Consider the following 55,993-nt stretch of genomic DNA (forward strand, 5'->3'; position numbering starts at 1 on the left):
ATTCTGCCCCTATCCTTTGGCCTTTGCCACTGGACATCCCTCCCTTGCCCCTGGAATTATTGGGAGGAGGAGGGGTTGCCATCTTGGAACTGGAGAAAAAAAACCAAATCATATACTAAAAGTCAAACATCTACTATAACATACTTCAATTTTATTTCAAAAAATATTTTTGTCCTGATTTATGTGCGTTTCCATAGTGTATATAGAGATGACTGCATAATAGCTCAAAAATAAATTTTTACTCTTGCATATTGTGTGTGGGAGTGTGTGTGGAGTGTGTTTGGGGGTAGTGTGCGTATGTGGTGGGGCATGGAGTGGGTGGTGGGGTTTGTGAGGGGGTGTGATTGTTTGTGTGGGAGAGTGTAAACTATGTTGGGAGTGTGGGTATGTGTATATGTAGGGGAGTTGTGAGAGCAGCTCAGTGTGGGGCTGGCTGGAGCACAGAGCTCGGGGCCCATGCCCAGTGGGATGGCAAGAGCGTGGAACTCAGGTGGTCATGGTATAGGTGTGTGGGGTTTGTGGGGTGTAAGGAAGGGTGTGGGGACCCTCCCCCAGGCACTCTCCCCATGTCATACAGCCCCTGCCACTGATGGCAGGCAGCAGGCCCTCAGGGTTTGAGCAGGCGCAGCTGCCCAGCAGCACATGGCTCCAGTCAATTCCAGGAGCTGCACATGGCAGCAAGGAGCAGAGCCAAGTTGACCCACCTCTATTGCATGGGGCTCCCCATGGCTTATGCACCACTGTGGGGAAGCCTCACACAATGGAACCAGTGGCCTGGCCCCACTCCCAGCTTCATGCAGCTTCTGGGACTCCACCAGGAGGCAAGAGAAAGCAGGATGCCCCACTGCTGCTGTGGCCAGTGATGGGGAGGGCTGTGTAGCAAGGGAGGGGGTCCCCACACCCCTCCACCCTCCCTTACATGCCACAAACCAACACCTGTACCCTGCCCACCCGACCTCCACATTCCCACCACCTCACTGGGTATGGGCCCCAGGGTCCATGATCCTGCCAGCCCCAGCTCCACACTCCATGCTCCCACCCAGCTGCAGCTTCCCCCAGCTTCTGCCACCACTTCCCTACCTGCTGCCTGGAGCAAGTGGTGCAGCAGGGACATGAGGAGCCACTGGAGGCCAGGGAAGCCAAGCAGATCCCCTGGCAGCTGCAGCAGTGATGCCTCCTGGAAGCTGTGAGTGCTGGCTGGGGCCGAGGCCAGACCAGGGCCAGGGCCAGGTCCTTCCCACACATGAGGGTGGAAGCAAAGCCCACAGAGTGTGCAAGGTACAGTGCAGTGTGCATGGACTGTGCAGGGTACAATTGGTGGGTGCCTGTGGGCCAGATGAAATCACCTGGCAGACCAGATCCGTCCCTCAGGATGTATTTTGCCCACCCCTGTGCTAGAGAATCACTCCTATTCTGCTGAAGTATATAATAGATAAAAGCTCATAGTATGCTATTTTCCTGATTCATCTCCAGTCAACTATTTCTACCACACTATTGCCCAGACCTAGACCACAAATCTTCCTTGTCTGTCACTGGCACTCTCAAACACTCAGCACTGCTCCACAGACTTTCCCCTGAATATCAAAACCATGAAGGCAGTCTATGCACTGCTGTAGATGGGCTAATTAGTATTGGAAGCAAGCTAATCAGTGCTGTCATTCAGGAGTATTAATGAGCCTTCATACAGCATGATTAGTGCAAGGGTGGAGCCAAGATTTCAGAAAAGGGATTGTAAGAGCAATGACATGCTGAAAGGGTGTGTATGCTGAAATGGTGGCTGAACCCTAGCTCCCAGCCTCCCTGCTCCCAGCATTAGGTGGGCAAACTGCACTACTGGAGCAGCAGCAAAATTTGTTAAAAGTCCCTCAAGCAGGTACAAATCTTTCCTTCCCTTCCATGCTCAGAGGCACATTCCCTTCCCTGCTTGCTACTTCCACGGCCCACAGCTAGGCCCTCAATAGGGGAGGCTCCAGGTCCTTACATCCTGCTGCACATGGAAGGGAGGGGATTCTTATTTGCTTCAAGAACTTAAAGAAGAGAGGCCCTGGCTGCTTCTCCTGTGGTATAGTTGACTTAAAAAAGGGGGGGAGGGCAATGAATCCCCACCACTGCACCCCACTTGATCTGCCCCTTCCTTAACAACTATAACAATTGCTTTTGGATAAGGAGACAACCTGCATGATGCACTCAAACATGCCACCATAAGCCACAAGATAGGCCACAATGTTTATTAGCACACTATTGAGCAGCTATTTTTCACACACCAAGAGCAGTCAAATGTTGAAAGTTCATTTTCTAATGCTATCTTTTTTTAAGTATTAGAGGCTGTAATTCTTTACACTTGCTTAGGTACTTGAGTAGTAACACTTTGGTATTATTCTGCCTCTAATGTGCATTAATGAGAATAGAAGCCTTGAATTTAGGATTCTTGTCTGGAACTAGGCCCAAAATGTAGTATTTTGGTTTGTTTTAAAGTAAGAGTTACCAGAAACAGTGCTGGCTTCCCTTTCTAAGAAAAGTCCTACCCTCACCAGGCAATATACCTCAGTGTACTGACTGTAGTACATCAGGCTGCTGGAGCCTGAGATACAGGTATGGTGAGATTTACAGATGCATTTTCATATGTAGGAAACTGGATTGGTGGGAAAATAATCAAGTAAAGAAATCTGAATCTTGAACCTGAATCAGCCAACTGCAAAATCATGAGAGTAACTTTAAGCACATGACAGTCACATCAATGCAGTGGCTTTAGTGGGCCTACTTAGGCTCAGAGCTAAGTACACATTAAGGGGTGTGAGAAACAGGCTGTATTTCATTCAGATTCAGCCTGAATCAGGGACAGTGATTTGATTTGTTGATTTGGATCACTTCCAAGTCGATTGGGCTGAATCCGAATCTGAAGATTTGATGCTGATTCGGAAAAAATCAGTGATTCAGCCATAGACACAGCTTTAAATGTTTTTTCTACATACCTTGAAGTACCAGGCATAGCTCATGAATGCTGCGATGGTGGGATGGATGGAGCATCCCATGGGAGTGTGGGTGGTCCCCAGCACGCTCAGCAGCAGACCCAGAAGTGGACTGGAGGTACTTCCAGCCCACTTCTGGGTTCACCATTGAGCGTGCAGGGAACAACCCCCCCCCCACACACACAAACCCCCTGGCTTGGGAATCAGCCACAGAGGGACCCTGAGTACACCTCCAGACCGAAGAGGCACCAGTCACTGAGCTGGGGGACAGGTGGGGGGGGTCCCGCTTCTGGTCCACTTCCAGGTCTGCTTTCAAGTGCGCAGGGGACTCCGCCCGTGCTCCTGTGGGACACTCTATCTGCCCTACCATCTCAGCATTCACAAGCTGCTTGCTACCTCAAGGTATGTAGAAAAAACATGTGACGGACTAGCTGGCAGTGACCTAACCCAGGGGTTTTGAAAGGGCAAAAGATGATTGGAGAACTTGGGATTCCCTTTCCTCACCAATCAGGGCCCAGAGACTCACCTCCATGTCCCCTGATTGGCCCCTTGGGTCACCTGGAGGGGGATAAAAGGGGCAGAGCCGCTGACTCAGGAGAGACCAGCAAGGGACCACAAGGAAGGAGATTTAAAGAAGTGGTAAGAGCTGGGCCAGCGGGGTGGGAGCAGGTGCCCCAGAAGAGGCTGAAGGAGTGAGATCTGCAGGCAGCAGTGGGACCCTCAGCAGCACAACATGCGGCCGGTAGGACAGGCTTCCCACTGGGCTCCAGGATCCCCTAGGAGGCTGTAGCCAGCAGGAGAGGCTCCCCTCCTCCAGCCGGGATCTGAGCAGCAACCTGAGAGGTTCCTAGCTCTGCTTCCAGCTCCTCCAATCAGAGGCCAGGCAGCTCGACATGAGGCTGGGCTCTGAGACAGTCAAAACCTCTAGAAGGCTGGAGCAATGCCAGCACTGGTGGCTGCGTCATAGAGCTTGCCTACTACATGGGAGATCTGAGTTCAAGTCCCAGCTGGGCTGACTTGGGGTGAGTAAGCTAACAGGAAGAAGTTCCTTCTGCAGTGGAAAGGGGCCATTGTGTTTTCCTTCTTTCTCCCCCTCCAGGTACCTAGGCCCTATATTTCCTTGTCATTTGACATTTTGTATTTTGTGCCTTTTATATTTCCAGTAATACCAACCAGTATTGTTTGTTCTGCTGTTTGTGTTTTACATTTTGGTTAACCCTATCTTCTGTCAACTACATGAATTTGTCTATGACTGTAAGTGTCTAACCTTTGTTGAATCCTGCCCCTTTGGGGCATTGTTGTGTCCACTATACCCCCTGTTTTATACTGGTTATGTTCCCAGTATTGTTCCCTCATTAAAAGGTATATGGTTAAGTCCCCACTGGTGGTCTGGCTCTGCTCTATCAGGGGGGGAGAGTCCCTACACCTCCCGCAGTGCTTGTGCACCTGCTCTGACCCCCCAATTGGAGAGGGGGTACTTCTTGGAGTACCACCCGGGTTACAAACATGTAAAGCTGCATCTATGTCTGAATCATCAAATCTTTCTGAATCTCTCCAAATCAATTCAGAGCGTTCAATTTGATTTGAATTCAGAGATTCAGCTACCGAATCTCTGCCAAATCGAATCAGTGACCAAAGCTTTGCACAGCCCTAGTATGCATGTAAATGATCTGCTGAATCAAGGATTATGGGATTGGAGGGGATGGCAAAAGGCTGTTGCTAGGCACATGCTATGAGGCTTGCAGTGCAAGAGATCCAGATGCTGGGGAATGGTAAATACACATGCCAAAGTAGGAGAAGGGCATAGCTCATGTAATGCTTCTTAGTCACTCAATTAACACTTGATAACAGATTCCAATTTCAGGTTTCTAACGTAAATATTGATTTAAAAATATAAGCTGTCAGTGTCCCTTTATGGTTCCTGCCATTCTCAGGCACATGGCAAAAAATATTCTATTTTACCAAAATATCAGCTGTCCCTTTCCTGCTAGTCCTGTCTCCAGGACTGAGTAATCTTCAATATATTCTTGCCTTCCAGACAGAACATGTCCTTTTCTATAGCCATCATTCTCCTGTTCCCTGATTTGTTAATAGTGGCAAAGTCCACAGTTTGGGAAATTAAACTAAATTAAGTTCAGTTCACTGGAAATGAGACATATTGAATTATAAACCAATTAAAGGAACCAGACAAAAAAGGATGAGGATTAAAATTGAGATATTACACTTTTACCAGTATAAGTGATCAAAAACTGGTCTAAAACTGTAACAGAACAGAAGTTCAGTGCCCATAGACTGGTTTCAAAATGGCATTCTATTTTAAGATAGACCTGGATGGATGCAATATCAGATTGAATCACTTTGGCTAAGAAGAGATGTTACACATAAACCAGTTTAAGTGACGAGAAACTGGTTTAAACCTGTAATAAAACAGATGTTCAGTGCATATAAACCAGTTTGAAAATGGCTGAAACCAGTTTGAGATAAACCTGGTTGAATATAATATCAGACTTAACTGATTTGGGTCAAACCAGTTTATGCAATGTCTGTCCCAGACTCCTTGCTTTAAGATAAACCAGAGACCCCCAGCATCCAGGCATGCTCGCTGGGCTGGGCTCTCTGCTCCAGCCCAGCCAGGCTGGCCCCTCCCCTCTGCTCCCCAGCCGGAGCAGGGGCAGGGGTCTGGCCATGGAGGGGTTTAGTTCCCCCTCTGTATCCCACTGGCAGGGACCTGAGCTGGGTGTGCCCAGCACTCAGCCCCCACTGCTGCAGCAACAGGCATTGTCGTCCCTGAAGCAGAGTGGGGCAGGGAGGAGAGTTAGTCTTCTCTCTACCAAGCCAGGTCTGCCCACCCTCGTTGCCATGCTCCCTTCCCCCTCACAGGGGCCCTGCCTGGCTGTGCCCCTGCCCCACTGCTGCAGTGGGAGGGGGCAGGACCCTTATTGGGAGCAGCAGCCCCTGTCATAATGTGGAGGAGTAAGCCCCTTCCCAGCAGGGGCACTGTGCTGCAGGGCCAGCAGAGTTGCAACAGCACCAGAGGCCAGAGCGAGCCAGAGCCCTGCAAGGCTCTGCAGCACTGCCACGCTACCCAGCAGCTCTGCCAGTCCCACAGAGTGGCCCTTGCCAGGAAGGGGCTAGCACTCTGGGAAGCGGTGATGGGCTGCTGCCTATCACTGTCACTCACTCACCCCTTGCCACTCCAGCTGCCGGGTGGGGGCAGGGTCTGGCCCCTGGTGTTCAGTCTGTACTCAGAGCAAGCCCCCTCCAGCAGAAGGAGACTTATTCAGCCACTGGCCCTGACCACAGGCCCAGCAGTGGCTGTGGCCAGGCCAGGCAGACCCCAATGCAGTGCGAGCGGCCAGTGTCCAAATAAGCCTCCTTCTGCTCACAGGGGGCTTGTACCAAGCACAGAGTGGCCGCCAGCACTGCAATGGGGTCTGCCCGGTTCAATAGTCACTGCCGCTCTGTGCTCGGGCCAGCCCTCTCCTGGCAGGAGGAGGCTTATTCAGACACTGGCCTGGAGCACAGAGCGGCAGCTGCAGCCGGGCAGATCCTGCTGCAATGCCAGGGTCTGCTCTGTGATTGGGGCAAGCCCCCTCCAGGCAGAAGGAAGCTTATTCAGACACTGGCCACTGGCACAGCATCAGGGTCTGTGCTCCCCTCCTGGCAGGAGGCAGCTTATTCAGCCACTGGCCCTGAGCACAAGCCAAGTGGCAGCTGCGGTTATGCTGTGCAGACCCCACTGCAGTGCTGGTGGCTGCCCTGTGCTTCTGGAGCTTCAGAGCCATGTAATATGCCCTTGGCATTGGGCTTTAAAATGGGTAGCCTCCTGTCTTAACAAAACAACTTATTGTTTACATCAAGGCATGGCAGGAACGTGTAGGCAGGCAGAGGCTGCCTAGCCAGGGAGGTGGGCCAGTATGGTGACTTGCCCTGTTATACAAACATATGTTCTGTTCAGTACTGATTGAAACTACACTTCTTACAGAAAACCATGTAATTTACATCATTTCTGCCTCGGGCTTTTCAGATGTCTGTACCTAGCCTGAAAGTTTATTTACATACCACCATATGATTAATTTGGGTGAAGGGAGGAAATCCCTTCACATTTTCTAGGGCTTAGGGAAGATGTTTTATGCTTCCCACAAAATGGTGGGGCTCAGCACCAAAAGAGTTTGCAGAATAACCATATTGGTACTTAGTTTTGCAAGTGAATGTGTTAGTTTCAACTGAGCTGTGCAGTGACAGTTAAATTCAGCCAAGTATGGCGAGTACCAGTGTTTCTGCTTATGGAAAGAGGGTCTTCAGAATCTAGTCTGCATTTTGGAAGTGAGAAAGCTTACTCAGAAAATAATTTCAAAGGTCCTTTGGATATTTTACATGGTGCAAAAACATGTACAATTGTACGTAAAACTGCAGATTCTTTTGCAGATCTATGAATGGGAATTCCATGGAGTTCCTATGTGTATGGCAAATACCATATTGTTCTGGTTATAAGTTTACCTCCTCCCTCTTACCCCCCAAAAGAACCATCAAAATCAAATCATATGGAAGATCAACGTATAAACAGATGACTAATAATTGGGCTACAGTTGTTCCATAATGCCCAATTTTTCAGCTGATGTTCAGAGAGAGATTGACTGATGTTTAGAAGGGAAAGGTTTTATCCCTCCCCCCACAGAAGTTGAACCTGAAAATATGGAGCTGATTTTTATACAGACTTAAAACCAGAACAATACGGTAGCTAGTTTTGAATCTCTATGTACTATATTATACACATGCTCCATGGGCCTGAATTTGAGCATTTGGTGTGGCTTTCTACTAAATTATTACTGCCCTCTCAACTTTAAGGGTAATGTATCCAGTCACAGTGGAAGATCATATTTTGAGTGCAAAGACTGATGTAAGATCATAATTTATCCTAGTTTTCATGGTAGACAACATGAATGTGAGGACAAAACTTGACCATTTAAGGTGTCATGAGAATGGATTAGGTTTTAAACCACATGCTATTCTTGTAACCATAATTGTCAACAAGGGTGAATTCACATTGCATGTAAAATTCTCATTGCAATTAGCAAATCTGATAAGGGTACTATTAGAATTAACACACTTCATATATTCAGGAAGACAGAGGCTAGGAACAGAATACAGTGGCTGTATTTCATTGTATTAATGTTCTGTTCTCTTATTCACTGGCCATTCTTTGTTTCCACACAAGTAATCTCAAAGCATTAGAATGGTCAACCAGCCAAAATTAACAAAATACACATTAATGCAATCACTTTTGAAGCAATTAATCACAATCCTTACACCTTCCTCAAGCCTAGGACTGGCCATACTATAGCTAAGTCATGGTCTTTCTAGTCTAGTGTCCAGGACCATAACCTTTTAAAGCTGTCTTCCACCTCACCTTCATTATGCAGTTAAATATAAATTTATTTTTCAGAGAAGTTTTTTTCCTAACAGAAAGCAACTAAATTAAACCTATGGTTTATCTCTGATTTATAGATGTGGTATAGTTGAACATATGTGTGTGTGTATAGCCCTGGCATACTGTGCACATGCGTGTGCGCGCGCGCACACACGCGCACACACACACACACTATAACAATGGTTTATACCCTGATCTTGGGGTTCATACCCCTGATTATTTCACATCCTGAGTCTAGCTCAGCTCTCCCTTAACAGTATCATGTGTCTTGCTATTTGTACAACTTGCTCTCCTGTGTGTAAAGCAGTTTCCTTTTACTGATTTTAAATTGCTTTTAAAATTTTATTGGATAGCACCATATTTTTGTATTATGAAAGAGAGGTAAAGGCATGACTATGCATTATTTGATACATCTCACTCACACCCTCTCAAACATATTCTCTCTCCCACCTTAAGGGAGTCTAACCTTCAAAGCATCTCCTGTCGTCAAACTTATAATTATTTACACTGCCTTTTTTCAGATCTTTTCTTTTTCCACACAGTCATACCCTTTTGGCTAAATAGAGACAGTCAAAAAGCCTGAGGCTGAATCATTTCAATCTTCACAGGTTAGTCTAAACTGTGTAGATTGAACCGACAAGCAAGCAAACAGACATTCACTTTTGATTCCAGAAATACCACCATATGCCTGCAGTGGCCCAGACCAGAAGCTGTGGGTGTACTAGAGCATGCTTTCCTGCCTAGCTGAAGCAGACAGCTTGGGCCAAGTTTGGCCTGCCCAACCTGCAAAGGGGTCTTGCAGAGGAGGTGCAAGACATCCTGGGATGCTGGGGGACTGTGCATTAACTTGAATCTGGGGCAGAAGTTCAATAAAACAATTTAACCTAAATCAGTTAAGTCTGATACTACATCCATCCAGGTTAATCTTAACCAGTTTTGGTCATGTTCAAAGTTCTGTTGTGTTACAGATCTGAATGAGTTTCTGATCACTTATACCAATTTATGTGCAGCTTCTGTCCCTAGCCTTTGAGTTGAAGTGATCAGAACTAAACATAGGATTCTAAGTAAGAAGATGTGATTAGTTTAAAATACCCTTTGTTTTCAATATGTTTTATTTAGTTATTTTGCACAGAGGACAACCTGAAAAGGATTCTGAAGGAGAGATGGTGCTGGAACCCAAAACCAACTTTGCATCTTCAACAGGTATCAACAGCAGCACAAGGGCTAGCAACAATGCAACATCTGTGTATGATTAAGCACTTTTAAAAGTCATGTTCCGAAACAGTCAAGATGCTGAATTTTAATACATTTAGTCTGCCCAGGACCAGTATGTTTTCTCCCCTTATTAAAGGAATCATTAACAAAGTATACACACATCCAGATAGAAAGAGGGGGAAAAAAACCATGCAAGGTTTTTCCCCCCATTACATAGTTGAAAAGCACCCTATAGCTTTGGAAATTATCCCATTATCTCACAGAATGTAATGTAATAACACTGTCATAATTATAAGCCATCACAGCAGTGGGTATAATATACAAAACCATATCAATGCAATTCACTACATGAATATTCAGATGGCCAAAAGCATAGAAAATCCACAGCTGTTACAAGGTCCTTCCTATTTATGGGACAATAACCATATTTTTGGCTAAATAACAACACTATGAGTATTTCTAATAATCCATGATAGTATTACCATCAGGCTAAGAGATAATATACTCAGGTCAGCAGGTCCACAAATTCAAGCAATCGTACCACTGAAGTGAACGTATAATTAAACTTTATTTCCAGACTGTAATACACTGGACAGACAGGAACCCATGTCAAGGTTTGAAAACACATTGGAGAGTCTAAGAACAACACTTCCTCTACAGGTCTCTATGGCACCATTGAAAAAGATAAGATCCAACTGATTGGTAAGGTGGAAGTCAGAATCATAGACTACCAAGGTGGCTCCGGGGCTGGTATTTTTTTTTAATGAACTACATTCAGTACAAAATTCCCTCTCTTAATCAATTAAATTCTTTTTCTACATCATCAAATAACAATAGTAGCCACCATGAAATAAGCCACAAATGCTTCGAACTACAGCTGAGTATACAAGAAAATAAATCATGAATCTTTCTAACAATGTCACAGGATCCAAATATCATGGGTCACATCTATAGGTAAATCTTACAGAAAGCCTTAGAACTTCAGCAAAAGCTCCTCCATTCCTTTATGTTTCAGGGGTTAATTATTCTCCCTTTCATAGTTTCATAGTTTCTAGGGTCAGAAGGGACCTGAGTAGATCATCTAGTCCGAACCCCTGCCATGGCAGGAAAAAGTACTTGGATCAAACGACCCCAGCGAGGTGTTCATCTAACCTCCTCTTAAAGACTCCCAGGGTAGGAGCCTGCACCACTTCTCTTGGAAGTTGGTTCCAGATCCTAGCCACCCTGGTAGTGAAGTAGCACCTCCTGATATCTAACCTAAACCTACCCTCTGCCAGCTTGTGACCATTATTCCTGGTCACTCCTGGCAATGCTCGGGGGAACACGGACTCCCCCAATACCTGCTGATCCCCCCTGACTAGCTTATAACAGGCTACTAAATCCCCCCTCAGCCTTCTCTTGTGGAGGCTAAACAGGTTCAGGTCCCGTAGCCTCTCCTTGTAGGGCCTGCCCTGCTGCCCCCTGATCATACGAGTGGTCCTCCTCTGGACCCTCTCCATGTTGTCCACATCCCTCTTGAAGTGTGGTGCACAGAACTGGACGCCAGCTGCAGCCTGACCAGTGCCGCATAGAGGGGGAGGATCACCTGTTTGGACCTGCTCGAGATGCATTCATTCTCATGCTCTAACTGGCTGAAGAAATTTAATATTAGTGAAACAAAAACTAAAATTTCAAAAGTTCAAAATGATGCAATATTGCCACCATGATGATTATTCTGTGACAGGGCATTCAACTAACTTGACTTCTCAGCATGGTTGTCCAATATTGGGTTCAAATGGATCTTGAGATGATCACAGGATCAGTTATGCACAAACAATAAACACACCCTAAAACAGCAGCAGCAGCAACAAAAACTAACCATTGGGCCCCTGTTTTTGTGGGGAGGGGTGCAGAGGGGCAGGGGATTAAGAGCTTGTGATCCTCAGCTAAGGAAGCAACGCTCGGCTTTTGTTCATACTCTTATTTAACTAGTTATTTCTGCCTTGGTTTTTTTTTTCCTCCAAGCAAGACAGACCTCTGCCATCAGATACAGTTATTGCACATTTAATTCATTTATTTCTATTAAGAAAGAATGACATTTCACTTAGCCTTTCCAATAACAGTGTATGTCTGCACTGGAGTCACAAACATACTGTAGAGATACCCAAGTGTTAAGATAGCCAGCTTCAGGACCCAATATAGTCACCTAGCCACAGGAACATGAAGCTCAGTACATGGCAATTTCTTGTGTTAAGAAAGAAAACAAATTAGCCCATGCTAAGTTCTACCACAGTTCAACCATGAGTTATTTGAGCTACCCTTCTCAAAGCGTCAAAGACCAGTTAAACTGCAGTAATTACACTGTAGGCATATCCACACAACCATTTTCTCAGTCTGCTGCATATGGTATCTTTAAGCTACTCTATTAATTAAGAAACAATAGACACTTCTCTAGGACCTTCTATAGAATTAATACCATGGTGTGAGCAAGTCACTCACCCAGCTTCCTTATTGAGGCCAGTCACTTCTGTGGTCAGGTTTACAGGCTGTTTATTTTACCAGGGCAGACTTATTCCCACCCCCAAATAAAAGAAAAGCCAACAAAACAAACAAGTGTGCAAACAGCAAATAAATGAACACACAAAACTCAAAAGCTGTGGTCTTGTCCCAGGCCCTGGGAGGAAGAACACAGACTCAGTGCTTCTCCCTAAGGAACGGAAGTGATGAGACAGAACCAGGACCAGATGCAACCCCACCCCATGCTTCTTCTCTCCTTTCCACTCTGCTTCTGGAAGTTTGTAGGCCTCTTTGTGGCTCAATTCCCTCATCAGCTGTAGGTGCTGTCAGCCTTCTAGCAGGCAGACTCTTAACTCCTGCTGAGTCCCAGGCGGAGCATCTCCTTACACTTGTGCTTTGCAGACTTCATGGAATTTATCCTACCACATACACTCACCAATACAAGTGAGGTAGAGAAACAGAGGTCAAACCATAAAGAGACTTTGCCAAAGTCAGTCTGTGGCAAATTTGAGGCGCGCATCCATGTCTCCTTACTCCCAAGAAGAGTTACCACAGGCCATAATTCTCCTCCACTTAGCAGCATTTCCAAGAATTACATGGTCTAACCCCTGAACACTGGATTGAAATAGCTGTCCTAGCACTTTCTTGTTTCAGTACCAACTAACCTGTAAGCATTACAAAGAATTCAGGGTATCCCCAATGATTTCCCTTACCTTCTCTGTTTCACATGGTCCTGTCACTTGCCAAATTAATTCTTGCTTTCCCTGATAAACATAGAAGTTAAATACTTGAGTTTATATAATAGCATGCACAATTTCCCCGTAGGTTAAAGAAGACAGATAGAAACTGTTACTGAAAGCTTACCGCTTTTGTTGCTCTTTTGGTATGAAACATGAAAAGCCTCCACATGCTTACAGTTTTTAAATGAATACTTAAGTCTTGACTTTTCATGAACTCTTCAGTTAAACTGTCAGAAAGTAACATAATAAAGCTTTGCACAACTTCTTTATAGTTGACAAGAGGAAGTTACAATATTTGCATCATAAACCTCAAAACTCAGAGTTGTCAAGAACAATGTTAACTTTAACATTGCTTGTTAACTTGAAAATTGCTGGTGCCATTTACTAGTCAGGTAAGTTTCCCACAGAAAAAAGGCAGGTTGCTCTGAGTCAATTTGTAAGAAGATTCAGCAAGACCATGTTACTGAGGTTATGCTTTAAATATTTAAAAACATGGTTGGCAGAGGCCCATCTTAAATTCCAGTTAAAAAACACTAAGTGATTAATCTTTATTAAAAATATACCAGTACATTGATTCTTATTTTCTAAGTAGCATCTCAGAGCTGTCATCTGCCACCGTTTTATAAAGATGCACAATCTAGTCTCTACAGTGATATAGTCTCATATAGCAATACAAATTGAATATTGCATAGTAAAATAATATAAAATGTTCATTTTTAAAATCCACTACCATGTGAGGTTCCACTGATTTGAAATTTAACTTAAAGATGGGTTGAAATCAGAACACTAAATGAAAACCCATACCACAGAATTCAATGAAATGTATATCTCGATTGATAGCTGAAACTTTGGCTAGATTCCACCTCTCTTGCAGGGATCTGAAGTAGGCAAACTTCAGAGCTATTCAGATTTGGACAGGAAATTGAATTGAACTTTACAACCTGAGTGCATCTCTAGTCTAATTAGAAACCAGGAATTCTGCCAAGGTTTGCAAACTTTTTGGACAAGCCACAAATTTTGAGGCAGTGCAGGAAACAACACAACACTCAATAGCTTCAATTCAAAACGAAGGAAGTTGGTTACTCCAGCTGGGTTTCACCATATTTTTGAGAACTGCTTGCACTTTTCCAGCTTCTGCTCTGCTCTCTGCCTGTAGCATAGGAGGAAAAAACCCAATCTTCAATCCAAAGCAAAATAGAGGTGGACTCCTAGTAGCAGAAGCTGCTCTATGCTTCGGTAATATTGGTGTACTCTTTCAGCCTTTATCTGTAGGACCATAGTATTATATGATAATTATGTATTTGTAATATATATGTGTATTAATATCAATTCCTTTTAATTTTTGTATATATACTGTATATAGTTAAGTATCTCTTGTCTTGGCCTGACTCTATAGGGAGTAGAGGGATCTGGCCTGTATATTGCAGATCCATTTCGCAGCACTCCTGCCTGCCACCCATCCCTTCTATCTGGAATGGGGAGCACATTACTTGTGCACCTGGGTACACCCGGGTTACATTGGTATTATATTACTACCTACACCACAAAGGAGGACAGTTACTAGTTCAAAGATCATTCCATTATCTGTGTGTAGAAGGAGTTGCAAGGATGACTTCTGTGTCATGTGCAGCTGCAATTTCTGTCTGCTTCCTTTCCCCAACAAGGTTATCATCACCAGTAGCAAATAACAACATAGGAAAGTGTACAGTTCCAGAGACTGTCATGGGGCTTTAAGGGCTGAAAAAACCACTGGGCTGCTCTTTCTTCTGGATATAGTAGCTTTGTCTGCTACTAGTGCTCATGTGTCTGGGCATGTGTGTCTGCATGTCCTACCCTACTTTTTCTCTCATATTCGTCTTTCCTGTATTTCTGATCTACAGTTTCTCATTTCCCACCCTTTCAAATCTTTCCCCCTCCATAGACCCTCAAGGGCTCTGAAATCTGTGTGGTTTCTTCTTTCATGGTTGACATGATGCTGTCTCGTGCCTAAGGATTCTTTGATGCTGTTGGCAGATAGAAAAAGCAGTGGTAAGTAATTAAGGCAGCTGGCATCATGTGGTTATATTGTTGGTGTTTTCTTGACTGCTAACTTTTTCTAACATCAGAGCTTTTGTGAAACTCAGAGCTCATTCTGTTTCTTCAGTCCAAACTCTACTGTAGTTTCAAGAGCTAGTGTGAAATTTTCCAGCATGTTCATTCTCACACACATACCACTAGATGTCAGCGTTGCCCATTGTATTTTATGGCTGAAGCCAGCTGTGTCACACAAGAAGCATTATCAAAGCCCTGCTAGTTTTCATAGATTTCATAGACATCAGGGCTGGAAGGGACCTCGGGAGATCATCGAGTCCAGCCCCCTGCCCAAAGGGCAGGAAGTCAGCTGGGGTCATAGGATCCCAGCAAGATAAGCATCCAATTTACTCTTGAAGGTGTTCAATGTAGGTGCTTGAACCACCTCCACTGGCAGACTGTTCCAGACCTTGGGGGCTCGGACAGTAAAGAAATTCTTCCTTATGTCCAGCCTGAAACGGTCTTGCAGGAGTTTGTGACCGTTCGACCTCGTCATCCCTTGGGGCGCTCTGGTGAACAAACGTTCCCCCAGATCCTGGTGGTCACCCTTGATAAACTTATAGGTGGCCATCAGATCACCCCTGAGCCTACGCTTTTCCAGGCTAAAGAGTCCCATGTCTCTCAGCCTATCATCATAAGATCTGTTTTCCTGACCTCCGATCATGCGCGTGGCTCTCCTCTGGACTCTCTCAAGCTTCTCCACATCCGTTTTGAATTGTGGAGCCCAAAACTGGACGCAGTACTCCAGCTGCGGCCTCACCAAGGCCGAGTACAAGGGGAGAATGACGTCCCGGGATTTGCTCGAGAAGCATCTATAGATGCAAGCCAGCATTTTGGTCGCTTTATTAGCCGCAGCATCGCATTGCAGGCTCATGATCATCTTGTGGTCAATGATGACCCCCAAGTCTCTTTCTTCCATAGTGCTAGGCAGCGTAGCATTGCCGAGCCTATAAGGATGCTGCAGGTTTTTCCTCCCAAGGTGGAGAACCTTGCATTTTTCGGTGCTAAACACCATCAGGTTCTCATTTGCTGAGCTTGTCCAGGTCAGCCTGGATCACCCGCCTATCTTCTGGCGTGGATGCTTTGCCCCAAAGTTTGGTGTCATCAGTGAACTTGGCCAGTCCACTCCTGAGTCCAATGTCCACATCATTAATGAAGATGTTGAACAGTATGGGTCCCAGGACAGAGCCTTGAGGGACCCCACTGGTCACAGGGCACCACGATGAGTGACTGCCATCAATTACAACCCTCTGGGTCCGACCACGGAGTCAATTTCCCAGCCAGCAGATCGTGGTGGAGCCAAGGCCACAACTGGACAGTTTGGCCAAGAGGTGATCGTGGGATACCAGATCAAAAGCTTTTTTGAAGTCAAGATATATGACATCAATCTCTTCTCCCTCGTCCAGGTGATAGGTCACCTGGTCATAGAAGGAAATGAGATTGGTCAAACAAGACCTATCCGCAACAAACCCGTGCTGGCTATCCCTTAGGATGTTAGCCTGGGCCAGTCCATGAAGGATGGCCTCCTTAATAAACTTTTCTAAGATCTTCCCCAGGATAGAAGTCAGGCTAATGGGCCTGTAGTTAGCTGGATCCACTCTCCTCCCTTTCTTGAAGATCGGCACCACATTGGCCTTCTTCCAGTCTTCAGGTACTATACCAGAGCGCCAGGAGTTTTCAAAGATCCGTGCCAGGGGCTGGGCTATGACGCTCGCCAGCTCCTTGAGTACCCTGGGGTGCAGATTGTCAGGGCCAGCTGACTTGAAGGTATCCATCTTCTCAAGGTGTTCTTTCACGAGGTCAGCATTTATGGAGGGCAGGAGATCCCCATCACCTGGATCTCCCTGTGCCATATCAGGCATGGGCGTCCTATGGGACTGATGAAAGACTGACGCAAAGTACCTATTTAATAGGTTGGCTTTTCCTAGGCGTCAGTTGTCAGTTGCCCCATCTGGTTTAGCAGGGGTCCAACGTTGCCCTTGCTTTTTCTCCAGCTCCCCACATATCTGAAAAAGGACTTTTTGTTGTCCTTGATGCTTGAAGCTAGTTGGAGTTCAGTTGCAGCCTTGGCTTTCCTGGTTTGCTCCCTGCAGGACCGGACCAGCGCGGAGTAATCCTCCTTGGAGGTGAATCCCGTCCTCCATCCTTTGTAGGCTTTCCTTTTTAGCCGCAGGAGGTCTGCTAGGTCCCTGGAGAGTCAGGAGGGCTGCTGTGCCTTCTTGCTGCCTTTCCTCCGTGTTGGAATAGATTTAGCTTGTGCATTGAGGATCGCTTCCTTGAGAAGCAACCACTCTTCTTGAACTCCCATCTCCCTGGGGTCATGGTCCCTAAGGGCCTGACCGACAAGCCTCTTGAGCTTGTCAAAGTTGGCTTTTCTGAAGTCAAGGATGTCGGGGAAAACCGAAGGATCGGGGCCCAAGGTCACGGTGGGCCGGGGTGGCAATTAGATACGGACAGGTGGGATTAGCGGCGTAGAGTCTGGAGTTAGGGACTCGGAGCGGATTGAGAAAGAACAGGTGAGTTTATTTGACTTACGCTTCAGGCGTAGGCAGAAAGGTCTTCAGTTACAGTTTGGAACACAAACAAACAATTAACAACAAAGGGGTCTGTTGGCCCACGAGGTTCAGTCCGAAGACCTAGTCCCAGGGCTGGTCAACAGCTCATAAATGGGGATCACAAACAATGAAATGAACTGTAACACGTTGATGATGAACCGCGTGACACCAGTCTACAGCAATGGACAATTCAGGTGGTCGAATACGAGAAGCCGAGGTCGGTAGCCAGAAGATGATGCAGCGGAGACGTCAGTTAGGAGGGATGAGCAGAGTTGTAGTTGGTGAAGAAAGCCGAGGTCGATGATCCGGAACCGGGTTAAACGAAGTCCAGAGGGTGATCCAAAATCGTAAGCTGTTAATCAGTTCAAAAGGTAAGTCAGGAGCCAGACGAATGTAGTCAAAAACCGCAATACAATGAGTAATACGAAGAATTAAGCCACGGAGTCAAAGGAGGAGATCAATAGGCCTTGAAGCCTGACTCAGAGACAGTCCCTGCAGCAGCAGCCTCTGTCTCCAGTCCACGCGATCTCCCCCCACACACCATCCCGAGGGAGGGGCTCACAGAACTTTTATATCAATTTGGTAGCCAATCAACGTGCTCTCCGCAGAGAAATTTCTAGTCCGATTACCTCATGTCAGGTTCTGACTGAGCATGCTCTCAGTCAGAAGCTGACACAATCTGACCATGAGTCTGTGGGGAAAGTAGGTCAACAATGATTGACAGCTCCGCAGGTCACCCAGGGGGCAAGGACTGGGTGAGCCTTGGAAATTTCCACTCACAGCTTCAAACTGCGCATGTCAGTTTAACCTCTTCTGTACTGGCAGCACATACTCAAAAAATTTCCATGACAAAGGACTTCTGTGTTGCTGACTGAATTGCCAGCTTTACGGTGGATGGTGAAGGTGATCAGCTCGTGGTCGCTGTCACCCAGCTTCCCATCGATCACTAGGTCGCCAAGTAGGTCGTCCCCCGTAGCCAGTACCAGGTCGAGCAGCGCTTTGCCTCTCGTTGGCCCATAGACTTCTTGAGTCAGGTAGAGGTCATCCACGCACGAGAGAAAGCTTTGCGACCGCTCAGTTTTAGCCGAGTGATCTTCCCACGAGATGTCCAGGTAATTGAAGTCACCCATGACAACCAAGGTCCTGGAGCAAGCGGCCTCAGTCAGTTCCCGGGTGAACTCCTGGTCAAGCTCAGGACTTTGAGTGGGAGGTCTGTAGTAGACTCCCACCTTTCTGTCCCCTGTGCCGTATTCCCCATGAATTTTTACCCAGAGGGTCTCTAGCTGTCCATGCCGGTCACCAACATCAGCTTGCAGGGACATGTAGCTTTCCTTCACATAGAGAGCTACACCCCCGCCCTTTTTGTCAACACGATCCCTCCCGTACAGGGTATAGCCCTCTATACCCGTGGTCCAGTCATGGGTGGAGTCCCACCAGGTCTCCATTATCCCAATGACATCATAATTCTTTGCACTGAGCAGGAGGATGAGCTCCTCCTGCTTGTTGCCCAGGCTCCTGGCATTAGTGTACAGGCAGGCAAGTGTGCCCTTGGGGGCTCTTGCCTTGCCCACAGATTGTGCCAGGGCTGGGGCAGGGGTGGGCTCCCTTAAGTGCCTTGGTCTGCTGGCTTTGCAAGGGTCACTCAGCGGGCCAGCAGTGGCAGTCGTCCCCCCATCCCCCACCGGCTTAGTTTAAAGCCCGGTGGAGCAGGTCAGCCAGCCTGGCTGAGAAGAGCCTCCTCCCCAGGGGAGAGAGGTGGAGGCCATCTCTTCCCAGCAGCTCGCTGCCTCTCTCGCCAAAGAGCAGGCTGTGGTCGTGGAAGCCAAAGCCTTCCCGATGACACCAGCACCACAGTCTTTGGTTCACCGCGTGGATCCTCCTCTCCCTCCTCAGCCCATAGCCCGAGACTGGGAGGATCGACGAAAACACCACCTGAGCTCCCAGACCCCTAAGCCCCGCTCCCAACTCCCTGTAGCGCCTCATGACCTGGCTGGGGGTGCTCTGAGCCGTGTCATTGGTGCCCACATGAATAAGGAGCATGGGGTAGTGGTCTGTGGACTGGAGGAGCTGTGGGATCCTCTCCGCAATGTCTCGGATGCGGGCCCCCGGGAAGCAGCAGACTTCCGGGGCTAAGGGGTCGGGGCGGCAGATTGCCCCCTCAGTCCTCCGCAGGATGGAGTCTCCCACAACAAACACCTTTTGTTTTGTCTTGGGGAGAGTGGGGGCAGTAGCTGTGGTTGAGTCTGGGTTGCCTGCGGGAGCTGGCAACTGAGCAGGCTCTGCTGGGGCTGCAAGAGGTGCAAACCTGTTGCTAAGCTCCGGCGAGGGAGGGGCCTTGGTGCGGCGGGCCTTCGGGCCCTTGACCACCTTGGTCCATGCCCCTGACTGGGCAGAGCGGGAGGTCCCAGAGTCCTCCTTAGTCGTGGAGGGAGACGGTGCTCTCCCCTGCGGCTCCCGGGGGAGAAGGGCCTGGCAGTAGGAGTCTATCTCCTGCTCGCAGTCCCTGATGGCACGCAGTCTCTGGACTGTGGCCTGGAGCTCCTCCAGCTGGCGCGCCAGAGACCCCAGTAGGGAGCCAACCCTGCAAGGGGAGGTGGCCAGGCTCCTGGGCTCCAGAGCCTGAAAAAGGGACAGGCAGCCCCCGCAGTCAAGAGCCAGGGGCTCCGTCTGGGTGGCCGTCTCTGAGGTGCCCGATGGGGGGGCCGCAGAGCCCGAGGGGACCCCCGGGGTGTGGCACATGCCCATCCGTGTCATGCCTCTGGTAGGCTGGCTACGGCTGGGACTGACTACTCTGGGGGGGTCGCAGGGAGGGTCTCGTGCCCTCCCACGCCCTCTCCTGCACGAACTCCGCGCTAACTCAAGCGCCTGTTTACGCGGCCTTTTCAGGCAGCTCCGGTGTTCTAAATTAAGAGGGGTTTAGATCTGCATAGCACTGTCCAAGGAGGTGTGCAAGAGTGTCCTGCTCTTTGCCTCTCACAGGCGGGTCCTAGGAAACTGCAAACTTCTTAGATCATGCCTTCGTAGGGCTAGTCTACTCAGAAGAATGGGATAGGGCAGCATGGTAAAAATGTTGGTCATATACCAGGCATGTATAACTGTTAAAACATTGAGGTTGCTACTGTAGGCCTGTCCATTAAAGGAAGCTGGAATGCATAGCTTTACTTTATTACTTCCTTTTGGGGACACACCTCTTTTGGCTTACCTCAGCCAAGATCTCTGTAACAACAAGCTATCCAACCCCTATTCTCAACAAAGGCCTTGCAACAGATCCAAGTGCCAGCTGTGCCTCTTCATTAACACAGACAATATCATCACTGGACCAAATAACATGGATTATAACATTTAGGGTTCATTCACCTGTTTCTCTACTAATGTTATGTATGCCTTTACCTGCTTACAGTACCCCTCTGCTGCCTACATTAGACAGATGGGGAGAGCCCTGCATGAAAGAATGAATAGACATCAGTTTGACATCAATTTCAGAAAGACACAAAGGCCTGTGGTAGAACACTTAAACCTTTCTGGACATTCAATTGCTGACTTCAGAGTAGCTGTTCTTAAACAAGAAAACTGTAAAAAGCCACTTAAATGTGAAATTGCAGAACAGAAAATCATCCACTGACTGGATTCTGCTAAAATGGTCTAAACAGAGACTCTGGATTCTTATCCGATTACCTGGATTAGCTTTCATAACCCTTATGACCCTTAATGGGTTAACAGTTGAGATCCAGGCTTTGCAGCCACAGGGAAATGGAGCTGCCGGCATGTGAGCTACACTGGAGGGTGGGGGCAGGCATGCTTAGTAGTTTCCTTAAGGAAATGGATGATGCACCCCTGCTGAATCTATCCTTGGCACTGCCCTCTCCTTTTCTCTCCCTTTCCCTATATTTTGTATTTAAGTGTAGTTAATTCCTGTGTAGTACCCCTGCTCTCTGCAAGCCCATTCATAGCATCTGATGAAGTAGGCAAGAGCCTATAAAACTCTCTGAACAAGATAGCCTATACAGGTGCCACCCTTACCTGGCTTCTGCCTAACTTCAGACTAACACAGCTAACCCTCTCTCACAAACCTTGTTACTATCACAGGTTAAAACTGTCACTCATCAACTTTGGCTGTCTCTTTAACTGTAGAGATGAGACTGAGTGCCCAGCTGCCTAATTGCAGTGTCTGTAGTAGTGCAAGCACATTTCAAGGAGTCACGAATAAAACCGTGATTTTTAAAAGCAGTCACATTTTTCCCCTCCAGATGTCAGACTGCACATGTCTACTGTACAATGTAGGAGGGTTGCTGCAGCTCACGTGGAGTTAGCTTTAATTGGGTCAACCTGATTACCAACAATGGCACGTGCTCCAGTGTGGGCTGAAGAAGTCCACTTAATGCCCCTGGGAACATGCTCAAGAACTGAAGCTTGCGTGGTTGTGGCTTTACTGCTATCAGTAAAGGAGCTGGCTAGAATGAAGCTAACTTGGGCATATCTGCATGAGCTCCCATTAAATCTCAGGACTTCAGTGCAAACATAACATGCTTCACATACAGAACTGGGTCTGCTGGGAAAGGTATCATGATCTTACAACAATGGCACCAGAGTACACTATCCCAAAACAGAGCAGCCTCTAGTTCTCTTCATTGTGAAGGAAAGCTTGAAAAACGTGACCAGCTTAAGAAAAAAACAAACCAAAAAGAGAACGCAAAGATATGATTGGCAAAATGTCTTGATGACATGACAGAGGGTTGCCTTATGAAGTTTCAACACTTGGGACTGGCAACATTGCATATATAATGCATAGGAAATAAAATTTAAATAGTACAGGGCCAAGAACCATTGCAGGAATTAGAAGTGAAGAGATGGAAAGAAAGGGAAAGACCTCCTAGCACCCTGTCAACAGTTCCACCCATTCAGTTCCAGCCTCTCAGAGAGAGAGAGAGACTGTCCAAAGATCACATCTTTAGAGGACCCTGCTTCCTTCTAAAAGCTGACTAGCATTATACTCTGTTTCTTTTTATTGCTCCTCATGCTCTCACTGTAGAAATGCAGTAACGAGCAGGTTGCAGACAGATGCTGATCAGGACGGTGCGGCGCGTATTAATCAACTGACAACTAGAGTCCTAGGGCCAACTCATAGAACCTGCTGAGCAACACAATTCATGGGAATGGCAGGTGCTCACCATCTCCCATAATTTCACTGGTACAGAGAACAAGCCAGTCCTAGTAAGATCCCCTTTGCAGCAAGAGCAGAAACCTTTATATTTCCCTCTGCAATCAACAGCTGCCTCGTGTAGAAGTTACTAGAGTTACACCCTTCCTCCAGACACCTGCAGGGAGGAGGTAGTGGCTTTTTCTGCCTTAGGCAATACTAGTGAAGAACCAAAGCTGTGATACCTTTGGGGCTGGATGGATAAGGAATGCAATGGGCCTTGTTTTCCAGGGCCCAATTCACACATAACAGCTCTTGCACTGATGTAGTTCCATTGATTTCAGCTGAGTTACACCAGATTTTATATCTGTTTAAGGGAGATCAGGGCCTCCAGGCTTAAAGATGGGAATCCTAGATTAGCCTGTTGCAGGGGGTTTTGTTCTCATTTTAATAATTTTGGCAGCAGCAGGATGTTGGCTGCCCCACTCTCCCTGCTTTATCTGTGGCAAATTAGGGTGTTATGTCTTGTATTGTGTCTGGGTTGACTGTTTAGTTTTGCTGGGAGGTTAGACAGTGGGTAGGGATGATCCTGCCTCAGCCAGGGAGGTAGGACTTGATAACCTCTAGAGGTCCCTTCCAGTCCTACTTCTCTATGATTTCCTTTGTACATGTCCTGTCCCGAAATAAATGTTTCCCTTATTCCAGCTGAATTTATATTCTTTGATAGCCAAAGCCCACATAAATCCTGTTTTGGTCTTAAATAATGCTTAAGAAATGAGGTTATGATTATATACCCTGAAGAAAGTCAGGGAAGTTAAAGTGAGGTTCTTTTTTGAAAGGAACTATATAATTATTATCTAGGTACTCAACTAATTTGTCTGTGTGTCTTCAGAGTCCTACCAGCTGATTAGGCTGAACAAAGTAAAGCAGCTTTTATTCTTGCCTGCCCTGGAGGGATGAGATATAGCTGTGGGAAAGGGAACTGGATTCTGTCTAGCTCATTTATCAATATAATTGTTAGCTAAGTTTTAGTTATAGAATCTCTGTTGCTGGTGATCAAGCCTACCTTGGCTTTGAAACCCCAGAATGGGTTTGTTGGGTTAAGTGGCAGGCTTTATAGGCCCTATGCAACATAATAGAAAGCCTAGAACGCAGAGTGGCAAGCACCTTAGACTACATGCAGACAGACTTTTCTTTAAGGACCACTTTGCTTTATCACTTTGGGTTCTGCCTCCTCTGTAGTTATAAAGATGGCCAGCCTGACAGCAAGAGTCAGTTGAAGCTGAAAAGCCAAAGGAGCAGAAACTCACCAAGGCAAGTGGGTTGTGGCTGGACAGCTCCCAAGCTCCTGGGCATGAAGAAATACTAAAGGCTGGAGGTGAATCACCATGGACATTGGACAAGGTGTATAGAAGAAGAGATAAAGGCATGGGAGAGGAGATGGGACATGGCCAGAGAGTATGGCAGTAAGTGTTCAGTAGCATGGGCCAGATTTAGCCAGGTCAGTCCTCTAGCACTGAAGAGGACAAAGTGCTGCTGTGCAGGAAACAGTGGCATGGGCCGAATGGCCAGGACAACATGTAGACTGGTTGTGTCGCTGGAAGAAATCTGTACAAAGTACTAGTTTCCTCTGTTGTGGGAAACTGCTGTAAACTCCTGTTAAACTGTAACTAGGTGGACTAAGAAAGAGATGCCCACCTCCTCGTATAGGTTAGAAAACATTATCTTGCTTCTGTTCCCCCACCACCACCTATGCTTGTAGGCTGAGCAGAGTCTCACAATTCCATTTTTACACAGCTATTCTTCAGAGTCAAAGGTACCGTATGGCTGTCCCCATTGTGGGAAAGAGATATGCTATACAGACTTTTCTTAAAATGCAAAGTATTTATTCAAGTGACTAGATAGTAGGAGAACAGTCTGTCTGCCAGGTCATCTATACACATAGTATGACACACCATATTTTAGGCAAGTAGCCCAGTGGATTACAGCATGCTTTACATCCATTAAGCAAGTGTCACAGTGATTCAAGTTGGCAAGGAGTATCATGAATCATGAAAGCTATATCACAGGATCAATTTAGAGTAACACCCAAACTGAAATGCCTGCTATTGGACTGTGCAAGCATGAATAAGTAGAAATGCATGAATGCCCCAGTAGTGTAAGAGTGATGCAGCCAAGATGGTCCAGAAATTAAGCTAGGCAAGGATTTCTTCAGGTTATATCTTTATTGGACCAACTATATAGTTGGGATAAAGTCAGAGAATGTCCCTAACACTCCACTACTTTCTTCACTGCAGTGCCCTTTCCCACAGTACTGCTTTCTGGAAGAAGGAATGCCATAAACATGGTCAAAGACCTTTAAATAAGGCTGTGATGACATGTTAATTGCCTCATCTTAAGATGGTCATAAAAGGCACTGACAGATGTGGAAAAAAAACAACCCAGCACTTTATCAGAAGAGGAAGCACGTTAGTTTGACTCAGCTCCCCAGCATCTGTATAGACTGGGTGCTTCAGCAGGGCTTTTTGGCACTTTTATTTAATGGCTGATTCCATCAGCTATTAGATAAAACCACCAAAAAGCCCCAATGAAATTTCTGATCTATACAGATATTGGGTGAGCCATGTCTAACTAAATCAATGCCTCTTCCAGAAATTCACAGTGCTCAGCGCTGGGGAGTACTGAACTGAAAGTAAAGTGCTGTTTGTTTGGGTTTTTTTCCATGTCTGTAAGCACCCAATATGTCACCAGCCAGAGTTCTGCAATTAATAGTTTTTCACAATACCAAGCAGTTACCGCATTATTCATTTGGGACACCAACCACACTGCTTTGAGACACAAGGGGTATGAAATAACATGTTAAACTACAAAAATAGATGTCATTCCTGAAGGACAGCACCAAAACCATCACAGTTCCGTTAAGTCCCCATGTACACGCAAAACTGAACTTTCAGGAAATGCAGATATAATATTGTTCTCCTCTGAACTAGTTACAAGTCCATGATTGTGGTCTTGATCTCATTAAGACCCCTGTGACACCATGAACCAGTTAGTGGGTGCTCTAGACCCAGTTGTATTCAACACAGAGAAACAATATTTAGCAATGCAATATTTAGCCCTGACTAGCAGAAACATAAACCAGACTTAAATAAAACCAATTGAAATGCTAAGTTAAACAAACATGTTACATCATCCTCTGGCAACTGTCAGACCCTAAAGCTGGTCTACCATCAAGGGAAATTACCAACTCTGAAATAACATTAGCTTGTGTTAATAGTACAAATTTCTTACATCATTATCATCATAATGTAGATTTGCAATATAAATGCTGCTCAGAAAGGGCCCCTGGGTTTTTCTCTCAGATTCATAAATAGTCTTGAACATCAAAACATATCAGTGAACCAGAAATATTTTAATTTGCTACTTGCATTCACTTGCAGATTACAAAAAAGGTTGCATCTCATTTCTGAAATAGATCCCCCTTATCATAAATCTTAGCAAACTTTAGCTGGCACCCAAGGTGCAGAAGATAAGATCAGAGCTAGAGCCGCAGTTTGGAGGAAACTGAAGTTGTCATTGAAGTGATCTGATCTTTTAATTTTGCCATTTGCCAAGGTAAACTTCTTTTTTATTAGATTTTGCTTGCCTGAGATGACAGTTTCTTTTCAGACATCCATAAAATGTAAGGGTATAGACAAGATCTATTGTGGCCCACAATGCAGTAGGAGACAAATACACACTCTCTCACTTAAGCCCTTTGAGTTGGAGCAGGTAGAGGTGGAGAATGGCTTATGCAGACTGCTAGTAACTTCTCACCACCATCAAATGAATAGGATACACTACATCAAAGAAGGCATAATAAGAGACAGGATAGTTGAGGAGCATCTATTTACCATGCTGCCACTGACTTACATTATGATCTTAAGCAAGGTACCTCACCTCTCTCTCTCAAGCTTTCCCCATCTTTAAGCAAGGAAAATAAATATTTGCCTACATTTCTCAAGCACTTTGCGATCTTCAGATAACTGTGCCATCACAACATACTACCTAGGAAGAGATTCGTACTATTGCACAGGAGCTGTCTCATTAATAAATATGAATGAATAAGACACTGCAGGGGGTGATAAACAATTTCTAAAAGAGTAACATAGAGTCAAGGTAAAAGACTGATGCATTTTTAAATGACAAAATCCAGGTGGCAACACAGATTCTGATACTATGTTGAGATAGAGTATCCAGAAGAAGGCTCCTAAAGAAATTACTGGAAAAGTGAAGATGCTGTCATGGATATATTTGCATAAAAGATATAGAGGGAAAAAGGAAAGGAGATTTCCTACAATATTTACACTGAGAGTCAGGTTGTGCCTACCGCTCATTTTCAAATTATATCTTCAAGCTAAACCCGTGCTTAAATGCTTTGCTGAAGTCAGGATAAAAAAGAGTTTGTAAATAAACTCATCATATTAGTGACTGCAGTTTTGCATGACTTTTAGAAAAGTAAAAGAGGGATCACAGAAAATGGACTTGAAGCAACCTCAAGAAGAGATGCACTCTATCTTTCTTCTCAAGGCAGGATAAACTGTAGTTCCACAATTCCTGACAGATAACTGTATAACCTGTTCCCAAAACCACCCAGTGATGGAGGTTCCACAACCTCCCAACCTATCCGTTCCGGTTCTTAACTATCCTTACAGTAAGAAAGTTTATTTTCCTAATGTCTACCTGAAAATCTCCTGATCTATTTTTGTGCATGACAATTGTACTTGTTCCTTCTCTTGTATTTGGGTGGTTGACTTGTTTCTACTTAAGTGTAGTATTTTTTGTTTTTCCTTTACTGAATTACATCCTAGCTATTTCAGACCATTTCTTCACTTTGTCATGTTGAATTTGTATCCTGGACTCTAACACACTCACAAACCCTCCCATCTTGGTATACTGTAATCCACAAATATAAGGGTATTCTCCATTTTATTATCCAAGTTATTAAATGAAACTGTTGACTAGTAATAGAAGCAGGATGGACCCTTCCAGAACCCCACTTGATGCATTTGACTGTGAACCACTGAACACTGCTCTTTGCGTATGGTTTTCCAGCCAGTTGCATAGTTCCCCCTCCTCCAGTAAATCTCATTTAAACTGTTTCCCTGTATAACTAGTCTCTAACCTGTTCTTTCCTTATTCCAACCTGAATTCTTATCCCTTTGTTGCTGCTGATAATTATATTAGCCATCTAATCACAGTTAACCTATTTAATGACAGCATTTAACACTTTAGCCTCCTTGGCATTATTTTTATTAGCTTTTCTTCCTTACTGAGTAGTTTCCTTAAGGGAACAGATGATGGAGTTACGGTGTGTTTATGTATGTTGAGATTAATGATGCTTTTGTCTTTTGTGTGTTTTATGGTTTTGTTATGCTGCTTTGTAATTAAAAAAAAGAGTAGTTTCTTTAAGTAAATGTCATGTGAGACATTGGCAAAAGCCCTACTAAGAATCAAGATATTACATCAGCTGCTTCTCCCCTAGCCACAAGTGCAGTTACCCTGTCATAGAAGGGAATTAGCTTGGCAAATCCATGTTGGGTCTGAATTATCACCTTATCTTCGAGGTGCTTACAGACAGGTCACATGTAGCCCTGAGGCATGCATCACTGCTCCACTCACCATGCCCATGTCTGCATGGCACCGAACAAAGACTAATCCAAACAGTAAATTTTTAATCTAGACATGGCCACAGATTGTCTGTTTATTTGCTCCAGTATCTTTTCATGAACTGAAGTTAGGTTAAATGTTCTAGAGCTCCCTGTTTTTTCCTTTTAACTCTATAAAGACAGGCATTGTCCCTTTCACTGTCTTCTGGAAGGTACATCTTCCAATTTCTTAAACCTTCTTGCTAAGAGCTCTTGGATGGCTTCAGCCAGTTCCCTAAGTACTCTGCAGTGAATTTCATCAAGCTCAGCTGAAAATCTTTGATTTACCTACATAGTCTTTAACCTAGTCTTTTCTACGTACCCTGAGTTCTTGCTCTTTTGTTGCTGATTCTAACTGTGTTAGCCATCTGACCACAGTTAACCCATTTAGTAAAGACTGAAAGTATTACATCTTTTGGCCGTCTTGGCCTTGCCTGTAACCAGCTTTCCCCTCTATTCAGTAGTAGGACAAGATTTTTCTTGATCTTCCTTTTGCTACAAGTGTACTTGTGGAATGCTTTCTCACTGGCTATTATGTCCCTTCCTTATTTTCTTGGTTATTCTGATTTTATCCCATACACAGCCTTTAGCTGACTTCATGAATTTCATGAAATACTTCTGGTAGGCAACTGTGCTTGCTTAAGCTATTGGCAAATTGATCCTTAACCCTAACATCTATCCCCAGTAAAACAATAGAACACATGCTAATAATTACTTGGCTTCTAAAGGATGATGGAAAACAATGAGCAAGATGTATTTGTTAAAGAAAAAAAATGTTTCCAGGAAAAGAAAGTTAACTCAAATATTAACTAAATAAACTTAGGGTAATGAGAAGTGGCAAAGTATTAAGTTGGGTGAATTTTTCAGCAGGAAACTCTGTTAAAGTTGCTCAGATTAAATTCTTTTTTCAGTAACCTAAGAGGCAGTAACCAAACTGTTAATGACATATATAGGTAATATTAAACTGGGAACACCAGAGTCATTGCTGGTGTCAAACTAGGAGGAGTCATTGATACTAGGACTGATTTTATTCTGTTCAGCATCTATTTAAAATCAGGCCTAGAAGAGGATATTTATGCTTCTTGGCTCAGCATTGCTTCTTTTAAGTCTCTATCACAACGACAAAGAGAAAAAATGTAAGAATCACTGATTGAAAATATATAATGCGCGCGCGCGCGTGTATGTGTGTGTGTATTTGTATTCAAGATACATTCAGGCATGAACGATGCATGCCCCTGGAGGCTGGGAAGGTGAGGCAACTGCCCACAGGCAGCAGCAACAGTGATGGTGGCAAGGGGGGAGTGGCAAGCAGCAACTGCCTGCAGACGAGGGGGTGAACTGCCAATCTCAGGGGGTGCATATGTACCCATGTGCACCCCTTACACATTGCCAGTGCATTCAGGATATTTTCCTTTTCCTTCATTTTTAGGGCTCCTGAAAAGGTGAGCTTATTAGAAGAAGACTTCCATGTCAGTATCCAGGGTGGCTAATGTTATAGATTTGCAACCATTTTCAGGGAAGAATATTGTAATCCTGAAAACAGCTCTATGTAGTGAATGACTTCTACAATCTGTAGTACGCCAACTGCCTTACTTACTAAAAAGTAATTTTCTTCATAAGTTGCCATCAGCTCCAGCAGGCTCACTGACATGACTAACAGTGACTGTTCCAATGTCTTTCCTTTGATTAGCATAATGTTTAATAGGGATCATTCATAAGGTTTATGTATCTAGTATAGAAGGTCTCTCTCTTCCAATTTTGGGGGTAATCATGGGCCTTTTTTATAGAAAGAAAAGACCATAAAAATGCTTGGCCTGATGCATTTGGAGAAGCATACATGTTGAAATGCAGCTAAAACCTAAAAAACACTTTAAGATTGGCATAGTATCTTATTACTTAGAAAAAAAAAATCATCATTTTCCCAGTGACTTATTGCTCATCCTTCTGTTCGATAGCATGCTTTCTGTTTTGGCACACACTAAAATCTGATGGTAGTATAGTCCTAGCATATTAGAGAAGGCTCAATGCCTAAGCCACAATTCAGACTTGGGTTGGAAATCCTTGGGACCGAAAGATGTGAGGAAGATCCTGAAGGATACTGAGCACTGAGAGTTCCCTATGACTTCAGTTGGGAATTGCTGTTGCTTAATGTATTAAAAGAGCAGTGCCTGATATGGAGTTAGCTGTCTAAGCATCCACATTTGATCATTTGGGGCATTACACATAACCCCAAACACTGCTGGAAACAACATATGAACCAAACATTGTGCCACATCATGCTTTATATAGGGCACTGATTATTACTGGGTCTGCCTTCCTCTAAGGATCTGCAACATAAAGAGAACTTCCAGACAAGGCTGAAAGAACCAGTAATTAGTCTAATTACCCACTTCATATAACACACCAATTAAAAGAAAGAAGAAAACATTTATAAATACAGCCAATTCCAGCTTTTAGCCATAGGCAGATCTAGGGTTTTAAAAAGTGGGGTGTAGGAACAATGACCCTAACTCAAACCTTAACTCTTGCTCCAGTCTCCCTCTCCACACCAGGGTGGGCAGATCACACTGTGGGGACTTTGTTCTAAGTCTCTGACTAAGGTAAGAATCTCCTCTCCTCCCAGCCCTCGGCGCCCCCTCCTTTCTCCTCCATGCTCAGCAGCACCTCCCTTCCTCTCCCATTTCCCCCCTCCCCCTCTCTACTTATACCTCTGGATGCAGAAGGGGAGACCCTCCAACTGCTGCTGTCCTAGTCACTCCTGCCCCACCCCAGCTTGGGCTGTGGGGCATGACTGCATGGGGAGCCCACTTGGCCAGGGACAGAGGTGGCAAGGGGTGCCTGCTCCTCAGCTGGTGAGGAATTCCTGGTGGAATGGGTAGAGAGAGAAAAACCACACTTTTCCACCACTCCCTGCACAGCCAGCTGGAGTGGGGCAGGAGCAGCTTCAGAGCTCCCCCTGTTCCTGGGTCAGCTGGGGGCAGTGACAACAGTAGAAGTGGGCAGAGGGGGAAATGGGAGGAGAGAGGGGAGGTGCCACAGGGTATGGAAGGGAAGGGAGAGGATACCACGAGTGGTGATGGGGAGAAAATCCCATGACCCCTAGCTACTGATCTTGTGGTGTGGTCTGAGAGGGAGGTGTGACCACACCACTGCACTCCATCTGAATCTGCCCCTGCTCTTAGCTGATTATTACCTGTGTGGCCATCCTGGAAGCTGGTGATCTTCTAGGAAATGGGGCAATTCCTCATAGCAGGGTTGCGTTCTGGGGGCGAGCGGAGGCAGGGCCTAGGTTTAAGAAGCAACTTACTGCTCAGAATGGTTCTGCAGGTGGCCAAGTCACTGCCTCTGTAGCAAAGAACAGGCAAAATCCCTTCACCAGCTTTGCAAGAGTAGGAGTCGTTTGTAGAAATTCCCCGTGTGATCCTGTCCATTTGCAACTGTGTTTTCAGGCATCAGTGCTAGTATTTTCTTCTTCTGACAAGGTGAGCAAGGAAACATTATAGCTCCGTAGCATCTGTGGCAGTGGGCAGGGAAATGTGATCGCTGCACTTCATTCATTCTTCTACTCTTCAGCCTCTTGTTTGGGTAGAGTTCTCCATAATTTTCAGAGTTTGGCAAGAATCTCTATTTTGAAGAGAGATACCAAGGGAAGAATTCTTATGTCGGGCTGGGAGAAAAAGAGGTCTCAATACCTCTGTGTGAGTGAATACAGTCCTATGTATCAGAGAGGGAACTAGATTTCATAGATTTCATAGACATTAGGGCTGGAAGAGACCTCGGGAGATCATCGAGTCCAGCCCCCTGCCCAAAGGGCAGGAAGTCAGCTGGGGTCATAGGATCCCAGCAAGATAAGCATCCAATTTACTCTTGAAGGTGTTCAATGTAGGTGCTTGAACCACCTCTGCTGGCAGACTGTTCCAGACCTTGGGGGCTCGGACAGTAAAGAAATTCTTCCTTATGTCCAGCCTGAAACGGTCTTGCAGGAGTTTGTGACCGTTCGACCTCGTCATCCCTTGGGGCGCTCTGGTGAACAAACGTTCCCCCAGATCCTGGTAGTCACCCCGATAAACTTATAGGTGGGCACCAGATCACCCCTGAGCCTGCGCTTTTCCAGGCTAAAGAGTCCCATGTCTCTCAGCCTGTCATCATAAGATCTGTTTTCCTGACCTCTGATCATGCGCGTGGCTCTCCTCTGGACTCTCTCAAGCTTCTCCACATCCTTTTTGAATTGTGGAGCCCAAAACTGGACGCAGTACTCCAGCTGCGGCCTCACCAAGGCCGAGTACAAGGGGAGAATGACGTCCCGGGATTTGCTCGAGAAGCATCTATGGATGCAAGCCAGTGTTTTGGTCACTTTATTAGCCGCAGCATCGCATTGCAGGCTCATGTTTATCTTGTGGTCAATGATGATCCCCAAGTCTCTTTCTTCTGTAGTGCTATCCAATGTAGCACTGCCGAGCCTATAAGGAAGCTGCAGGTTTTTCCTCCCAAGGTGGAGAACCTTGCATTTTTCGGTGCTAAACACCATCAGGTTCTCGTCCGCCCATTTGCTGAGCTTGTCCAGGTCAGCCTGGATCACCCGCCTATCTTCTGGCGTGGATGCTTTGCCCCAAAGTTTGGTGTCATCAGCAAACTTGGCCAATCCACTCCTGATTCCAATGTCCACATCATTAATGAAGATGTTGAACAGTATGGGTCCAAGGACAGAGCCTTGAGGGACCCCACTGGTCACAGGGCACCACGATGAGTGACTGCCATCAATTACAACCCTCTGGGTCTGACCATGGAGTCAATTTCCCAGCCAGCGGATCGTGGTGGAGCCAAGGCCACAACTGGCCAGTGTGGCCAAGAGGTGATTGTGGGATACCAGATCAAAAGCTTTTTTGAAGTCAAGATATATGACATCAATCTCTTCTCCCTTGTCCAGGTGATAGGTCACCTGGTCATAGAAGGAAATGAGATTGGTCAAACAAGACCTATCCGCAACAAACCCATGCTGGCTATCCCTTAGGATGTTAGCCTGGGCCAGTCCATCAAGGATGGCCTCCTTAATAAACTTTTCTAAGATCTTCCCCAGGATAGAAGTCAGGCTAATGGGCCTGTAGTTAGCCGGATCCATTCTCCTCCCTTTCTTGAAGATCGGCACCACATTGGCCTTCTTCCAGTCTTCAGGCACTACACCAGAGCGCCAGGAGTTTTCAAAGATCCGTGCCAGGGGCTGGGCTATGACGCTCGCCAGCTCCTTAAGTACCCTGGGGTGCAGATTGTCAGGGCCGGCTGACTTGAAGGTATCCAGCTTCTCAAGGTGTTCCTTCACAAGGTCAGCATTTATGGAGGGTAGGAGATCCCCATCACCTGGATCTCCCTGTGCCATATCAGGCATGGGCGTCCCATGGGACTGATGAAAGACTGATGGAAAGTATCTATTTAATAGGTTGGCTTTTTCCTGGGCGTCAGTTGTCAGTTGCCCCATCTGGTTTAGCAGGGGTTCAACGTTGCCCTTGCTTTTCCTCCGGCTCCCCACATATCTGAAAAAGGACTTTTTGTTGTCCTTGATGCTTGAAGCTAGTTGGAGTTCAGTTGCAGCCTTGGCTTTCCTGGTTTGCTCCCTGCAGGACCGGACCAGCGCAAAATAATTCTCCTTGGAGGTGAATCCCGTCCTCCATCCTTTGTAGGCTTTCCTTTTTAGCCACAGGAGGTCTGCTAGGTCCCTGGAGAGCCAGGAGGGCTGCTGTGCCTTCTTGCTGCCTTTCCTCCGTGTTGGAATAGATTTAGCTTGTGCATTGAGGATCGCTTCCTTGAGAAGCAACCACTCTTCTTGAACTCCCATCTCCCTGGGGTCATGGTCCCTAAGGGCCTGACCGACAAGCCTCTTGAGCTTGTCAAAGTTGGCTTTTCTGAAGTCAAGGACTTCTGTGTTGCTGACAAGAAGAGTGAAAGAAAAGCACACGAAGAATTGGTTTCCCAGGCCTTAGTCACAAGGAAAGAACAACTGACCTACCCAATTCACATCCCTGTGCCTGGAGAATCCTGCCTCGCTCATTTTACCTGAGGCAGATCATAGTGTGATCTTGATGGTTTGGGTTTTGTGCCATGTGGTTGTGGTATACAAGGTGGCAGAGTGAATGATTCTAGTAATCTCTGGGTAAACAGATGCCTGCAAACAAAAAAATTAAGTATAACCCTGTATATGGTAGTGTAGTGTTCAAAAAAGCAGTTACCCTTTCCATCAACGGTTCTTAATTGCTTCAGATCCCAGGATGATGTGATTAATAAATAACCCGTCTTGAGCTCTGAATGCTATTATAAAAGGAGTCCATTTTCATGGGCGAATTATTTGCTCATGGAGGAAAACTATTTAAGTTGATGGATAATGAATATCTATTTTAATCGACAGTCTAAACCCGTTAAACAGTTTGTATCATCTAAAAAGTTTTCCAGGAATTTCACTGTTTGTTGCTTCAGCATTATAGTGTTTTATTGCTACAGCCAAAAGTGCCCCTCTACTTAAAAGATTCTGAGAACACAATCTGTATATCAAAATCCCCACTGGCCCTTACTGATTTTCTTGCTTTTGCAACTGTCCCAATCTAGGAGTGTGTCTATTTGACAAAGAATTGTTTGTCTACCTACTTATTCTACAGTAAAATCCCCATCATTGGAAATGCTTCTTCATTGTCTGTCATGCACTTGTTGTCCTGGGTTTTGTGAGTTGCATTGTCTCACAATAATACTGCTGTCTTTGTAGGTCATGAAAGAGCCCCCATGGATGAGGTCACTGACGTAGTTGGGTCCTCAACCAATGAAGGCATTGAAGATGAGGGTTAAGGTTCTTAATGTAACAGATATCATTGACTGGGTGTCACCTGAAGGATCTGAAGAAAGGAGGTGAGCAGCCTCCTCTCACTATTTTATCAAGTTGTCTCAGATAGCTCTTGGGACAACTGGGGACAGAATGGATTCCTATGGGACCCTGTGGGCAAAAGCTTTCAAAGCAGAGGATCAGTTACTATTCACTACTCCTTGGGCTCTGAAGGCAAATTACTATGTCAAAAGGGAGTACTACTGTGGCACTGTCGGTGTGGAAAGTCATGAAGCCATTGAGAAGCATGAACACTGGACAACATCTCTGTGCACTGCCATGAGAATTAATACCATTACTTCTGTCTTCTGATATATCCCACCTCGAACCCCAGTAGTGAATGTACTGCTTTACTTTGTTAAACTGTCTACCCTGCACTCACTCTGCAGGGTGGACAGTGTAAAACAGCAAAGCATTTCCAGTTCCTGGATGTGTTTTAGCTGTATCATCTTAACATAGCTGCATCCTGTGCTGAATCTGGTACAGGATCTGGTACTCAAGTGCCTCCTTCCAGAAATTGCTCTAGCATGTTTTTTATTGATTGGAATCTCCACAAAGACACTGAGATACAAGTCTACAATGCAGTCATCATCCCCACCCTTCTCTACAAATGTGAAACATAGGTGACCTATTATTGTCATCTCAAGAGCCTGGCAAGGTATTACCAATAATGCCTCCAAAACACCTTCCACATCAAATGACAAGATTGCCGCACAAACAGCAGCATCCTTGCTGAGGTCAATGTTATCAGCATTAAGTGGGTGATCCTTAAGCACTAGCTTTGCTGGGCTGGGCATTGTGTGTGCACGCCTAACTCTCAACTTCCAAAACAAGTGCTCTATTCCCAGCTTAGTTGCAACCTAAGATTTCACAGCGGCCAAAGGAAACACTCCAAGGACACACTGAAAGCATACCTCAACAAAATGGATGATATCAACAGGTGGAAGGAGATGGCTGCTAACCAACTCCAGAGGCATTGCAACTTCAACCATGCAACACTTCATTTTGAGGTAAAGCATCTTGTCCCCAAACCAGGGAAGAGAGAGTAGAGGAAGGAAAAAGAAAAAAATTCCAGCCCATGGCCTAGTTTCCCCTGCAGAACGATCTTCAAGTTTCACAGAAGGATCTGTGGCTCAAAGATTGGACAGTTAAGTCACCTCAAGACCCAATGTGTCACAGTAGAGATCATCCTCATATCAAGGGATTGCCAACAATGACTTAACATAGTTATTTGGCTTTGAGGACATTCATTTAGAATGTGGCAATTCATTCTGTTTATATAACAGTGCTTGAGATATACTTCTCTCTGCCTAAAAAAGGACATTTTGAAAAATATGGTGCGTTTTATCTGTCTAAAGGTTGTTTGTTTTGCTTACCTGGAAACCACTGTCAGATCCCAGTGGAAACAACCTACTTAGCAAGTACAAAAGTATAAAGGTTGTGAATCATGTGAACTTTCAATACATTTCTAAAGGTCTCCTGCAAGTATGAAAAATATTTTTGTGATAAAAAAACTATTCTGCTTTTCCTAGAACATGTGCTCATACTGTTGCCTTGTCTCAAAGTGTGAGACATGTATCACTAAAGAGAGCCTAGCCAGACATAACCATCAGTTATGCAGCTTCATATCAATAATGTTACTGCTTTAAAATGGATTCAGTACTTGGGAAAGGAGTTTGTTACCATATTACGCTCCTGCCAAATCCTAGTGAATGAAAAATAAATACAGTGCTATGCAAAACCCAAATCCAAACTGATGGCAACAGTCTTTCTTACTCTACTAAAATGAAATGCACTGGATACCCTGGTTCAGTTAGTGAGGAAAGAAAGACAAGACAACAAATAGATAACAGCAATAACAATTTCTCCTTTTCAGTTGCTTTTGGGGCCTCAGAAGGGTACCTCCAAAGCACCAGAAGGAGGAGACTCTTAACACACTTTAGCATTGTCTGGCCAGCCACACTCCAGTTCATTCATATAATGGCTAGACATTTTCTGTTCCTTACTTTGCTATGATTTCAGTACTACTTCATCTCAAGACCAAGTATGACAGCAGGCTATGTTGGGATGGCTAAAGTAGGCTCCAGATTGGAAGCCGACACACAGACACATGGAAGCGCACATGAACACACTCCTGCATCTGCATAGGGATCCAATGCAATACATTCAATTGGGGTTCACACATCTTTAGTCAGTCATCCTCAGGACTGACCCCTAATTATGTAGGAAGCATCCTGTCTTTTTCCCGACAGAAACTATTACTGTGCTGGAACCCTGACCAGTGTACTCACTAAAAAAGAAAGATACACAATTTCTTAATGTATTTATTCTAAAGAAAAAATAGATTTTAAAGAGAAAAGATCCCTAGGGAAATTCCCCATTCCCAAGAAACTCCATTTCCAAAGCCAATTAATGTTGCTAAGTTACAGCAATATTTTTACTTTACTAAATCCTTCATAAAAACCTAAGTACTTAAAAGCAAAGAAATCAGTAGATAAGGGCATAACAGCTTACACTACTCACCTCATAAAAAATATGCTCATCTACTAGAAACCACATTGAAAAAATACTTCAGTTCTATTTCTTGAAAACGTTGTAAGTTTATAAAAATCCACATCACATGACCTGCTAATTATAATGATGTGATAATTTGAACCTGAGTCTAGTCAATATGTACTTTTACATATCACACATCCTTTTTCTAAGGGATTGTGCTTTTTATTTTGATATGCTTAATAAAGGAACAGAATAAAAATTATTTTGTTGAGATAATTTCAAATTACTCAATGAGAATGTGTCTCCACTTTTGGGGAATAAAATTCTCTCTGCCTTTGCCTATTACTTCCCTTATTTCTAAGGCTTGGATTTTATACATGATTTGTTCATTAAGCCCACTATTGCCATATAGTTATCTTACATTTTTGTTTTTAAATTAAAGATTTTGGTGTTATGTTATACAAACATCTATTCCTAGACTGTATCTTGTAATATTAATCTCATGATTAGAATCCTGCTTGCTTTTCCCTAAAAGAACAAACTGTTCCTTCAATAAGAAAGCAAGTTGAGATAACAAGCCTCTATTTTTTAAAAATCTAAGGCCCTGTGGCAAGAAGAATCAAACCTCATGTTTCTAAATTACTCTGACAGAGGAATGTCTTCTGCCTTAAAAGAGATCAATCAAGGACAATTTACACAATTACTTGGTTTATATCCTACATATATGGTAACTTCCTGAATCCTGACAAATGCATTTGTATCCACTTGGTCAAGTAGTTAACATGTTCAGTATTAAAAGTCATCATTACAATCATGAACACATGATAGATCGTTAACTAATCAGAGGTCCCCAAGCCCATTCCAGCCTGTCCAGTTAATGCATGTAAAACAGAGATGCACTAGGGAAATCTCATCAACAAACTTATCACTGCAAATATTATTAATAATAAGAGTCTTATCTAACATTGTAATGAAAATGATACTTGAAAATACTGGTAATATTCTGAGTTCATAGCAATAGTCTGCTCCAAGCAGTGACAGATCCAGTGATTATAGGCTTGCATTTCTTATTATTCTGTATAGCTGTTAAACTACTCAAATTAATTTTAAGGTAATTTCAGTAATTTACTGAAAACACATTTCAGATCCATTTATTAAGGACCCCCATTGCTGATAGTGAAATACATAATCTCAGTGCTATAGGAAAAAATGTACTGCTGGTCATCATGTTCATGCTACAAGAGACATGCTTTGAATATATAAATGCTGGCATGATGACAGAAATGCATGATCAACAAGTCTCAAGTTTTTGTTCCTGTTGAAGGCCAATATTTTTCCTTTACTCTTAGTTCTCAGTTTAGTCTCCTTTCAACCCCTGTGTTAGTCTTAAGTTTGTATGGAAAAGGATGTTTGATAACTATGGACAAATTAATATGTGATGACTGCTTGTGACAGGGAGCAGCTCTTGGGGCTAGGACTCACGGTGGCCTGCCCACCTGTCTCTGTGGGGCAGCTCTCCCAGTCTCTCCTGCCATGACTTTGCTGTTCCCATAAACTGGTGGTATAATGCAGGATGCTGCCTATTCCCAGCCACAATGCCAGAGGGTGCTATCTGCAGCTCCGAACCAGCCCATGCCTCACAGATGGCATCCAGATTAATATTACTCTCTGGTCTGAGACCAGAGCAAACCTAGTCCAAAGTTGGACTCCACACACCCGCAGATTTACACCACCTTCCCGCTTGCAGGAGGCCTCTTCCACTCTGCCCAGCTCTCACTGGGGCCTCTGGCATACCACCCGTTACTGGGCCACACTCCACTGCCCTTGCTCCTCCTTGAGTGGCCCCTCTTGGGCCATCAGGCTTTGCTACTCACATACTGGCCTCACCACACAGTCCTTCAGTTTCTGCGAGTTGCCCTACTCTGTGTGGTCCAGCCTTGTGCCAAACCCTGGGCTAATTCTGCCCCAAACCCCTCACTGGGCAACTCTACACTATACCCCACCCTGGAGTCTCTGTCTCATGCTTGCAATCAACTTCTTACAGGGCTGACCCTTGTACTGGCCCTTCAGGCTTATTCTTATTTGGCCCTACTCAGTGCACCCCTGGGACTGTCTTTGAGGCCTACTTTCACTTCATACACAGCCCTTCAGGCCTACTCCCACTTCAGCCCTACTCTGTAAGGCTCTACACACTACCCAGTCTCAGGTGTCCAGGACCTGCATTCCTGCCAGGCTCAGGCACTTACATGTGGGCATACCTGGCCCCCACTACCCCCCCAGCTGTCAGAATTACCCACCAGAGGGTGGGAGCTGGGGTTAAGGCACCCCTACCTGCTTTTCACCAGGGAGGTAACTGGCCTGGCATTTTCTAGGGGCTCCCATGCCACTAGGAGCCCCACGAGGCCACCCTTCCCCGGCAGGGTGCAGTTGTAGGTCATGCAGCGGACCAAGAACCTCCTGCTCTTATCTCTAGATGTTCCATGCCACTCAGCCAGGCGACGTTTCTGCCTGGGCTGGCAAGAGCAAAGTGCAGCCTTTATATGCCTAGTGTTCAAAAATGGCTGCCCTCATCAGACACCTGGTAGCTGCCTGCAGGCACCCAAAGCTTGAACTGACAGCCCTCTGCAGCTAAAAATCATAGGTTGCTATGACATGAACAAAGCCCTGTGGGTGAGGGTTGTCATTATTCATATACTAGCCAATTGCCCTTCAGGAATGATGGTGGGGAGGGGGAGATGGGTGGGGTTGGAACACCACTACCCACCACCCCAGGCCACTACCACTTCCCAGGAGCAGGGTGAGGAGGGGGAAAGCTTGCCCCACTGTCCCCTCCATTCCCCTCAGCCAGCACCCTGCTCTGTGCCCTCCATCACGGCTGCACTCCGCTGCACCACTGCCACCACCTCCTGTCCAGAAGGCTCTTGAAGAACTCTGATTGGTTGTTTCATCCAGCATTGTGATTGGCTGCCAAGACAACCAATCAAAGTGTGAATAAAGCATTAGACAGACAGACAGACTAAGACTTCTATTATATTAGATGGAATTTTGCAGATTGATACTGAGTAGAACTTGTAACACACACTGGGCATGTCTACACATGCACTTTACTGTGCTGTAGACTAATTTACAGTAAAGCATCACTACCATATGCGATGCAATTAAGGTGCAGTAGATTAATTTATTCCAGTGTGGAATAGTCCCATCAGACACAGGTATTATCCTATGGCAGAGTAAATTACTGTGCTTAAATGCACATGTAGACAGTGACATTGGGATTAGTTTACTCTGGTTCAGGTTGCACCAGAGTTTATTCAGTCACATTAATTGCATGTGAAAACATTCCCACTGACCAGTAGGTTACACATACAGGGTACCTGTCTTGATTGCCCTTGTTTTCTTGGGCCATGCCAACAATAGAATCTAGTACTATGGTCCCAGGAAGAGTCCTTACACACACCATGTTGTTCTGAACAGGTTGCTTCTTAAGTTGGAACCTGTGTAGCTGTGTTCATGTGGCACTTCAGGTTGGCTAAAGAAATCTTCTAAACAATACTGCAAGTTAACTTTATTCCCTGATACTAATCCTAGTCTTGATACCATACAAAATATGATGGACTTTCCATTTTGTGAAAAAGATCAAAAGAAGTTCCAAAGTATAGCAAAACTAATTTCAAACAGCAACATTTCCAGCAAACCAGAAATTCTAAGTTTTGCCTGATTCTAATCATGACTTCAGTCTTATATAATCTGAAATTGACATAGCTAAGTTTCAGATTTATTAAAATTTTAAAGATACTAATGAAAACTCTTTTGGAAGTGTCAAAATGCTCTTTTGTATAACAATAACCTTGTGTGGATAGCACTGTCACAGGTTTGCTGTCAAAATTCCTAAACTAACTAAGCCATGTATATAGTTATTCTAAGAAATGAGTCATGCAGCTTCCTGCCCCTGGCTGATAGTGGGCAACTTTTTTACTACTACAGTTCTACGGTTCCCTTACACATTTTTACCCTGTGGCACATTCAACATGCTTGTTCACTGACAGCAAAATCAACCACCACTAACAGAGAGAAAATAGGTAGTGTAATTTTGTTGGTTTTGCTGCTTCATCTGACTTACGGAGATGGTGCACAGAAATAGAGGAGGGTGAACAAAAGGATGCTAGTATAACCTCAAGTACTTTGTTTGAGCATATCCCTTGATTGAACATGATCTAGATCTGCAGTTAGTGGCTACAATTCACCCCTTAAATCATAAGCTTAATATTCCCAGCTAAAGCTGGCTTTGAATTTGGGCATGGTGCAGCTGTCAGATAAAAAATGACTTAATATCCTGTGGCAGACATATTAATCACGCATGGGGAGTCTACATTTCCATGAAGCTGCAAGTGTAACTCCCAAGAAATGGGCCTTCTATGCTATTACATACCAGTATGAGTTATGCCTCAAAATGGTCTTGACATAGGAAACACAAAATAACAAGGTGATCACTGGCTTGTAGATTTTACAATTTGAGAGTTCAGACAGCTTGGTGATGGGCAGCGTATAAAGGGGCAGAGGCAACTATCATTTGTTTGCTTTATTTCTAGGTCTGGTAAAATAAATGGGTGTTTGGGAACCACAGGAAAAAGGACATTTTCCTACAGTGACTGAGGGATGTTTCAACCCTTATTCTGATTCCATAACCTCCTTCTCTGTGTGCATTTACAGAAACATGCACCGTCCATGCAGGCTGTTGAGGTGGACATAGCTGTACCCATCTATTTTGGGCCACTGAGTCTATAGTGAATTATGAGGGTGGGGGAAGGTGGCATGGTAGGAAGTAGAGAAAACTGAATGCCAAGAGAGTTGATTCCAAAGAGAGTTGAAATACCAGATAACACTTACAGATGGAAAGCAAAAGCACATTGGAAGGTGAGGAAACCCAGAACTGAGGTGCCAAAAGAAATAACAGTGAGAATCCCAGAAGCTGCAATATAGTCTTCTGAGGTGCATCTCAGAACATTTTACAGGAAGGTCCCTGTGACTAAGCTGAAAAATAAGTATCTACCTTCCAAGTTTAATATTCATTCTAAATTTCCTGCATTGTTTGTTTTATTAACAATCTTGACAAATAATATCTGATGAAAACCCTGGTTTGTGCCTGAAACCTACTGTGCTAACAACAACTTTTTAAAGGGAATTAATTTGTTTTTAATTTTAATTGACATGATGTGGAGGGGCTGGCTGGGGCATGAGGGTGCTATAGTGCAGGGCCAGACAGCAGGCAGCCCCCACACTGTAGCACCTCACGCCCCAGCCAACCTCACTCACTGTCTACACATGCTTTTGGCACACATAACTACTCTGCTGTAGGATAATACTTGTCCTGGATAGTACTATCATACAGCAAAGTTAATTAATTTACTGTGCTCTAATACAGACGCATGTATAGACAGTGATACTTTACTGTGGAGCTAATTAGTCAGCTCTGCAGTTAAGTACACATGTAGATGTACCTCCTGAGACATTTTGGAAGACAGACCCTCATTAACTTCTTCCAGAATTCAGGAGGGTAGCCAACTCCCTTGAGACCATTTTTTTCATTGTTCAAGTGATTTATATTTTTATTATTATTATCATTGAAAATGATCATGCAGGATGGCCAAAAGTCGAAATACCAATTCTGATTACTTTGCAAAAAAAAAAAAGAAAATCAGAGAAAGGCTGCACTTTTTGTGTTGAACAACAGTCATTTAAAATAAAATGACTTTTCAGTCAAAATGCTTTATCAGTGCCACAGTGACAAGGTTTAGCAGCCTTGCTTCCCCCTCCCCCAAACCTCCTTCATGGGAATTATACAGCTAGTAGGCCCTTTAAGAGTCATAGCCGACAACGAACTACATAAGCCTTTGCAGGCTCTTGAGAGGCTCATCAGCCATGTGGCCAGAAGCATCCCTTCATGTCTTATCCCTTATGCAGTAACCAACCTGCAGTACACATGCCACAAGTATCATACACAGTTGCTTTGTTTTGCATGTCGCATATCTGATGGAGGGCAGAGGGGATAGTACAGATAAGGCAGGAAAGAGAGCAGAGCAATGGATTGGGCAGGAAAAAGAGCAGAGGAACAGATGAGGAAGGGGATCAGAGTGGCACCCAAGGAGAGGGTGAGCCTTATTTTAGAGCACATGGGCTAAAAAGGTTGGCCCTCCCTGCTTTAGATGTTTACTAGGCCTGTGCAAATCAGCAAGTATTTGCTTCAGATTCGGCTGATTCAGAGCGACAGTGATTCAATTTGGTGATTCAAATCACTGTTCCAATTTGATTCGGATGATTTGGATATGAAGATTCAGCACTATTTCACAGACTAAACAGGCAGCAGTCCTCACCCACACTGGATACAGCTGCCTCCAGCTGTGGTGGGTGGAGGGGGGAGGAAGGGGTATTAGGGGTGCAGATCAATGCCCCCACAGCGAGAAAGGGATTGGGGCTGGGGCTCGTGTTGGGGCAAGCTGCCCAGCTGGGGAAGGAGGACACGGGACTCAGGGAGGGGGGCTCCCATCACTGTGTGCCACTGTGCACTGCTGGTCTGGGAGCTGCTCTTCTGGTGGCTCCTCTGGCGGCTGTCACCGCCAGTCTGGGAGGGCATGGGAATGGGCTTGTGCCCCAGGATCTGCGTGGGCTGGGCTGGGCTGCACTCCACATGAGTGGTGGAAGGCACTGGGAGCAGGGGCTATGCCCCCCTGCCGCTCGCCCAGCTGGGGCAGGGAGGCACGGGATGGTGCCACTGCACTGCCTCAGACTTGCGGTGTGCAGCGGCAGAAGCTGCTCCAGCCTCTCCGTGCCTCCCGGACAACCTGCAGCTTTGCCTGGCTGGGCAAGCAGCAGGGCACGGGGCTGGGCACATGCACCCAGATCAGGGCAGGCCGGCAGCAAGGCCTATGGGGAATTTTAGGGTGGCTGCTACCCCGCACTTACCACTGCTCTACTGTGCTCTGCGGGGTGGGCGGAGCCAGGACTGTGCTCTGGGCTGTGGCTGGGGCTAGCTGCCCAGAATGCAGCCCTGGCTCCACCCACCCCTTGGAGCGGAGCCCAGCGGTGGGCGGCTGGGGCTAGTCTCCCAGACTGCAGCTGACCCAGCTCACCCTGCACAGATCTGAGGGCACATGCCCACCTCCATAGCCTCCCGGACTGGTGGCAAGAGCTGCTGGAGGAGCCACTGGAAGATCAGCTTCCAGACTAACAGCACGAAATAGTGGAAACCCCCCTCCCCAAGTCCTGTGCCCTCCTGCCCTGGCTGGGCAGCTTGTCCCAGCCCCAGCCCCAATCCCTCCCTCACTGTGGGGGTGCTGATCTTCCCCCCCACACACCTCTTCCCTCCCAACTTTGCCCACCATGACAGACTTATCAGCTGGAGGCAGCTGCATCCAGCATGGTCGAGGACAGCTGCCTGTTTAGTCTATGGCCGAATCAGTGCCGAATCTCTCCAAATCGATTCAGAGGCTTCCGAATTTATTCAGACCTTTTAATGGGCCTCCCAATTAGATTTGGATTTGGAGATTTGGCCGCTGAATTGGGCCAAATCACCTCCAAATTGAATCTGTTACTGAAGCTTTGCACAGCCGTAATGCTTACTAAAGCCATCTAATCTTTAGGAAGACATCTAATATACTTCTAAGAACCCCCAACCATTCTGACCTAAAGACTATGGCAGGTTCCTCAGCCTGCAACAAACAAGATTTAGAAAGTTCCCTGTGATCCTGTCTATAATTATTTTGTAAGGTGTTTGGAGCAGGAGCTGTCTTTTTGTTCTTTTTGTACAATGCCTAAGACAAAGGGGTCTTGATGCATGAAAAAGTCTCCAGAGCACTGTGATAGTACAAATAATAGCTTATCTTTATTTTAAATCTCACAACTGCAAAACTAATTCAGAAACAAAACCCACAAGTTTGGTTGTCTTTAAGGCTAATTCATCAGGAAATATAATTTCACTGCAACTGGTTCAAATGTACTCCATAATGCTTAAAACCAGTAGATCATCATTACAGACTTTCTTGTATAAAAATGTAGAATACCACAGCATAATGTATATACCATCATGTTTTACTTTTTCATGTTGCATTGTCCCTTTCTCTTTCTGGGTCAAGTTCATTTTTTTCCTATTATTGTTCCTATGCTTTTCTGCTCATATCCTTCTTATAATCCAATTCTCCTCTTCCTTTTCTTTTTTGAGGCTTCTCCCCTATTCTTTCTTTCAGATACTTCAAATATTTCTTCCTTTTTTCCTTCATTTTAATCTACAAGATTGTGTCTTTCACAACAGCCAGGCTGCCTCATTTATAGAATCATATAAACATGTTTAGGATACAGTGTCTACTGGCATGGACAACATTTCCTGATGTATAAGGAATCAGAGATAGAATACTGTTAGGGGAATTTTCCTATCCTCTCTACAGAACGGAATATAGTTCCTTATTCTACACTCCCAATTTCTTTGTCCTGCCTAGCTTTTAATGACTGAACCAATGCTGTTCTCACAAATTTTCTTGGGAAGCTACTTCACAAGCAAGCAGCCACACTCCCTAAAAGATCCCCAGTGTCAAGCCAGAATATTCTATATTCCCAAATTTCAATTCTGCACTTGAATGAAAATCTATTTTTCTTGGGCGCATATACATATGCATTTTAATGTGCACTAGCCTATTTTACTGTGCATTAAAGTATCACATAAAAACCATGTAATTACGCTAATGCACAGTAAAATAGGCCACTGCGCATTAAGCGTCACCCTGAAAACATGCACTTTTGGTATTGCGCATTAGGGAAGCCTAATGTGCATTTATTTAGTATCTTTCATTGGAGGTACTAAATTTAATGCACATTAATGCACTTACAGACACTCCCCTTGAGCTCTGGGGCAGGAAGAAGAAGTGTATACTGAAGAATATTTTTTTTCCATTAAGGTACAAAATGGAAAAGCAATCCTATGAAAATATTCAGGAAATGATTGTAATATGCATAGGATTACCTCATCGATTGGTTCTTCATCCAGGTTGGCTTCCTCCACTGCAGGCTGGGAATGAAAGGAAAAAGTTTTTTTGTGAATACAGATTCTGAAAAAGCTAGTTACAGTTCTGCCCCACCTTCTTGTGTAAATGAAACTGTTCTATTCAAATCAATGGAGGTACTCCAGATTTGCAGCAGTGTCATAGGGCATGTCCATCTTAAATAATTAGGGCTGAGTGAAAATAATGCCTTAAATTTTGAATCCAGTTATCTATTTACTTTCTTTAATACCATAATTACCTGAATCTAAGATGACTCTGAATTTAAGATCCCCCCAATAATTAGATTCTATAAATGGAAAATTTATAAATCTGTCATAACTTTCTAGATAAGTCTATTGGAGGATCATCTTAAATTCATTCTCCCTACCACTACATCAGGGAAAGCAGAAGCAGAAGGACAGGTGGCGGGGGGAGCAGGTGGTGGAAAGAGCCTGCAGGGGCAGATGAGAGGGTATGCAGGGGGAGGAGTAGATGAGGGGGGTCAATCAGCTTATTCTCTGCTGCCTGTCCTCCTCACCGTTTGCCCCCTCTGCTGCTTCACCACCTGCTGGCTCTGCTCCCCACAGTCTTGAGCCCCCAACCTGCCTTTCCCCCTATCTCAGTGCTGCAACAAGGGGAAGTGGTGGGGAAGGTGGAGGTGAGGTGGGCACAGGTTGTGGAGGGGAGAAGATAGCGGGGAGTAGTGGATGGGGGTTGTGGAAGAGGCAGGAGGTGTTGGGGGACAAGCAGAAGGTGCAACTCTGGCCCCAAGCCCTGGTTGGGGCCAGAGCCACTGCCTGCACCCCAACTGCCTCATGCTTAATTCCAAGATGAGGGGTTGCACGTCCCCCCCCGTGTGAAATGCAGGTGGAAACCTCATCTTGGAATCAAGTAAAGATGGTAGATAAAGTAAAGCTATAAGTAAAATATACCGAAACTGGTACCAGCAAGTATCAACACTAACAAAAGCAGCTTACTAAGCTATTATTTAAGTAAGTAAAACCTAAATATAGGTCATATCTGATAAGAGGAAAAATGGGGCAATATGAAGAGGGACACTATAATAGGAAGGATTACGAGTACAAGGTCTCTATTACATAAGATTATAGGCGAATAATCAAAAACAGGCTCCTGCAATTTACATGACAAGACTGAATGGGAAATGACATGAGATTATTCATTAGTCGCCTGCATACTAGAGACCTGGAAAGGTCTTCAATACTTTTCACATTCTGGAAAGAAGAAAATACATGAACACATAGAGCCAGGTTTTCAAAAAAGGTCAGCCTCCATTCTGCTATCTAAATGGGAACTCCTGATGGCTCTCCCTTTGGGAAATAACCCCCCCACACACATTTAAAGCAAAAGAAGTTACTTACGACTTGATCCTACAGTCCTTATTCAGAAAAATATTGACAAGTTATTCATTCATTTTTTCCTACAATAATTTAAATTAATGGGAGCTTTGCTTTAGCAGCCTGCAAGATCAGGCTCAAGATTAAACAAATGTCCTCATTTCTTTATCTTTGATGGGTTAGGAAGTAATTTTATTTGCTTTACTTACACAAGTAGTTCCCATGAAACTCAGTAGGTAAAGCAAGTAAGATTTGGCCCTTAATCCTAGTTTGTTTACTCAATGCAGTACATGCCCTTACTGAACTCCTACTGCTACAGCAATTGATTTTATTGTAAGTGCTGTACTTAATATTTACAACTGAGTCATGCACAGCTACTGGTAAATGCATCTATTTTAGAAAGATTTTTTTGGCATGAAGAGGAGGAGCTTTGTGTACGTAAAAGAAAAAATAACTTGTTTGTCTCCCCAGCAGTTTACTAGATGTAAAAAATAATAAATTGCAGACTATCTCAAAACATTTTATCCCATATAACATTACAGTGGCTTAGTAACAGCCTGATCAGTGCACACCTTAACATTTAACACAGATAAAAACTGAATTCAATTATTACTTTTAAAGGAGAAATGTTCTTTGCATTCAGAACAGTTTGATGCCTTTGGTGATGGGAACACTACCTACTGAAGACAGAGTGAGAGGACTAACTCGCTTCATAATGCCCAAATGAAAAGATATGAAATGGTACCAAATTCCATTAATCTGGGCTACAGTCAAATAAGTTACACTTTATGTGAAAGTTTAATCTGTAATTGGTTATGATGGGGTTAACAGGATGACTGACTTGTACACATGTTACAAAAATGTTACAGCTGGTTATAAACTAGGATTATAAGTACTATATTCACATTTTGTATTCTATAACAGCTTATCAAATATTTATTTAAACAGATAATAATTTAATGCAGGTATAAGGAGTGAGCCAAACAGTTCTGTAGGTCATGACCAAATTCCTGCACTTTTTAAAACAGGAAATTACACAAAAATACAGGTCTATGGTCCTAACAAAAATAAGAAAAAGCATAGTTTCATAGTTGTTAGGGGCTGGAAGGGACCTTACAGATCATCGGGTCCAGCCCCACTGCACTTGGCATGTGTGTATTCTGTTTTCCTTTGCTTCATCATAGGCTCAAAATCATATAGTCGCATCATTAACACCAATTAGAAGGTCTGGCAAAATATTAGTGCACATATGTAATGCATTTGTATGTAGAGGATTTGCACACTGATAACTAAAATGTTAGGAAGTTATTGTAAAAAGCACTGAGCTTTATAGGAAGGCTAAATATAACTTAGCTATATGAGTTGAGGGCAGAGAATGCTTCCCAGGAACCAACTGCAGAGGAGGTTGTAGGTAGATTGGCTGCACTGGGTCTTTCTAGTATGGAAAACTAGCAGAAACCAAGAGAAGGACTTGTGAGTGTAGCTGTGGGAAAAAAGTTGTGAAACTGAGCTTCGTTTGGGCACAATACTTGCTGGAAAGGCAGACTAGGATTTCTGAGTACAAAGATAGCTATTTGTTTTCTCTGTATTCAGGACATTATTTATTCTTTGTAAATAGGCAGGATCCCACTAAAGAAATAGCTGACTTTTATGATCAGTTTGTCCTTCTGAAGGAAACAACTCAGCAAGGCCCTGAAAGCTGGCCAGCTGCTCAGGCAAAATGGATAATATCTGAGAACCTACCAAAAGAAATTAGGTGAATGACACCAGAGGGTCTGGGTATGACCATTCTCCCCAAACCTGATAAATGTGTTCCTGATCTATGGTCTCCATATTAACATATGACTATTTTTAATTTGTTTGCCTTATTTTTCCATGTATTTAGCTTAAGGTCACCTCTGGAAACCTTAAGTATTCAACATTTTGATTTCTGACCCAGGACTTTCGGTTTCCTGTAACCCAATTAAGTTCCAGTCTACAAATGATACTTAACTATGCTACAATCAGAAAAAGAAAACTCATTATTTTAAATATATGTTTAAGCTATATGGTTATCTCTACACTAAAAAAACCCCCTATTGTTTCTAAAAACTCTGCTTTGTGGTAGTGCCTAAAAACCCTGTACGTCATGTACTGCACAAATAAGAACAAAAACATGTATCTCCACCTTGAAGAGTTTGCAATTTAGGACAAGATTTAAAATTACAGATATTGAAGATGCTATAAGAGACTGATGCAGTGAGGATGTTCTAATGAAAGTCTTTTGTTACTATAGTTTTATAATATGTATTGGCTACCAAATACATCTGTGGCACTTACTGTATTGTTCTGGGTTTCAGCAAGTGATGTCTAGGGGTGAATAAAGAGCCTGGACATATTCTGTTCTTGTATTAACATAAAAACAAATGTAAAGGAGTTCAACACGAGGCTGAGGAGGGTGGAATCCAAAAATCAGTATCAGTGCCCATGCTTTAAATATTGACTGTTTCATATTGGGAGAAAAGTAGTAATATCAGACTACAAGGGAGACAAGTTTGTTTAACAAGCCAGCGTTTGTTTTAAGAAAAGGATTAATGTTTTAGCAAGGAGACAGGAGTACAAAAAAATGAATCAGTGTTTCTCACATGTAATTAGCTACATAATTTTCCTGGCCTTCAATTAGATTAAACATTTTAGATCAATTTCACCAGCTTTTATTTTCAAAAATCTAATCCGCCTGTCTGAAGACTGCCGTAGAATGGCCCCAAGTCTCTGGAGCACAATTCTGATCTGCCTTTATTAGATTACCTCTGTAAAGCAACTGTTAGCAGTCCCTTGAGAGTTTGCTCACAGTAAATTTCACTGTCTATTAGCTAATCTATAACATTCTCAGTGTGCAATGACTTTAAGTTTCCCATCTCTTCAAAAATTAGCAATCACAGAGCTCAGGCATAACAAATTTCCTAGTCATTCCTTCATTTTTTTCCTACTTATTTTCAGTGAAGGACTAATGACATTAAACTTATTGTCCAGTTTCACCAATAATTAATGCAATGTTAGAGTGAATAATACTCTTCCGTTCTCAACCCCGCAAAAATAGATTTTCCAACACCATCAACAAGTGTCATGCATGACAGCACAAAATAAGTCACTGAAAAGGAAAAAAAAGAAAAACCTCCTAAAGTTTAGCTAGCCAGAGTAGGGGATTCCATGAAAAGGGAAACTCCCCAGAGCACCTACATAACAAAATAAGTTGGCATTTTACATACTGTCCATTAACTGGTACATATGCACTAGATGTGGGCTTTCTGTGAAAATTACATTATAACTGCTTTGCTGCTTACCTCTGTTTCCATGGGTTCCACCTCTATCCTTTTCCATAGCTCCAGTAAATGGGCAATTGGCATGTTTGACTTCTGCTTCTGAAGACTGAGACCGAGAAAATGTATGAGTGCCTGAAAGAAGCTAAGACAAGAAAGCGAAAGGTATGTGTCAGAGAGAGACACACACACACACAGGACTTAGCAGGATGCAGTAGTCTCTGGAGTTTACTGCCTTCTCTCTTCCTGGGTCTTCAGTGTGATTTTCTCAGGGACCAGCACACAGCCTCACTGCTCCAAGACAGAGAGGAGCTGCTGCTGCTGCTGCTGCTGCTGCTGCTGCTGCTTCACACTCACGCTTGGAAAGAGGGAATGAAGAGATAGGGGATATAATTGCAGCTCTAGCTTCTGGAAATTCACTTTGGCAGAGTAAGTGCTTCTCTTGCAGCATTAAATGGAACTACCTCCCTCCCCACACTCACACACTTGGAAAAAAAAACAAACCACCTTAATTTGCTCTTAAATGATGGGTGAAAGTTGACTCTGAGGATGCTGCTGCGGGTGCTGCTATAGCAACTGCATAGCAAGCAGGGAAGGGAGGGAGGAGGACAGGCAGGGTTGGTCCCTTCCTCCCAGTCTAACCACTGGTTCCCGCACTGACAGCACCTGCTATGGCTCCTGCTGGGGAAGGTTTCCTTCTAGTGAGGGTGGGGCTGGGAGCTTGGCTCTCTCCTCAGGCAAAATCCCGGTGTCTTGCTGCATCATGCCTACCCAGCTGTACTAATGAAAAGGGAGGCAGAAGCTGCCACCCAGGGGGAATAGAGACAGGCACACCATTTATTCCACAGGAAGCCAACTGAGCTGCTGCTCTGGGTGAAGGGGGGTGAGCTCCCACAGCTGAGTGCACCAATTAATTGCTTTCTATCTTGGATCTCCTATACCTCAGTGGTCTTCTGTGGTTTGATGAAGCTGCCTCTTTGCTTTTTAATTGATTAAAAAAATAAATCTTGGGCCCAATTCTGAGAGATACTAACCATGTTCACTTCCCAAATGCTCAGCACCTTACAGGCAAAGGGGACATAGATGCCTTTTAGCTTCCTTGGATTTATTCAGAGCCACAATGCATTGCATTGGGGAATGGGCCATTTCCCAGGGGCAGTGGTGAGTGATCACACTCATACAGATCCTAGGTAAAGACTGGATAAAAACTGAGCAGATCCATACATGATTGACCCATTACAGATACTGCCCATCATTACCCTCCTTTCCTGTCTTGGTACATATGCTTTTTTGGTACTGCTGTCTGCTAAGTTGTACCGCTATTTCTAAAGTCACAATCAACACATCCCAAGCAAATGAACTAGAATGCCTCATCCATAAATAGACTGGCAGTGGGGCATATGTGGTGAAGCCCTCCATGAGAAAAATCCCATTTCAAAGTCGGTATCTGGAGGAAGCAGAATGAGCATTCCAGAAAGTGCCTTTTCATTCTTGCTAGGATCATTATCCTTCCTGGAGGTTCAGTAGGAAGTCAAAAGATGTGGAAGAGCCCCGAAAAATTTGCTTAGGAATGCTGACAAATTGTATCTCATATAGAATAAAACACTCCCTTTCTGTATGGGATGGGACTACTCCCCCTTCAGCTTTCTGACCAGAGCTGGAGCTGATACCACCCCCCAAAAAGTCTATCCATGGTCTTTACACTTAGGCCAGGTCTACATTACAGGCTTCTGCTATGTGGGTCAGGGATCTAAAGGACAATCTCTGACCATGATGCTTATGCTGGCAAAATACTCTCAGTATATATTTAGTTACATCAGCAAAACTGCACTGTACTGGTACGGCTTGTTTCACTCTGGAGAGTGTTTATGCTCAGTCTTGCCAGCACAGTCATGTCCACAGTACAGGTGATATCTTTAAACCCTGCTAAAAAGCCCAGCTCCTGGTACATACACAACCTTACCTACCCCCACAGCATTTTGCAGGAAAGAAGCTTTGTACATTCTAGTTTTTACAATATGCACATTATTTACAGGAACAGTATGTGGAAACTTTTTTGGATCATACTCCTATAGTAATCCTTTTAGAACAGATTTCACCCACAGAACTAGTGCTTACCCTTCTTGGAGGATGGATTGATCCTGCTATTCAGTTCTATATGAGGCACAGTTATTCCCCACTAAGTGACATGCGCTTATCAGAGCTCTGATCCCTTCTGTTTGGGGAAAACTGGAACTGAATTAAGATGTCATAGATTTTTATCCAACACTGTGAGATTATGTGTTGTGGGGGAAGGCAAAGTATGGAGGGCAAAGGCTGACTTTAGTTTGATGTAATCTGACATCACGGTTTTTTTCTAGCTCAGAGCTCAACTTTGGCACGATTCCAGGATATCAGGCACAGCAGGGGGGAAAAAACCCTATAAAATTAAGATTAAAGAGCAATTCTATTCTTTTAGAATTCTGTTGGAGTAACAGTTTGCGTGTCTACATGAGTCACTTAATGGGAAAGCATGTGTAGCCTCGAGGTGGCTGGGGACTGCCCTGTTTTGGGCAGTCCCTAGCCAGCTCCAGTCTGCACATGCAGACTTCCCTACACATCCTGGGACTGGCCAGGACCTGTTGTGGTCAGGGGCAGGTCCCAGCCTTGTGCCCCAGTTGGGTAATAGAGGCATAGGGCTTAGAAAGAGCTGCAGGGGAGAGGCGGGTCTCAGCCCCCTACCCCAATCCACCAGTGGGACAGCTAGTAGCAAGCTAGCTGCTAGCTGCCCCACCAACAGATTGGGGCAGGGGGCTGAGAGCTGCCCCTCCCCTGCAGCTCTTTCCAAGCCCCATGCCCTTGATCAGGGAGCCAGGCCCAGGAGCTCCCTGCTGCCAGGGCAGAGGGACATTGTCCCCACACCAGCAGCAGGTAGTCCCCAGGGGTCAAGAGACACCTATCTTCTGGCCCAGTGCTCCCTGACAGCCTCTGGGCTAGCACCCAGGGGGATCTTGGAGCTCTTCTCAATGGCCACAGTGGTACATTACAGGACTGCAGGGAACTGGGAGCAAATCTTCTCCCTAATCCTCACAAGGGATGATGCCCCAAGGGATGACGAGGTCGAACGGTCACAAACTCCTGCAAGACCGTTTCAGGCTGGACATAAGGAAGAATTTCTTTACTGTCCTAGCCCCCAAGGTCTGGAACAGTCTGCCAGTGGAGGTGGTTCAAGCACCTACATTGAACACCTTCAAGAGTAAATTGGATGCTTATCTTGCTGGGATCCTATGACCCCAGCTGACTTCCTGCCCTTTGGGCAGGGGGCTGGACTCGATGATCTCCCGAGGTCCCTTCCAGCCCTAATGTCTATGAAATCTATGAAATCTATGTATAGACACATACGCCAAACCCCTTACTGTGCAGTAGTTTACTGCACAGTAAATCTAGACTGGAGTAAATGCATGTGTAGATGCACCCAGTGAGCTGTAAACATTCAGATGTTGTTTCCTATGATGAGCACTCATGCACCATTGTAATAGTTGTAGAGCTGAAATCAAAAGCCACAATATCTTTGTCTAAGAACTGAATACAGTTTGAAACTTGAACAATGACCTCATAGTAACTGAGACTGACAACAATCACTACAATAAGTTTTTTTTTTAAAGCAAATATGTTGGATCAAATGACCTTTTACTTGTAAATTTTTTAAGTTCTTACAGACAATAGCTTGGGGATCTTGAGCAAAAAAAATATATGCACAGCTATGTTATAAAATAAAAACTCACCACATATTCCACCCCCACAGTTCACAAATATTGGGCTGCTAAATTTGATCAGTTATCTCTCTTCAAAAATCACTGCTGTTCAAAGAGCTCTTAAAGAACAAATAATGGATGTGTGAAACATTTTTCTTCTGTTCTCTGTACAAAAAAATAGTAGTTTATTTCTGTAGCAGTTATGCTGTGCAAATACATTTTGGATTTTAACAAATAATAAAAACAACAATTCTGACATTATTACTAAAATCAGTGAATTAATTTTATTAATTAGCTGAAATTGCCAGGCTCAGCGGTGAGCAGCCACCGCCACTGGGCCCAGACAAGGCAGCCATCTGAGCGTCAGCCCCCCAGCCCCCCCAGCCATGCTGGCACATGCAGGCATGTGCAGGCAATACCACGTGGTGCCACACAGTGCTTCACTACGTGCCATTTCCCGGCCGGCACCCGGCAGCCAGCCCCAGCAGCCGAGCGCGTAAAGTTAAATTCGCATAACTTAAATATGCGTAAATTGCAACTTGCCTGTAATTCTTGATCTGTTGTCATTTCCTTGAGTATATTTGATATTCAAAATTCAAGCTACGTTGGCTGGATGTATACATCCTAACTATATTGATGCATCCTAACTAAATGTGTAACAGTCCTATGTAAAATCAGGCTTACAAATTTGAAACTTTTCCTCATGTCTTTCATAATCAGCTCAATGACTAGGTAAACTGAAACATTTTAGTCATCAGGAGACTCAACTCCTGCACAAACAGGAGAACAGGAGAAACTGAGTAGCTCCCCATGCCCAAAGCCCCAGCAATTGAGAAATACTTAGCTGAGATATGCCCAGATGATCCCTGCAGGTGGAAGTCCCGAGGAAGTAAGAGGAAATGGGGTGTTCTAAGATGT

General features: G+C 44.6%; 1 long non-coding RNA gene across 1 annotated transcript; it reads right to left on the reverse strand.

Annotated features, from left to right (window-relative positions):
* Nucleotides 1-17,556: 17,556 nt before the first annotated feature.
* On the reverse strand, nt 17,557-51,485 carry LOC149873336 (uncharacterized). Its single transcript, XR_016441826.1, has 3 exons — nt 51,366-51,485; nt 46,669-46,713; nt 17,557-17,828 (listed from the first exon to the last, which is right to left on the reverse strand). It is a non-coding gene; the product is annotated as an uncharacterized LOC149873336 (long non-coding RNA).
* Between the last annotated feature and the right edge of the window lie 4,508 nt (nt 51,486-55,993).

This window comes from Crocodylus siamensis, chromosome 1 (genome assembly GCF_052110815.1).
Source record: "Crocodylus siamensis isolate JL-2025a chromosome 1, ASM5211081v1, whole genome shotgun sequence".
In the NCBI taxonomy this organism is placed as follows: domain Eukaryota; kingdom Metazoa; phylum Chordata; order Crocodylia; family Crocodylidae; genus Crocodylus; species Crocodylus siamensis.